We start from the raw sequence: 72,089 nt of genomic DNA, 5'->3' as shown, positions 1-72,089 counted from the left end.
CTAACTCTACTTGCAAGGCATAAAAAAATGTGGAATGGGTTGAAAAAAAATCAGACTTTGGCTAAGCAATAGAAGAGACATCCTAAAAATAAGAACTGTTTGACAATGGAACAGACTGCTTCAAAAAGTAGTGACTTCTTGGCTGGGGGCTGGATGCCCATCTGTGGGGGATGCTATAATTGTATTTTGCACAGCATATTCTACATCAAACAGGAACTTGGATTAAATTATTTCCAAGTTCCCTTCCAACTCAAACATTCTATGATTGCATGATGCTGGAAAAGAAAAAATACACTACTTGCAATGATGACCATTAAAAAAAATTGTTATCAGAGCAAGCACCTGCTTGGTTTTGGCTGTTGTATCAGGTAACTCAGCTCATTTGTATTGCTTCTGTGATGGTCATTGTGAGCCTAAAAGAAAATCTCATCTTTCTGGATAATAGATGCCGCTCACTAACTAAAATGCTCGGTTATGGGCTCGGTCTGCCAAGTTGTATAATACTACTAACAAGAGGAAATTTTTATACATAGATCTGTAGCTTCTGTTGTGATACAGAGAAAGAATTGCCCTGAGCAAGCTTGTGGACAGTAGTCAATAAAAATGCAAGAGTTTGCTGGCCAGAAAGCCGTGTACTTATGTAACTGGGAAAAGGCATTAACTGAAGCAAATGTTTTATCAGAGGTGGCAGCCTCCTATACCTCTTTTTCCCATTCCATTGTGTTAACACCCACCCCATCCACTGAGAGACATTTTAAAACCTGCGGGGACTGAGCAGTGTCAAGCAGTAGAGAAAGAAACAGGTTGCTGCCTAGAACCACTCATGTTCCATGTAGTTGAGGGTTGTTGTTGTTGTTGTTGTTGTTATCAAAAGCCAGAAGATCTCTCTGCATTTGATGCAAGACCAGAGTGAGGCTTCTTATGTTTGTCAGGAATTAGAATGACAGTGTGAATGAACTATGTTCATACATTCAGAAATGTGCAGGCTGGATGAAGAAGACGATTAGTTGTGTTTGTGTCCACTTCTTTGACCTCTACATGTTCCCTGCATAGTCTAAATATAACCATATAGATGGAGTAATATATACACACACCAGCTTTTCCACTTGATCTGGGAGCTGGCAAAAAAGCAAATCTTGTGTTCCTACAGAGCTTCTCTAATATGCTGTTGCATCCTCAGTGCCAAGTTATTGAGAGCAGAGACAATGGACATTGAATTGTCTTTACAAAGACACAAGCGAGACCATCGGCAAGGTTTCAGAAGTTTATTCGGTTCAGCTCCTGGCAGCTGATTGTCAAACAATCCAGGCTTATATAGAGAACTGTTAAACATCATAACCAATCAGGTAACAGTATTTTTCCCGCCGCTCGGAGAACAGCCAATCGACGAGCGGCATTTTTGACAGCTCGACGGCTGCCGGGGAATTCCTCTCAGCTGAGCGCTTAGCTCAGTTCGAGGACCAGATTGTGGACTGCGGATTTGACAGTTCCGGGAACTGTCAAATCCGGCGCGTGCGTGTTTGGTCCCGGCAGCTCTTTTGACAGCTGTCATCGGGAATGGCGGCCGGCGGGGCGGCGCGCATGCGTAGATGCTTCTGGCAGCCATTTGACAGCTGTCAACTGTCAAAGGTCTGCCGGGCTGTAATTTGGAATCCTTTAGTTTCCCGATATGATTCACCCCCTTTCCCCCCCCCAGAACTGGTACGTTATTTGTAACAACATTTAAACTTTTTAAACAAGTATTATTAACGGGGTCTTTTGCTGTTGGCGGGTTTCCTTTCCACTCAAAGTCCGCGAGGTATGCGGGGGGTCTTCTGGCTCGGCTAGACCGTCGGAGGCAGGGGGTGCTTTCTACGGGTTGCGGAGCCGGTGGAGTTGTTTCCAAAGGGAATTCCGCAGGCGGTTGCGGGTCCTGGAGAGGGAAAGGTTCGTTGGGCTCGTGAATGTCGGATGGCGCAGGCTCGCCTAGATTTGATTGCGGAAGGGGGTTGGGGGGTGACCTGGGTCGGAGCTGGTCTGCGTGTCTGCGTTGCGCAAGTCCTGTCCCAGTGTCCACTGTATATGACAACGGTCCTGTTTGGTCCAGGATAACCCCCTGAACCCACTTATCCCTTCCCCCATAATCTCGAGACCAAACATTTTGACCCCTGGAGAATGTTTTTGGCTGAGTTTTGGGTGATAATTCGGCTGCAGGTCTGTCGGGGTGGAGTCTGTCGAGCCTTGTTACCAGGCGGCGACCCCATCGGAGTTCGGCCGGACTTTTGCCGGTGGAGGAGCAGGGCGTTGCGTGGTGGGCTAAAAGGAATTGTGCCAAGCGACGGTGCCAGTTTCCTGTGATGATTCTTTTGAGAGCGTCTTTGGTGGTCCTCACCATAACCTCTGCAAGGCCATTGGACGATGGGTGGAAGGGAGCCGATGTTGAGTGCCTAATACAATTGCTCCTCGTGAAGATCTGAAAGTCATGAGAAGTAAATTGAGGGCCATTGTCAGATATAATAACGTCGGGGAGACCGTGTGTTGCGAAGATTCCCCTGAGGGCTTGGATGGTTGCGGCGGACGTTGTGCTGTGAACCGGGAGAACCTCCAGCCACTTGGAATAACTGTCCACAACTATGAGGAAGACCTGCCCTTGGAAAGGTCCGGCATAATCGATGTGGATGCGAGACCAGGGGTTTTTTGTGAGTTCCCACTTGTGGATTGGAGCTCTGGGTTGGAGTGGGCGGGATTCCTGGCACAAATAACAGCCAGCAATGTGTTTTTCTATGTCCTGGTCTATTCCCGGCCACCAAACGTAGCTGCGGGCCAAGGCTTTTGTTTTTACGATGCCAGGGTGGCCCTCGTGTAATGTGTGCAGTACCTTGGGTCTGTGTTTGGGCGGCACGATTACCCTGCACCCCCAGAGTAAACATCCCAAGTGCGAAGTTAATTCGTTTTGCTTTGAGAAGTATGGTTGAAATTCTGTGCCAGGACAGGAGGATTGCCAGCCAGTGTGTACCCACGCTAACACTCTGCTAAGTGTTTTGTCTTGGGATGTTGCGGCAGCGATATCGTCCGCTGTCAGTGGGCATTCCAGGAGTTCTTGGATAGCTAAGATGTTGCTAGCTGGGGCAGGGTCTGGTTCCGAGTGGGGCAGAGGCAATCTGCTGAGAGCGTCAGCGTGACACATTTGGTTCCCCGGCTTGTATACCAGTTGGTAGGAATATGCTGCGAGGAATGTTGTCCAGCGCAACATCCTAGGTGACAAAATTTGGGGGGTTTGGCGGTCCCAGGTGAACAGTCCTAACAGTGGCTTGTGATCAGTGTAGATCACGAAAGGGCGGCCGTAAAGGTAGTCGTGAAACTTTTTTATTCCCGCCACTATTGCAAGGGCTTCCTTATCAATCTGGGCATAATTTCTTTCCGTTTTGGAAAGAGTTCTTGAATAATAAGCCACCGGGGCTTGAGTGCCATCGCTGTCTAAATGGCTTAAAACTGCTCCGATCCCGTATGGGGAAGCGTCGCAGGCTATGCAGAGAGGTTTGTCTTCTTTGTAGTGGGAAATGGTGGCGTTGCTGGAAAGCATTTGTTTGAGTGATTTGAAACTGTTTTCGTGGGCTGATGTCCACTGCCAGGCTGCCCCTTTGTCGAGTAACCTGTGGAGAGGCTCTGCGATGGTTGCCTTCCCTGGCAGGAAGGCATGATAAAAGTTTAAAAGCCCAAGGAAAGCCTGGAGCTCAGTTTTATTTTTAGGGGTTGGGGCAGCTTTGATAGCGAGGATTTTTGAGTTGGTGGGGTGAATTCCTTGCGAATCAATTTTGTAGCCTAAGAAATCTGCGGATGGGACGCCTATGGAACATTTTTCGCGTTTGAGTTTTAGCCCCGCTTTCCTAAATCTTGATAGTACTTCTTGTAGCCTGTCCGCTAAGTTGTTTTCCGATTCCCCTGCGATGAGTATATCATCGAAATAGGGGCAGACACCTGGTATTCCCTTTAAGGTTTTTTCCATAACCTCCTGGAAGATACCAGGAGCCACTGAGATGCCGAATTGTAGGCGGTTTACCTTAAAAGCGCCGCGGTGTGTAACAATGGTTTGGGCTTCAGCTGTTTCTCGGGTGACAGGTAGCTGAAGGAAGGCATGCGCCAGGTCGAGTTTGGCGAATATTGAGCCGGACCCTATTTCTGATAGCACGTCTCTGACTGCAGGTACTGGGTATGCATGGGGATTCAATGCGCGGTTTAGAGTTGCTTTATAGTCCGCGCATATTCTCACATCACCATTGGGTTTAACTGGTGTCACAATGGGAGTTTCCCAGGTTCCCCCATCTGTTGGTTCTAGGACCCCTAAGCTGACTAGACGGTCTAATTCGGTCTCAATTCTTTCTTTCAGCGCGAAGGGGACCCTTCTTGCCTTAATGCGGATGGGACCAACCTCAGGTTTTAGTTTGAGGTCTATAGGGGTGCCAGTATATTTGCCAAGCGTTCCGTCGAAAACATCCGCGAACGCTTGGCAGACCTGTTCTAGTGTTTGGGATTGTATGCGGTTGGTGCCTTCCAGGTGGATGCCCAGAGCCTCGAACCAGTCTAACCCGATGAGGGTGGTCCTGGGTGCCTCTGTAATTTGGACCGTTAAGTGCCCCAGGAATCTTTTGTATTCTACTTTAACTTGTGCTTGTCCCTTTAACTGAATGGCGGCCCCCTGGAAGTCTGCGAGGAGTATTTTAGAGGGCTGTATAGAAATACGGTGTCTGCTTTTAAACCCGATTTTTTTGAGAGTATCCCAAGACATTATTGAAACAGAGGACCCGGAGTCGACTTCCATTTCGCAGGGCACCCCTTGAATCTTAACCCAAATCTTAATTTTAGGTTGTAAATGGTGGACGGTGCAGTTTTTTTGTTTGGCCCTAATTGACAATACTGAGGACTGGGGAGTTTTAGTGGGAGGGGAAAGGACTTTTTTCCTACCTGCCGGAATTTCCTCAAGTTCGTGGAGGGTTTCCCGGTTCAGGCTGCGGCACGCAGAGCGAATGTGCCCGGTCTTTCCACATCCGTGGCATTTTGCATTTCTGAAACGGCATGTGGCTCTGGCGTGAGCCCCGCCGCAGCTGGCACACTTCGGCTTTGGGCCGGTGGAGGTGGGTCTTTGGCCTGGACCGGCTGGTTTGAATGGCTTGCGGTTTCTCCCGTAGTCGGCGCTCATTTTGTTGAAACGGGACATGATGTCGTCGACGCCGTTATAGGCCTCTGGCTGCTCGATGTCCGGCTCCCAGGTGTGGTGGACTGACCCGGCCGGGCTGCTTCTGAGCACTGGGGAGCCCTCACGGTGGCTATCTTCGTAGGCCATGATTTCTAGTATGAGTTGAGCGAGGTCCATCGTGGCCTTGGCTACCAATTTCCGCTGGAGCCGCTCATTGGAGAGACCGGCGATAACCTGGTCTCTGATGCGGTCTTCCAGGTCTGGAAATTGGCACCTACGGGCGGCGTGACGAACCCCCGCGACGAAGGCTGTGGACGTTTCGCCAGGTTGCTGGCGGCGGCGGGCGAAGTGGAGGCGCCAATACAGCTCAGACCGACGGGGCATGAAATGCTTGCTAAGGCGGTCGGTCAGCACAGCGTAGGGGACGGTCGCGACGGGGTCTGGGCTGCAGAGCCCAACAGCGATGTCGTAAACGGCGGGCCCGCTGAGGCAGAGTAGAGCTGCGGCTTTGTGGCGGTCCTCCGTTATCTTGTTGACAACGAGGTAGCCTTCAATTTGCCCCCAGTGCGACTCCCATCCCTCGGGGTGACGGACGTCGAATTCTCTGACGTGACCTAAATTTGCCATGGTCTGGGTCCACAGTACTGTTCAAGCTGCCGAAGGGTTCCTTTACCCTCGAAGTGGCTTCAGCAGTGACTTGTCAGCGAGAGGGATCGGAACTCCTTCGCGGTGTGACTTAGCTCAGCGGCAGCTCTCTAGTACCGGTATCCCATCCTCGTCGCCAGGTGAATTGTCTTTACAAAGACACAAGCGAGACCATCGGCAAGGTTTCAGAAGTTTATTCGGTTCAGCTCCTGGCAGCTGATTGTCAAACAATCCAGGCTTATATAGAGAACTGTTAAACATCATAACCAATCAGGTAACAGTATTTTTCCCGCCGCTCGGAGAACAGCCAATCGACGAGCGGCATTTTTGACAGCTCGACGGCTGCCGGGGAATTCCTCTCAGCTGAGCGCTTAGCTCAGTTCGAGGACCAGATTGTGGACTGCGGATTTGACAGTTCCGGGAAATGTCAAATCCGGCGCGTGCGTGTTTGGTCCCGGCAGCTCTTTTGACAGCTGTCATCGGGAATGGCGGCCGGCGGGGCGGCGCGCATGCGTAGATGCTTCTGGCAGCCATTTGACAGCTGTCAACTGTCAAAGGTCTGCCGGGCTGTAATTTGGAATCCTTTAGTTTCCCGATATGATTCAGACATAATTCTTTTTTCACCGTTGAAGTCCACTGGATGCCTAAATATGAATATTTTAAATAAAAAAAACACCTGCTTTTAAAGCCATAGATAGTGACTAAGTATACATAGGGCATTCTTAGTCATTAGCTTTCCCAGCAGAACAAGAATATTCACACCACTTTTCTTACACAACAGGGAAGCTACCTATGTTTCTTATTGGAAAACAGTCCTGTAGGTTCTTGGGCCAATTGTCTTTTCCCATGGGATATTCCTGTTCCATCTGGAAGACCACTAGGAAAGCCAGATGATTCTCTTAGAGTTGCCTTCCTCTGGGTGGTGGTGGATATTTTTCCCAGCCCATTTTAAGCACAGAAGAGGCAGGGGGGAAAAACCCTTTTGAAAATCATGGACTAATCACTCCCATCTGCTCCCGTGCTGCTTCTTGAGCTGCCTGCCAGGATCCTCTCCTCGGAAACTAAATAGCACATTATTTTCAATAACTTGCAATCATTTACTTGAAAAACTGCTACCTGTTTAAATATCTCCCTGGAAAAAAAAAGAAAATAAAAAGAGAAGTAATCCACATAGCAGGTTGAAAATAGAAGCCTCAGCATAGATTGCAATTAGAACTCAGAGTTATGTTTACTTTGGGTGCAAATTCATTTCATTTGACTAAAAAGGGGGAGGAATAGTAAAATTGCATCTCAAGTCTCCCTTTCTGTTTTTGTCCTTTTTTTTTCCTTTTCAAGTTCTAGGAACTAGAAATGAGGGAGGGAGAATCTGCCAAGGAAAGACTGACCTAGTTTTGAACATTCCTGAAATTTGCCATTGAGAATTCCAAAATTCAAGTAATAAATCCTCCAAAAAAGTTTATTTCCTTTGCTTCTGAGTATACTCATTCAATATTTTTGTGGTTAAAAAAAAACACTGTCCAAATTTGGACCTCATGAAAATTGTTTCCAAAGGCTGATATATAAATAATAGTAAACTAATTGAACTCAGCAGCTAATATAGGTTGAAAGCAGAAATGCATTCTCAGATATTGATAATGTCAACAAGAAGCCCAAACTGCATGTAAGGATAGTGAAATGACAACAGAACAATGAATCGTGCATTGGACCTTGCTTTATTGCACGTTGACCATAGGTGCTTAACTAACGTATTGGTGGAGCAGTGGGCTAATGCCTCCTTAAGTAACACCAGCTGCCTGCAATTAGTGCAGGTTCGCATCCCACCAGGCTCAAGGTTGACTCAGCCTTCCATCCTTCCGAGGTAGGTAAAATGAGGACCCAGATTGTTGGGGGCAATTAAGCTGACTTTGTAATAATGCCGCTTGGGGTGTGTGTGTGAAAGCCCTAATAAGCAGGCATATACATAGAATGAAGGCTACTGCTAAGCTTGTAAGCCGCCCTGAGTCTTTGGAGAAGGGCGGGATATAAATGGAATTAAAATAAATAAAATAAAATAAAAAATACTTTAATTCCATGGCTTTCTTCTCACATTTTAGACGTGAATAAAGATCAATATGGAAGGTGCATCATTTCATTTATGTTGTTCATTTATTTCATTTGTATGACTGCCCATCCTAGCATCTGAGGAGGATGTCAGAATCAATGGTTGTAAGCACAACCAGAAGAGAGGACACTTCACACACTAGGGGCCCCAGGTCCAGGTACATTAATTATAATTATGTAAAGGTAAAGGTTTCCCTTGTCCAATTGTGTCTGATTCTCAGGCATGGTGCCCATCTTCATTTCTTAGGGCTCCATCACTGGAGGTTTTTAAGAAGAGATTGGACAGCCCTTTGTCTGGAATGATCTAGGGACTCCTACTTGAGCAAGGGGTTGGACTAGAAGACCTCCAGGGTCTCTTCCAACTTGGTTATTCTGTATATATTTATTTACATTAATACGTTTTTAATTCTGTTTAGAGTACTGTAATTTTTAACCATTCCATTAGTTGGCCTTAGAGAAAGGGAAACAGCGCCATTTCTATTATTACTGGAGAAGGATCCATTGCCTTATCCTATTTTCGTATCATAGTGGCAAAACATTTCAGGTGAAGATGTCCACCAAATTCACAAAGTATGGAATATTAGTCTGTAAAATGTTGTGATTCCTAATTAACTGTCACCTTTTCTGGAAGACATATTGGTGCACAAAGTGATTTGTACTTCTGCTCCATTACTTTGATGTGTATGTGCTCCACTACTCTGTCCCAGCAGCCCTTTCTGACCTCTGTTCACTTCTTCTGATCTGTCTTGGGACAGGTGGACATTATCTCCTGCTAGCTCATTCTCCTGGCTTAAAACATTCCTGGCTAAGAGCCAGCTGGCAGGCAGAATGCTAATGCATTTAGTATCTGACTCCATCCATTCTGGAAACTTGCCCATGTCTTCCTATCAGGAATTCTAGTTCACTGGGTCAGGACTGAATTTTCTCCTGGTGAATTGCAAATGATAAATTTCAAATATGTCAGGAAACTAGGAATTCATCTAGTTTCTTTGCCTGGAATTTCACCCTTCATACTTGACTTCTGTAATGATCTTGCAAGATTAAACATTCAATATTGAGAATGAAAGATGAATCTTTGAATAGATGGGTTTTGATACCAACTGATTAGTAGACTTTCAAAGCATTAAGAAGTTCCAGCTAACTTTTTTTTGGGGGGGGTGTTAGAAGAGTAAACAATGAGACAATGAAAAAAGGTATGAATTGGTATCAGTTCAGAATTCTGAGGTTGTAGATGCCATTTTTAAATAAAAGACTTTCCCAACTGCATTGAAAAATCAACCATTTTCCTAAATCTGGAAAACAAGATTATTTTCTTGATGTAATATTGACCTGTCCCAGCAATGTAATGAGACCTGCAACAATATCCAAATTCTTCCAATCAAATATAAGTAGGTAAGAAATTTTCCTCTCTTCCTTCTCTGTCATTGTCACAAGAGCCATAGGAAAGTGAAGTAAAGCAGGAGGAGAAAAGGAATTAAATTATAGTGAAATCTTGATTTAACAGACCATTTGGAGGAAAACATGTTGGTTAATTCCAAACGTCTGTTAAATCTAAATTTACATAATTGATGTCATTTGCATAATCACATAATTGACATGTCTATGTAACTTGCACCCCTTTACGTTATTTGTTAAAATGTCAATTATGTAACTATGCAAATGAGGCAAATTGTCCTAAGGGATATAAATTATGAGAGTTGTCTGGACAGACTTTGAAAATAATATAGTTGTCTGTCTCCTGAACAATGAAGCCCAAAAGCAACTTTGATCCATTTCCTCTGAAGCCCATTAAATATGAGTCCATGAAATCCTCATCATAAAAGTTGCATCATATTAAGACAAAAATAGTGAGTCCATCACCATTCTTATTTACAAGCCACTTAATAACCATGTTCTTGACATCAGTAGCTTCCAGTACAATACATGAAGGAATTTGGGTTTTTCTAGAGTCTCAACTTTTTATAGTGTGGGGACCAAAAATGGTTGCAGTGTTCTAGGTATGGTCTTACTAAGCGGTACTAATACCTCACGTGATCTTGACTGAATCCCTCCATCAATGCAACTCAGGACTGCATTGGCTCCACTGGCTGCTACCACACACTGCTGGCTCATATCTAATCAATTGTCCACTAAGATTCCATGATCTCTCACACAGCTGCTGCCATTAAGCCTGATTTCACCCAATCTATATGTGTACTTTTGGTTTGTCTTGCCTAAGTGTAAGACTACATCTTTCTCCACACTGAACTTCACCTTGCCAGACAGGGCCCAGTGTTCAAGTCTGTCAAGATCCCTCTGGATCCCGAGCCCATCACCTAGTGGGTTGGCCATTCCAACCAGCCTAGCATCATCTGCAAATCCGATAAGTCCCCCCTCTATTCCCTCATCCAGGTTGTCTATGAAGATGTTGAAGAGTACTGGGCCTAGGATAGTTATCCCAGATATCAAAGGATATCTAGGATAACTAGATCTAGGTTGCAAAAGCTTAGATGACAACTCATCTAAATTTTTGTGGTTTATGTCTGATAGAGCCCTATATAACTCTGGATAATCAGTTTCAGAATCTCTGTTCTCCTATACCCAGTTCTTTATATGTAATCCAAATGTAGTAGCTATAACCTACAAATTGCAAGATGTCATCTATAGATGAGCCTTCAGGAAAAGATCCCATGTGATAGTTCCTAGTCAGTGGTCAGACTGAGTTAACCAATTTGGACCTCGTTCATACTCACCAAGGAAACCTGCCTCTTTTTCTGACTTATCTCAGAAGAGTAGAGGTGCCTATTTTGCAAATGAGAATAAGGTGTGTCCTTTTTTCTGCTTAGTTTTTTTCTAACTATTATTACAATTATTTGTTCTTTGAGGGTGCCAGTCCTTTGTGAAGAAAGAGTACCCTCTAGTGGATATTTAAATGCCTAACATATTTTAGAACAGGAAATTTAAAAACTCTTCCCTTATTCTTTAATTTGTATGCTTTCCTGCCTCTCCCCCTATGCACTTCCAAAATATTGGACTAATGAATTGAGGTTGGTATGCACATGCGTTTGTATAGTTCACCTTGAAACTAAAGTAGAGTAAAATGTTTTAAGCAGTACTGCTGATAATATGAGAATGAATAAAAACATGCCATTGCTTTAAATCTCTGTTTATTGTGACCTGCAAGACTGCCTCTTTAGAGTTCTATAAACCAGAAAGAGATGGGAGTAGCTACAAGAGTTTGGATAGAAGAAAAGGGCTACTCATCTAGGAACCTCACTGTCACAAATCACTGCCTTGACAAGAATAAAAGTAGCCCCATGTGGCTTGGCATTCTGGAAGATGGCCATCACAACACATCCAGGAGAACTCGGCTTAGGATCCACTGGTATAAGCCACTGTGCTTTGGGCATTGGGGGATGGGCAGATGGAATATTAGCCTTTTCCTGCTAGGGTGCCAAGTTCCTTGTGAAAACAATGACCTCATCTTGGCACACCTGCTTTTTGTAATGTATCATGGTACATTAATCCCTAGCGTTTTTCTTCGATTGCACTAGGACAGTATAGATGGAATTTTCAGAATGATAATCAATACACTCCACGTATTCTCAGTGTAAGAAACAGACATGCATCAAGTGCATTGCCAAACTCTTTAAAACCAATCTGTCATATTGTCCTTGGAGTCAGTATGGACATTCATCAGATGGAATCAGGGCCTCTGGTCTCAAGAGTTTAAGGCTTCTTTGAGTAGAATTTACTTATCTTCACCTTCAAGCACAGTGACACAACATTCAATTACTTGTGCATTTACAACAGGGCTGTCAAACCTGCAACTCACACGACGTGTCATGACGTATCACAACTTTTTTGCCACTTCTGGCAATGGAGTGGGTGCAGTTTCGCTATGATGCATCCAGTCCGCGGGCCAGCAGTTTGAGACCCCTGATTTACAATATTTTCTTCTGAATGCTTAAATTGGCCTTTAAATAAAAAGTGGGTAATAAAAACCAATGGAAAAGGAATCATGAGTTTATACATTTCTTATATTTGGACTAGGAAGTTATTACCGTACATACATTCTGATCATGAAGAGGAATCTGTTCAAGTGCAGTGAGTTAAAAGCATACTTTCAATAGGATCGTGCTATTTTGCTAAATGAACTCAGTGTGAACTAGCTGCAAATCCAGCTATTGTAACTGAAACATCCTTCAAATTATCAGTTCAGCAATTCTGGGCTTTGCTAAATTGCCTCTTGTTTCTATAAAATGTGTGTATGAAACTATATAATAATAAAACTAGATTATCATAATACTGTTCCATCTGAATGCGTACCTAATAAAATGTCATAACAACATTTTCTCTGTGGAAAAGTGGGAAGATTCCGGCTCTTGTCTCCACTGTCATTCCCATCGTAACATACCCTGTCTTCCCCAAATCTCCCAGTCTGGCATTCTGTATCTGGAGAGGCTGTCTGTGATCCTGGGATCACGGATCAGGCTGACTTTAGAATGAGAGACAGAGGCGGGGGGAGGAGAGACCGAGAGAACTTTTAAACTAACAGTTGTTGTCAGGTGTAGATTTTCAGACTAACCAACTTGTTTTCTCTGTTCTTGGAGTGCGATTCTTTTTGAATAATTCAGTTTAAGTCATTACTCAGTGCATGTAACAACAATACATTCACCTATACAGCAAACATATGTAGGTGAAAAGTCAATTAAGTCTATTAAGTGTTTATATTACATGGATGGAAGATACACTGATTAGAATTTATATTGAGAAGTTATTTTGCCCCCATTTGAAATATTCTTCAGAAATAAATTAGTCCAGCACTTGTACATATATAATTATGAGTTAAGACTGATAGTTGACATGGGCAGTTTGTATGAATGCATTTTTATTTGTTTATTTGATTTCTATAGCTGCCCATCTCAGCAAGTAACTCTTGTAGATCATTCACGTGTGCTAAATTTACATTTATATTATATTACATCCATAACATGCTATATTCACCTGTTAATCCTGCATATCTTGGTTTTCTGTTTTCGCATCCCTTTTTTCCAAAGGCTTCTAATAGCAATGATTGTGTCTGTATCTAATCTTTCCATCGTTTTGATTGTTAAGCATATTTTTAAGACCAAATAATAATAACTTCACACCTGTGGATTGGCTAGATGTGAACTGGACAGTTGGACTCTGGGGCGAGGTTTTGTGAGTGAAAGGATTAATGTAGAAATTCGCACAGGAAATCTTTAGATCTTGTTTTGCTCTCTTGCTATCACTAACTCTCAATAAAAGTTCCTATTTGAAACAATGCCAGCTTCAAGAGTTCTACTTTCTTGGGAAAATTAGCTGAGGCAGGTCCTTACGTTAAGCAAGATCTGCTAAGTAGTGACCAACCTGGAGAGGCATCTGCCCTACCGTGGGAACCATGCACACTTATGTTGCTCCATGGCAGTGAGCAGGACGACTCCGGGTGCAGGGAAGAATGTGATAATAAGACTCAACCCAAGGAGAGCCCATCTGGATGGATGGAAGAGACAGGTGCCATGGAGGAATCCGCCAGGCTAAGGTGGTCATTCAGCATATGGAAAAGAAAAGACTGGGATGGAAGAGCCCAGGGTGTAACCTTCACCCGGGGCAGCCGAAAACCAGGTTGGAGGCATGAGATGAAACTGCTCGGTGATGATGAAGAAGCTGAGGGAGAGCTGGATCCAACCGGCCAGATCCTGAAGCGAGTGATGCATTTTATGGTAGAGGCATTCCAGGACCTAAAGGCAAAATCTGGACGTCACAAAGGGAGGAGTGAGGAACGGCTTGAAGAGGCTGGGAGAAGCAAAACCAAGGTTGTAGTCACCGAGGGAGCAGCTGGGGCAGCGAGCTCCACCAGAATGGCGGCGTGCATGATCATACGCATGCCAGATGCTTGTGCAGAACCATCCCCCCTCTCCCCTCTGCTGGTCTGCAAAACCGGAAAGGTTGGGGAACTCTGATATAAAGGAAGGAATTCAAAATTAATTTCTAGTTTATCTATTTTGTAGTAAAACACATGAATAGATATGCATTTAGACTGTATTTTTTATTTTTCTATAAAAATATTGAGCAAGATTTAGTGTATTATAGGTGGGATGTGGTGGCTCAGTGGGTTAGGTCACTGAGCTTGTTGATCAGAAGGTTGGCAGTTTGGCAGGTCGAATCCCGAGTGTTGCGTAACAGAGTGAGCGCCTGTTACTCATCCCAGCTTCTGCCAACCTAGCAGTTCGAAAGTACGTAAAACTACAAGTAGAAAAATAGGGACCACTACGGTGGGAAGGTAACAGCGTTCTGTGCGCCTTTGGCATCTAGTCATGCTGGCCACATGACCACGGAGACGTCCTTGGACAAACGCTGGCTCTTCGGCTTGGAAACGGAGATGAGCACCGGCCCCTAGAGTCGGAAACGACTAGCACGCATGTGCGGGGGAACCTTTACTTTTACCTTTAGGTGGCTCTGGTCAAGTACTGTACCTAAGATTAGTATGATCTGTATGTTTCAAATTCTGTAGATAATCTACAGGATACTTCCCAAAGGGAAACAGAAAGATAACTCTAAGATTAATCTGTCCTATCTCCCTTAGAGTGTCCTTCTAATTGCTTCAGTTGATTGCAAAGGAAAGGGAAGGCTTTCTACAAGTAATTGTAAGGGTGATTGATATAGAGAGTTTACATAGAAATTAAAATATTGCTATAACATTATCCAGGAACATCCCCAACTGTGGAAAGTTGATGATTATGATAACAATAATAATTTATTAAACTTGCATGTTACTCAGCTCTGTTACTCTGGGAGGCTCACAACAGTCAAACAATGAAATGGAAATAAAATCAATAAAACACAAAAGATAAAGATAAAAGATGGCACGTGAAGAAGAGTCTTATTTTGTTCATCCCAGAAAGCCTCAGTGAAGAGCCAAGTCTTCATGGCTGTTCTAACGCATAGTGGGCGCCATACCGATCTTGCATGGAACCTTGTTCCAGAGGGCGGGTGCTACTACAGAGAAGGTGCACTTCCAGGGTCTCCATAGATAGCAATATTTAATTGAAGGAATCTGGAACAAGCTAACCCTACAGGCTCAAATCAGTCAGGCAGATGTTATGGGAGACAGGAAGTCTCTCGAGTAACTTTAGCCCTGTACAATCATTGTTCACTTTTTTAATGTCTGTATTCCAGTCACCAATTTTCTAATATTAACTCTCCTGTTTGAATTTCTGGTCTATTTCATTGCTCCCAGTTGGTATGATTTGTGAGTCTATGCCCTTTTATATTTCAATAGATGAATAGAAGGCTTTAATTATTTATTTACTCCCATTAGTGTTTTCTTTTTTTAAAAAAAACTAGTGATACTTTACGGTACATTTTTCTTTTCAAAAAAAAAAGGAAAAATGAGAGAGGATTACTTATTAAAGCCCCTCCCTCTACTTGTTCTTGTGGGGAAAGAAACTGACAGGTTGATTTAGAGGGGCTATTCATCTGTAATCAAATGGAAGTAATGTAACAGACTGAATTTTCAAAGAGAAAGTAAAGATACAAATTGAATACAGCATAAGAACACTGAAATCACACTTTCACCTGTCAATGTTGTACAGTTTATCCCAAACTTGCAATTGCTATTTATCAAAGAATATCTTCACAGAACAAGAAAATATTATGTAGAAAACATTGGAATGCAATGGATTTAAATTTACCTTGGGGTTCTTCTAGACCAACCCCCTGCTCAAGCAGGAGACCTCTACCATTTCAGACAAATGGTTGTCCAGTCTCTTCTTAAAAGTTTCCAGTGGTGGAGTACCCACAACTTCTGGAGGCAAGCCGTTTCATTGATTAATTGTTCTAACTGTCAGGAATTTTGATCAATTTGATCTTGATTCTATCCCTCTGTTAATGCAGCCTAGGACTGTGTTGGCTTTTTTTGGTGGCTGCAACACACTGTTGGCTCATATTTAAGTGATTGTCCCCTGGGACTCCTAGGTCCCTCTTGCAGTTACCACTGTCAAGCCAGGTATTACCTATTTTATTACCTGAACATTTGGTTGTTCTTGCCCAAGTGTAAAACCTTACTTTTATCACCACTGAATTTCATTATTGTAAGGTGGATGAAAGATTATTATTTCACAGAAAAGATTGTGGAACCATTATGATTTTAGACCACTTCACCTGATCAACCTGCACTTGTCACATTTTTAGAGTTGCCTAAAATTGTTTTGTTATACTGGCGGCATAGATAAATATTTCTTTTGTTAGACAAGGTAAGCCAACTATTGGTTTACAATCATCAACCTCTTGTTGTTGGGGTTCAAGTTCCAGTAACTTTTTTGAGCCTAAGGTTGTGTTTTCAAATCATGAGTGGGGATGTCTTCATCCCCTTTGTTACAGCTCTAGAGAGTTATGTTTTTGGAAACTAAATGGTTATAGTTGTGGGTCCTTCTTTGATTTATCCTTATGCCTCCCCATCAGAAATAATGCCTGTTCTTGTAACCAAGAAAGATAAGCAGGATCAGGATCAGTGTCATTCGACAGTTCTACCAGACTCTTGGGTGCTGTATCCTGTGAGCAGTGTAAATGTATGGGAACTATTGCCTGTAAAGGACCCTCCTCAGTGTGGCTCAAATAGAAGAATAAAACTTGAAATTTGCTACCAGTTTTTTCTTCAAAAAAAAGCTGTACTAATACCAATGGAAGTCATGGTGAACAACAGCTCGATGATAGTTTGACTGCTTCTACAGGCCATCTGCTCAGAAACTAGTAAGTTTTTTTTGTGCAATTGGTTGGCCATTGTGAGAACAGACTGCTGAATTAGATGGGCCACGAGTCCAATCCAGCAAGGCACTGTTTATGCTCTTACAATTGTGGTGGTAGAATAGAATAGAGCTGAAAGGGACCTTGGAGGTCTTCTAGTCCAGTCTCCGGCTCAAGCAGGAGAACCTATACCATTTCAGACAAGTGACTGTCTAGTGAATAGTCTCTTCTTAAAAATCTCCAGTGATGGAGCGCCCACGATTTCTGGAGGCAAGCTGTTCCACTGGTTAATTGTCCTCACTGTCAGGAAATTTCTCCTTAATTCCAGGTTGCTTCTCTCTCTGATCAGTTTCCAACCATTGTTTCTTGTCCTGCCTTCTGGTGCATTGGAGAATTACATAACCCCCTTTTCTTGGTGGCAGCCCCTCAAATACTGGAATACTGCTATCAGGTCTCCACTATTTCTAGACTAGCCAAACCCAAGTCCTGCAGCCATTCTTCATGTTTTAGTCTCCAGGCCTTTAATCATCTTAGTGATAGCATCTAACTCATTTGATCTAAGCTAAGGACCAGGCCTCACTAGTGTTTGGATTGGAGACTTCCAGGACTATCAGGGCTATAATCTGCACTGGGAAGTCATCCTAGAAGAAGGCAACGGCAATGTAAACCACTTCCATAAGAAGCCACCTGAAACTGAAGTTGTTTGAAAAATTTCATTTTAAAGCAATTATTATAAAGAATATGTATAATAATTTTTAAAGCTGTTTTATTTACTTGATTTCTATAACTGCCCAGCTCATCAGGAGATTCTCGGCAGTATACATATAAAACCTTTTTAAAAAAATGTAAAACAGTACAAAATAAATGCACATTCCCTTCTGTCCCTTGGTCTATAAAAGTTTAGTATGCATTGAGAAGTTCAGTTGTTTGGCATGACACACAGGCTTCATTAGCAGACACTGTAAGAAAGAAAATTATACGATAAAGCAATGCAAATATATGTCTAACTGGGGGGACTGACCTAACCTTTCTGCAGTTCTTTTTATGTACAGATAGTCCATGATTTATAACCTCAATTGGGACCAGTCCTTCTGTTGCTAAGCGAGGCAGTTGTTAAGTGAATTGTGCATGGTTTTATGACCTTTTTGTCATGATCTTTAAGGAAAACATTACAAGTTGTTAAATGAAGCATGTGGCCATTAAGTAAATCTGCTTTCCCCCAATGATTTTGCTTGTTGGGAGCCAGCTGGGAAGGTTGCAAATGGCAAGCAGGAGATCTAAGAATGTAACAACCATCCTCATCCAATTGCACCCATACCTGGACCAGGCACCCTGCTCATTGTCCCCCATCCCCTTGTAACCTCCCATTTAGATTACTATAGCAATAGCAATAGCACATAGACTTATATACCACTTCACAGTGCTTTACAGCCCTCTCTAACCAGTTTACAGAGTCAGCATATTGCCTTCAACAATCTGGGTCCTCATTTTACCAACCTCGGAAGGATTCTACATTCTAACTGCATTCTAACCACTGCACCACCAGGGCTGCAGATGAAGAATTTGAAACAATTTCTTGAAATCAACTCTGCAAAGATAGCTGAGTGCTATCCATCTTCTAACCACTTTGCCAGCATGGCTCTTACTGTAACACACTTTATATGGGGCTGCCCTTGAAAAAGTTTTGGAAATGTGGCTGCACCAGTAATAAATGATGCTGCCTACACAGCACACGTAGCACCACTACTCCATGAGCTGCACTGGTTTCCAGTATGTTTCTGGGTGCAATCCAAGATTCTTATTGTCACCTTTAAAGCCCTATCTGGGACCGGGGTTAGCTGAGGAACTGTCTATTTCCAAGAGTTTCTACCCGTCCAACTCAATCCAATGGACTGGGCATGCTGCAGATCCTATCAGCCAGAGAATCAGCTGGTGGGAACTAGAAGAAGCTGTAGCCCCTGTCTTATGGAATATTCTCTACTTGGAGATTAAAATGGCTGGTTGAGCTTTTGCAAAGCTTTAAAATTTTGGCTAAAATTGAGGCCTGGGGCTCAGAATTTGTTAAGGGTCCCATTATTTGGTTTTACTATTAGTTGATTAATTGCCACAGCTGCTGTTTGTACTTATTTTGTGGACATTTTTTAAATGTTTTAATTGATTTAATTGATTTATAATTTTAAAATTGTAAGCCTCCCAAAAATCACTTGGTTGAGTTTGGGGACTCTAGAAATCAAATAAATAAATAAATCCATACCAGTTGATCATGTAACTACTGGGACATTGCAACAGTTGTAAGTGTGAGGACTGGTCATCCCGCTTTTTTCAGCACTGTTGTAACTTTTTTTAAAAAAATAAATATTTTATTAATTTTCTATTTTTACAATCAAGTGCCTAACAGACAATGTGATGACTGAGTCCATTAGTGATTCCATGGTACATGTAAGCTTCTTTAAACTAAATCCAATATTACACCCTCCAATACATCCTCTCTTCTTCTGGTAATAGACATTTTTCCACACTAAGCAAATACAGTTCTTATTGTTGGTAGTAAATATACAGTTGCATATCAACATTTGTTACATTTTTCTAATAGTATCAATAATATCAGTTTAGAATATATTTTCTAACCAAAGCATATCTTAATTGCATTTGAATTCAATGTCCATTTAATCAGTCCATATCCTATTTTTGCTTTTTTCAATTTTAATTTCCCATCCATGTTCAAAATATCCCAATCATTTATAATTTCAGAACATGTTATATTTGGGTAACCAAAAGCTTCCCTTATTCAAAGTTCTTAGCATATTCTTATTTCCCTTTTCATACCAAGATATGATATTCTGATTACAAATCCTATCTATCTAGTTATAATACTTCTATATCTAACAATCTATTCTTAACCATATTCAAACATCTAATTGGTAATATAAAATAGGTCAAAGTTTCTATTTCTTTCAGTCTTACTCTAGCTTTCTTTCTTTGCCAACTAACTTTCCAAGTCAGTGCATTTGGATCATCAAATAATTCTTCCTCTATTTTTATGTATATTATTTGAAACAAGATAAACAATTTAGTTAAAGTATTTTTGGAAGAACTAGCCCATTGATATTCATTAAAACATCTCCCTCCTTCTCCAGTTTCCCACAGTTTTGTTAACGGCTTTATCTTCCATTCCATCAGCTCTCCTTCCTTATCTTCCAGTATGTTCTGAAACCTTGGTTTGTAAAATGTCTTTTCCTTTTCCAATATTATCCTTGTGTGTTCTAAGTTTTCATTTATCTGAGTCTGGTCATTAGTTTCTTCCTTTAGATTCTCAATGTTTGTGTCAGCATTCTCTAATTTTCCTTCTATTTTCTGGGTTGCTGGTTCCTTCTCTGTAGTTATTTCCTGAGTTTGTAGATTTAAATTAGAAAAAAATTTTTATCTCCTTTGTTTTATTTTTAATCTCACCATGAGCTAAAGTGATTGTTTCTTGTATTAATTTCAACATGGAGAGAATTTCTTTCTGTGGTTCATCAGTGATATGGCAAACTGAACCTTCTAGAGACAGATGTTAAAGATGGTTTTTTAGTATTTAGAACTAAGTATGGAACATCCATTTTATTTTTTTGTAAATCACCTTTATAAATTTATCCAACCAATTAGCTGTTCTTAAACCTCCCCTAAGCAGATATAACTAAAATTCATTTTTTCTGTCCAATGAGAAACATAACCTTTCTGTCCAGTGAGAAAAAAAGAACCATTAAAGGTTGTTTAACAATCAAGATTTATAATCCAAAGTGTTCCATCATATCAGGCAGTAGTGTATGTTTCTTCTATTGTGGAAAATAGTTCCACAATATAGTTCTGAAGGTCAGTATTTCTGTTTATAGTTCAGACAGGCCAATTTTAGAGTAATATTATCGTCTCTGCCACATAGATAAGCAGCCCCCAAGTCTGTTCTTTTTCTCAGCTGCAATTCTCAAATTCTCAATTCTGTAGAGGCAGCAAGCAAGGAGGGACCCTTGTTGATCATGTGTGGGGGGAAGCATCCCTCCTCGGGGGGAGTGCTTTGGCAAGATTTTCAGGAAGTGGTCTTAAAGTCATAAAGAGAGGCTTAGGTCTCACCCAGTTTCATCCATGTTGCTGTGAGATTGCTTGATAGTGCTTGTTGTCTTCCGTTGACAGCAGCTTCTGACTGGCTATGTGAATGTAGCCAGTGTTCCCCCCGCTGGTTTGGAGGGATGCTGCCCCCCCACATGATCAAAAAAGGTCCCTCCTTGCTTGCTGCCTCTACAGGGCAACTTTCAACCCTTTCCAGGGTCCCCCAGTGGGGCGAAATCAAACATGAAAGATGGAGCCCCATCTTCCTGCATCTGCATCGCCGTGACATCAAAACTGGAAGCCAGCACTGTTGTAACTTTGAATGGTCACTAAATGAATGGTTTTAAGTTGAGGTGCACCTATATATCTTGCTTTATTTGTAAAACACTCCTGAAAAGACAGTTTGTCTGCAAACACAGAGCTGAAGGTGAGACCTAGGAAAGCATTGTCATTGCTTTGTGATTTAATCAGTGCCTTTTCCTTCACAGTGTTGAGCATTCGAGGAGCTCAGGAGGAGGAACCCACAGACCCACAGCTAATGCGGCTGGACAACATGCTCTTAGCAGAAGGGGTAGCTGGTCCTGAGAAAGGAGGTGGGTCGGCAGCGGCAGCGGCAGCAGCAGCAGCGTCAGGGGGTGCCGGTTCAGACAATTCCGTAGAACATTCTGACTACAGAGCAAAACTCTCACAGATTCGACAGATCTACCACACAGAGCTGGAGAAGTATGAACAGGTACCTGTGACCTTTCTTCCTCTGTTGCACGAGCCAAGCCGTAGTATTAGGTTGGCCTTACCTATAGCACTATCCTCTATCCTATCTCGGCTCAGGAATGGAAGGTGCATCTTTTGACCGAAGGACTTGGCAACTGTTTTCATTGCCTCTGCTGCTTAAGGTGAAGAGTGAATATATGAAATGGCCACATACTATTTTATTGCATGTAGAAAAATAGCATACAAGAAAACCCATCCTTCTGAGATGCTAATTATTTAATATATAAGACATTATGTCCATGGGAAACATTCCAATGGGCAAGCCTTCATGCCCTCCCCCATTTCAAATGATGCAGTTCAGAAAAGGTATTATTACCATTTGGAAACTCCTGAACACATTTGGAAGGATTTTCTATGGCACCACTTCCGGTGTGGTGTTGGTTCACAATAATGCTCACCCACACACTACTAGATGCACCCAAGAGCTTTTGAAGCAGTTCCTTTGGGATGTTTTTGATCAACCCCCTATAGCCCAGATTTGGTGTCGAGCGACTACTAAGGAATTTTAAACCTTGTAAGTCTTTATGGGGACGTGGTGGCTCAGTGGGTTAGGATGCTGAGCTTGTCGATCAGATGGTCGGCAGTTTAGCGGGTCGAATCCCGAGTGCCGCGTAGCAGAGTGAGCGCCTGTTACTCGTCCCAACTTCTGCCAACCTAGCAGTTTGAAAGCATGTAAAAATGCAAGTAGAAAAATAGGGACCACTACGGTGGGAAGGTAACAGCGTTCCGTGCACCTTTGGCGTCTAGTCATGCCAGCCACATGACCATGGAGATGTCCTCGGACAAGTGCTGGCTCTTCGGCTTTGAAACGGAGATGAGCACCGGCCCCTAGAGTCGGAAGCGACTAGCACACATGTGCGGGGGAACCTTTACCTTTACCTTTAAGTCTCTATGACAAGTGCCTCAATTTGAATGGCAATTCAAGTCGAAAAGTAATATAATGTTGTAATTTTCTAATGTGTATAATAAAAGTTTTGTATCTGCAAGTGTCTGTCATTGATAACCAAACAGAGATTTATTTCCGAATTGCCCTCATATAAGTAGGAGGGAACAGCACTGCAAATCAGGCAGTTTCAGAGGGCTTTCTCACTTTCACTGAACTGAATGGTGTGCACAAGAGATACTTGCACATCTACTATTTAGAAGGTTAAAAAAACCCAATTTACTCAAGCAAAAACCTCCTTCCTTTATTGAGATCTATTCATAACAATGTTGAGGGCTTATTTTGTATCTTTCTGTCATATATCTGGAAGAAATGCTTTTGTGAGAGAGGGAGACTGAAAATAAAATAAATTCAGATGCACTATTCCCTATCTCTTTCTTCTATCATAGAATTCATGAGGCATAGAGGAGATTTCCAGGTGGTCTTTCATTTAGACACAAACAAACCCCAACTCTGTTTAGCTTTTAGCCACACATCAGATAGATGTGCAAATCTGATTTATATTTGAATGACCCAATATTTGAAGCATTATACAGGGCTTGGTTAAGCAGGCCTCAGTCTATATGCAGTCCCTGAGACTTTGGTATGCATCCAAAAGCTCCACCTTATTTCCACTGAAATTTAACAGCAACATTTTAACAGCAGATCACTTAAAAGAGCCTATGATCTAAGATGATATGCAATTTAAAGCGTATGGAAGAACTTTGTAAAAAGAGAACTTTACAGATGTTTTACAATTGATCTATTTAACTTTTGTTTTGCATTCAACTGCATCCTTGGCTACACAATAATTGAGAGGGTCTTAAAACTGAGATTTAAGGGGGGGGGGGGAAATACCAGCCTAAATTATATATCAGAGTACAATGTATACATGTGTTTTTTCCTTGATGATTCCATGGAAGCTTATTATAGCTGAGTCAGAATGTGTGTTTAATATACATTTATGTATGCAAATTTGTTAAATATTTATATCTGTTTTCTTCCCCCACTCCCCTCTCACTTTCCCTTGCCCCATCATTATTATTGTACAGTGTTAATAATTGTTTGAGCTATTGAGCAGAAAAGTAGAAAGCTTTGAGGAAGCAAAGAAGTGTGTCGTGCATTCTTAGAGCTGCAACATGCCACCATACCATGGTTCCAAGGGTTCTTCATGCTTTTTCTCCTGTGTCCCAGGCATGTAATGAGTTCACAACCCATGTGATGAATCTGCTGCGGGAACAGAGTAGGACTCGGCCTATCTCCCCCAAAGAGATAGAGAGGATGGTCAGCATCATCCACCGCAAGTTCAGCTCCATCCAGATGCAACTCAAACAGAGCACATGTGAAGCCGTCATGATCTTGCGGTCTCGATTTCTTGATGCACGGTGAGCTTTAGACCAGACATATATATACTTGCCTATTTGTCTATGACACTTAGGAATCATTTCCAAGGTAGAGAACTGATTGCCCCCATAGACAGAATGTTAGTATCAAAATAATTAATGGGGAGGGGGAGTGAGCTAGTAAACACTTGCTTGGGCTAGCTAGACCCTTTTAATATTTAAATTATTTATTTAATTTGCAACACCAACAATAATTATGATTAGTACTTTAGTAGTCTAGCATCAAAATTTTCTAGTTTATTACAGATCCCATTATAGTGTCCACATACCATAGGGGATATGAAGACTTTTAACTGCCTATAGAACAAATGGATCCTATAGAACAATGATTCACCATTCTATTTCTTCAATGTATGACCTAAGGAATGTGATGACTCACATGGTTAGGACCAGGGCTTTTTTTCTCATAGAACGCTCAGAACGGAGTTCTGGCACCTTTTTTGGATGGAACCTTGTAGGGTAGGCAAGATGGGTTGTATGACATCTGTGAGTTCCGGCACCTTTTTATTTTACAAAAAAATCACTGGTTAGGACACTATGTTGGAAGTTAGCAAGCCTGTGTTTGAGACCTGAATGCTGCTATATGATGGGGTGAGCTCCCATCACTCCGCTCCCGCTCATTGAAAGGAGCCTCCCCTCCTCCGAGCCATCCCCCAGGCAACAGTAATGTCACCGGCTAATCCTTTCAGTTTGGAAGCACCTTAAACAAGTGCCTCCAACATAAATAGGTCGGGAACATGAGCTTTACCCGATCCTTTTTGGAGTAAAACCTTTTTCAGTGAATAAATTACAGGCAGTCCTCTGTCTACAACTGGCCACTTAGCAACTGTTTGAAGTTATGATAGACCTCCCAAAATCTACTTATGACCAGGTTCCAGAGTCCCAATGGCTGCACACACCCCTGCACCTTAGGCACTTGGCAACTGGCTCAGCTTTATGGTTGACTGCAGTAGACCACGGTCATGTAATTGTGATGTTTTTACCAGTTTTGCCGCTCATAAATCGAGGATTATTAACTTTTACTAAAAGGAAACTATTGCTACATAGTTTCTGATACAAGAGATGCAGTAAATGAGTGATACAATTATTTCCCCAGAAATATAAGATTAAAAGTAAATTAATAATTTAATTATGCCAGATTCAACACTATGTGCAAACAACTGCAACTTCTCTAAGTGACAATACTAGGAAAGTTTACAGAATTGTATTGATTTTATTTATTTATTGTGAAATTTATTTGCTGCCCATCTTGTGTCCAATGACTCTGGGCAGCTTACAACATAGACACATTAAAAAACATTAAAATCATCAATTATAAAATAACACAGCAGATAAAATCATTAACACAAGATGGCAAAGGAGGGAGCTGGATACACGGGGAAAGGGAGCTTGGCCAAATGAACTGATTCAGCCCAAAGTTAATATTTTTATTCTTTAAGAAATTGATTTTGTCTGAACTCAACCATAGTTTTTCATTAAATAATGAGTCAAACAATTTAACTGAGGAAAAACATAGCAGGATGGGCAACAACTTTACAAACCATAGTTTAAGTCTGATCTATGCAAGGAACAGAATTAGATAGCTGAAAAGTAAATTATACCTTATCAATTGGCATCATTATTATTATTATTATTTTGCTCTCAGAAAGGACAAATGAAAAGTGCTTTACAAGACAAAAAGTATCAGAAAACAGCTATAATTAGATTTGTGGTGTAAGCATTAAGAAGATACCAAGTATATTAGAGTTTGCCCTAGAAAGTGAAAATCAGGGGGAAAAATGACATATCTGAGCATCAGTATGTTTGTAGGAGGAAAGAATTTCATGGCTCCGAGCCTACCTTTTAAAAAATAATGCTCTGGAATCACTGATACTGATTATCCTTCGTGTTTTGTGACCAGGCGAAAGAGAAGAAATTTCAACAAGCAGGCTACAGAAATTCTCAATGAATATTTCTATTCTCATCTCAGCAACCCTTATCCCAGTGAGGAAGCCAAAGAGGAACTAGCCAAGAAGTGTGGCATCACAGTCTCACAGGTAAGAAACCTGGATGCTCATCTATAGGACCTAAGATGGCGGCGCCTGGAATGGCTGCGGCTGCATTGGCTCTTGAAGGCGAATAGTTTTGGGAGGGATATTAAAGGCTAGTATAGGCCACATGATCAGGAAGATTTTAATGTGTTTGAGCAACATGGTGGAACTAAGGTAGCATACGACATACGACCAACAATCTTTGCTGGCATGGTGAGTTTATAGTTGTTTTGGAACTGTTGGTGAGACCGTTAAAAGTCATTGGCACTGTTTGAATTTGTTCTACCAGCAGCAAGATCTGACTGCTGGCGTAGTGATGGATTGTATTGCAAATCAGGGCTGTTTCCAGAGGAGGAGAGGACCTGGAGCTTATGGAGCGAAGGAACTGGATGAGGCTGTCGGCAGGCCCAGAGGAAGAGAGAGAGGCTTTTGGAGGAGTTGGTGGCGGCGGCAGCACGCTCCAGGGGTGAAAAGAAGCAAGGCCTCTTAAAGGAAAAGGTGGAAGAGTCAGGATCAGAAAAAGGAAAGAAGGCGAGGTTGTCAGAATACAAGCTAACTTGAGGGCTAATCCACATGGAGCCCCATTTCCATCTGTCCTGTTTGCCATCGTTCACTCCCTAGAGACTAAAATGGACAATGTGAAATTTGAGCGGGCCACGAACAAGGAGTATATATTGGAGGTGGTGACCCTTTGAGAGCTGTATGCCACGAAATTTCATTTTGATGTATGCCGATTGGTGTACATTCAAAGTGACAATAAAGTTATCATCATCATATAGGGTGGCCGTTGCCCATATAGAAACTGAGATTGTATTATTTGGATCAGGGCCATTATTTCCCAACTGCGTTCTGTGCAACCCTTTGATTTCCTTGGCAGCTCAGCTGGAATTCCTAAAGAGAGTGGTGATAGGCAAACCAGAATACAAAGAAGAGCAAGTAAAATGATAAAAGAGGACCGCATGAGAAATCATACAGGGAGGAGGGGGTTGACTTATTCTCCAAAACTCCCAAGAGCTGGATGGGAAGCAATGGGTGGAAGCTTGAACTAAGGGTTAATTTCCTGACAGTGAGAACAATTAACCAATGGAACAGATTTCCTCCCAGACTTCAGGGTGCTCCCTTACTGAAGGTTTTCAAGAAGAGATCGCCTGGGATAATGTAAGGTCTCTAGCCATGGGCAGGCAATTGGACTAGAAGACCTCCAAGGTCCCTTCCCAGCCTTATGATTTCTGATCCCTTGAAAGATTTGTTTGCAACTACTAAGTATTTTCACCTTCAACGTAAGGCGGGGATGTGACTGAGTGTCCCTGGATAATATTCTTTCTGCACAGGAAATAGTAATCAGATGCATGTGAATTGAAAATTTATCCAATAAAATTTGCCAGCAACGTTCAAGGAATTCTAAGGCAACTTCTCCGCTGATGGTAGGAAATCTGAAAAAACAGTGTATTTCAACTACTATTAAGGCCACATGGCAGCTCTGTATTGAGAGCAGGGCTGGATTTTCAAAATTACTTCTACTCTGCCAAACAATGCACAGAATACATTGTCTCCAGTTACTGTTCAGTGCATAACATTTATTTCTGAGCTTGCACAGACTTTCCAAATTCTTATTAAAGTCAGTTTGGTGGACTAACTGGACCTCTGTATGATGCAGAGTTCTAGCCAGCTCAGTCGCTATTCACATCCTGGTGAGAATTTCTCTTTGCCCCACCATTTCTAGTGGCTGTGAAGAATGGTTCAGTCGGTTTTTGGTGAAATTAATGTTATTCCCAACTTGGCCAGCCTTGCAACAAAGCCTTTATTTTGATAGGAAAGATGCTGAGCAGATTTACAAAGCAAAGAATATCATGATTTTACCAGTACCGTATAGTTTGCTAATGCAGACACAATTGGGAAACCTGCAAACCTGCCAAAAAGGATCTGTTCTGATTTGTTAATACCTTTCAAATGATGCTCAGTGGGTAAATTTGTGCTTTATAATGCTGTAGGCTAAGATTTTTGTTAAGGCTTTGCACGATGTAAATGACATCCTGATTATCCCACAAACTGTTTTCCAGCACAACTGCCTTGAAGATACAATCATATCTTTTGGGAGAAGTCCAAAGAGAACCTGGTTCTGATTAAATTACTGCTTTATTATGGTTTGAAGCTTACAGAAGGCAGATTTGTGATATTATCTTTAATTACTATGCTAGATATATTTATTACTATAAAAGTTAATACTGTAATTAAGGTCCTGTCAGCAGAACTTGGTTGTTTGACTAGTTGTAGCTCTACACTTTTATTGTAAGGAATCAAGAGATGGTGCTTCATCAAAGAACTGAAATATTATGAAAATGGACAAGGCCTTTTCTATAGCATTCTGCCTTCCTGAGTTTATTTTTCCAGCAGTGCTGGGTATACACAGCAGATTCATGCACTGTGCTTCAGCAAAGTGGGGAAAGTTTTCTTGCTAGTATTCTACAGAAACCTGTATTAATTATACACACATATAGGCAGGCACGTGTATTACAAGAGAGGAAAATTTTATGTATGGTTCTAGCATTCAGATTACAGCAAGAAATCCTAATATAAATAGAAACGATTGTAGTAATTGTGGGGAAGCTAAACCAGATATTATTAGAAATCCTAATGGCTTGCATTAAATAGATTTAAAGAAGGATAAATGCATTTGGTTCAGGATTCTGCATAGCTTTTCAAACATCTGTGAGTTTCTTTCCTTGATCACCACAATTATTTCCCACCAAACTATCGGATAAAAAAGGCAACAAAGATTATTTTTTAAAAGAAGCATGGGATGCTGGTTATGTAAACAATACAATACAGATAGTCCTTGACTTATGACCACAATTGATCCCAAAGTCCCACTGCTAAGCAAGGCAATTTTAAAATCAGTTATGCCCCATTTTATGACTTTTTTGCCATAGTTCTTAAGTGAATCATGCAGTTGTTAAGTGAAACATGCAGTTGTTAAGTGAATCTGGTTTCCTCCATTGACTTTGCTTGTCAGAAGCTCCCTAGGTAGGTTGCAAATAACAATCCCAGGACTCTGGGACTCTGCAATCATCATAAGTACATGTCGGTTGATCCCGTGACTGTGGAGATGCTGCAACAGTCGTAAGTGTGAGAACTAATCATATGTCAGTCTTTCCAGTGCCATTGTAACTCGTTAAATTAATGGTTATAAGTCGAGGAATACAATACTCCGAAATTATCATTAGGAACAACTTGGAATCTAAAGATACAATGGGTTAATCTTGAGCTCAATATTGGCAAGTTTGTTAGATGTAGCAGGAGAATATACAAAAAGATAACTGTGCCAAAATTATGCACAAATGTAAGATTTCAAACAGATCAAAGAGAACAGAAAGTCCAGTAGGTAGAATTCCATGTAAGAATTAATAGCCTCATCCTAAATTGTGAAAGGAAACTTTAAAGAGATTTTTTGGTACATAACTAAAGCTGTTTAAATGAGAGCTATCCCATATCAAAATCAAAATTCAACGGAGATGCTTCACTGCCATATAAAAAAAAAATGTTACAGCTCATGTGATAGTTTAATTAATCCTTTATGATTAAGCCATTTTTTTCCTATCCAGGGTTTAGATTAGCCAGTTTACAGGTGATTCCTTTATAACCATAAGATTTGATTGTATCAAAGTCACTTTAATCTAATTAATAGAAGAAATATCATAAAACAGACATAAATATTTTTGTACTCATGTATTCATGATATTTGAAAATAGTTGAAACAAACATTCTTTCAATTGAATTGCATACTTCTTGTTTTTCTTCTTCTTCCTCCTCATTTTCTCTTCGTTTCCTGTTTTATCTTCTTTATGAAATGTGTTTCTATGCAGGTTGGTTTTCTAGTCCAACCTCCTGCTCAATATACCATCCCAATCAAATGATTGTCCAGGCTATTTTTGAAAATCTCCAGAGATGTGATTAAAAAACTCATGCCAAAGTTTATCCCTATCAAATTCATATAGGTTATTATATAGCATTCTGTCTTCGACATTCAGTGCCATTGAGTTATATCACCTGGCATTTATCCCTGTTATAAAAGTCATGTGTAGTTGTGGCATTAAGTCTAATTTTAGGAGCTTAATTTCTTTCTCTATCGGTATGTTTCTTTATAGTAGTTCCCCTGAAAGATTGAAAGAATTTTGGTAATACAGCATGATTTTGATGTGATTTGTAAATCATTTCACTTAGATTCAGCTGTAGTTTTCTAAGTAACATTCTTCAATCCTCATCAAATTCATTTTTTTTAGATACAAAACAAGGGGATCAGTTGCTTTCTTTATCCAAGATGAAGTTAGCAGCTCCAGGAGCTCTGATCTCACCATAGAATTATGAATGGAGTTGAAAATTCCTTTCAAAGTTTATTAATGGTTTTAGCAGTCAAATTATATCATTTTTTTATTATTTCATGTCAGATCCTGTTGTATTCAGGATACTATATGAACACTTGAATTGCTGTTATAGCATGAAACAGATTTCTATGCACTACACTTTTTAGTAAGTACTTTATTCAAAATACAGATATTTTTTTTTAAAAAAATGATGCTAAGAACAATCCATGATACTCCCTCTACTTGTCCAAGATGTTATATATGAAACCAACATTTCCAGAAAATCTTAATGTATCCTTTTAAGGAAGCCTCATACTCCATTATAAAACAGACGATTTTGTTGGGGATCTCAAGCAACCTTCATTGTATTTGGGTTTCTGAGGATAATTTTTCTCACAATTGACAGTAGTGAGTACGGTATTTTTGTATCACAATAGCACAAGCTGAGAATACGTAGTTGAACATCAACCTCTTTCAAAAGTTATTTGAAAGAACAAATCTTACCAGTTTTCTTCAGTTACTGTCCTTTATTGAGTCTATCGTGGTGAGATACTACAGCAAGAGTCTCCTATGCATTAAGCTAGCCAAGGTCTTTAAACCTCCCTGTATTTCATAACCATGAAATTATCTAACTTTACCCAACTTTATATAAAATATGTGAATGGAATGTTTCCAATCCTTGTTTTCGGAATACAGCAAGATTGCTGACTTGGGCAGAAAACTTACATTGCTAAGTACTGAAGAAGTTTGCTTTATATGAGTTGTTAAACCCTTTTTCACGTCACCAATACTGACAATTTGTGGAAAGAGACCACTGACATGACACAGGACTTTAGATTGTTATGGGGAAAATGCCCACTTAAATTAGGAATCAGAATAATTGGACACAGATGTTGTCTGTCTCCTTTTCCTCCAGGCTTCTCAGGCAGTTTCAGTTTGCCTGCACCTTCTATTTGCAATTCAAAATCCCTCACAGCAAATGTCTGTAAGGAATAGTAGAATAGTACTTGTTGCCCACATTCCCCCAGTTTTTCCCCATCTACAGGTGAACAACATAGTAGAGAGAAGAAGCAACACGATTAATATGCAGCCAACCTGGAATATAATGATCAACTGACCATGTTTTATACCTTTGACAAGATTTACAAATAGCACAACAAGTTCCAAAGCAAGGACATCCACTCATTGTATAAACACATATATGCATCCCTATTAGGAAGAAGAGAAATTCAATGAATAAAATCACATTTATTCATGCCCATATGGATGAATATACATGATAGTAATCTATGTTATAGGCTCTTTCCTTGGACTTGGGCTTTAGCTACTTCTTCCAGAGAATATGCCTGCTTGTAGATCAATGCAATATCAGTCTCAGTACAGAGATATTGATTAATCCAAACACAACAAGAAGAATCCATTAATTTGCATGCTTCCCCTTGTTGGGGCCAATAAATAACCTAGGGCCATTCTGTTTTCTACAGTAAGATGGCAAAATCCTCTGGCACTGCAGAGTGTATCAGTGACAACATAAAAAGGCCATCTCTATTTCTATAGAAACATCCATGATAGCATTCTGTAGCTCATACACTTCTAGTTTTGGCAGTAAAACTCTTAGAACTATATATCCACCAACATTGTGTCTCAACCAGGGTTTTTTCTATATGCTGTGTGAACAAAAGGCAATGGGAGGGGGAATGTCACTAATCTTGTTATAGTAAGTCAAATCAACTCCTATATACCCCAGAAACCAGCTTTTCTCAAAGTTACCAGGTAGCATCTTATAAGCATATTCTCCACAGATCCGAAAATAGACTGGTTTGAAGTGACATAATACTTGTGATGATGGACAGGAGGCTTATCAGGGGCTTTCAACTTCCACAGGAAATATGCCAATGTAGATTCACAGTCGATGAAGATTCTTAGTCATCCAGGTAGATTCCAGAGGAAAGCATGACATGCCATTTGTCCAAATTAATTACTGTGATAGTCATATAATATTGTTAATAACATTGCTGTATGATTTTTTAAAATAATTTAAATTATTTTTTAAATATTTTTTTATTTTAAAAAAAAGAAAGGAAGGAAGGAAGGAAGGAAGGAAGGAAGGAAGGAAGGAAGGAAGGAAGGAAGGAAGGAAGGAAGGAAGGAAGGTTAGAGAGAGAATAAAAAGAAACAGAAGTTTCTGATTTCCGTTGAGGTAATTATAATTACAAAATTGTCTCTTCTTTGTGATTACATACAACATCCCTTATGATTATGAGTGTAATCTTTAGAACTATGAGTCTCTGTAACATTAACAAACATGAATACTAAATGCCAAAACAAGGATTATCATTCAACAGTATAGGAAAGGCCTATTTTAGGGCCACTTGTTACAGTAGTTCCAGCAGGTGTAATATCAGTAAAATCCTCACAAACATGAGTGGTTCACATAGGTTCCAAAGGGTACCAACAGAAAAAGCCTCCCTGGATTACCAGAGGTATGGTTTTGGATACAGAACTTGGGAGTAGTTACCAGACTGGGGACAGTATTGGACAGAAGGGCTTAATTTGAATCAGGTACATAGCTTCAATCAAGAGAACTTAATCTGTCAATAACATCTCCATTATCTGTACTAATTGTGAGGGATTTTTTTTTACAAGCAGGCAACCTCTTACTGAGCATGAAAGTGATCAGTTTGAGAATGGTAGCAGATGAGTGAGTTGCAGATTACAGATCCAGCTTTATATGACACAACAAAAATGTGTAGAGCAGGAGGTATTCTCTTTCTGGATTATTGTGAGTTTTCATTTAATTAATTCTTTAAATTCCTAAAATCATTTTGGACTATAGGTGAACACATTCTGTAATATATGAACTCATGTTGGGAACAACAAACAGTTCCACTCCCATCCTCCAGCATATGAAATTGTACTGTCATATCTTAAGCTGATGACCATATCCTTGAAAATAAGGGTTTTATGCTATCTGAGGCACTCATCTTGCCCTGTTTAATATTTGAGCTACAGAATCTCTATAAATTAGCATTTCAGTAATTCATTCTTACAAAATATACATTAACATCACTTTTTTTGCCTTTTTGTCTGTAAAAAGTCAAGAACAGTATGAACTGTCTTTCAAAATTTCAAGAAGAGATTGGACAGTCATTTGTCAAGAATGGTATAGGGTGTCTGCTTGAGTAGGGGGTTGGACTAGAAAACCTCCAAGGTCCCTCCCAAACCTGTTATTCTATGTTCTGTGATGGTATATGTAAAATAAGTTTGATTTTGCCTTTTAAACAGCTACATTTTACAGCAGGTTTAAAGTCAAAATATACCCTGCTTGTTTTTGCTCTCTGTAGCAAGATGCACAAGTTTACTTCTGGTGTTGGGGCTGATTTATAGGAAAAATGAAACCTTAGGATGGGAGATTGTTCTTGATAGCTTGCTTCTTGAGAAGTTACCAGATTTATGACTAGAAGAAGTTTAGTATGCCATGTAAAAGCTCAAGCTTCAGAAAAGATTTCACATTAGTTTTTATTTATATATATTGAAACTTGACATTTGGTGATCTATGCCCATTGTCTTGTAAGTTCAGAGGCAGTACAGTTTTTAAACTATTAAAAAGTATCACGTAACCACCTTTCTATTCACTTTCCCATCCCCTTTAGCCTCCCATCTTGGTCATTTCTTTGACATCTTATTAATTGGTACCTTTTTTTGTTTTTTGTCTTTTTTTCAAATTCATTCTAGGTATCAAACTGGTTTGGAAATAAACGAATCCGGTACAAGAAGAACATAGGTAAATTTCAAGAGGAAGCCAATATTTATGCTGCCAAAACGGCTGTCACTGCTACAAATGTGTCAGCCCATGGAAGCCAAGCTAACTCACCCTCAACTCCCAATTCAGCTGGTTAGTTTTTTTTTTTTCTTTTGGGTTGTTATTGTTCTTTTTTTCCAGTGGGGTTTTATTTTCTTTTAGTATAAATGTATGTTCCTTGTTTTTCACTTTGAGTTCCTCTTTGATTAGACAATTTTGTTCCTGTCCGTTTTTTGTTTCTAAAGACAATATAGGCTCGCTACACACTTACAATGCAATGTATTGAGGATTTTTACTTAGGTAACATTTTGTCTAAGTTTCTGATGCTGTCAGAAAAAAATGTTGGGTATGTGCATTTTATATGTTTCAATGGTAGAGAGATGAGATAACTCTAATTTTTCATTTGGGGGGGGGCATGAAAAACAAAAGTTTCTTCGTGGAAGACACATTAGTGAAGAAAACATAACATTAGCCTATTTACTTTGATGGTGCTGTGGCTCAAGACGTTTTCAGTCAGTCTGTCTAGGTGTGTATTGTATGGGCCTTAGCCCTTAAATGTTGTTTGCTGATTTTATATCTGTGGGTCTCCTCTAAGCTCGTCCTAGTTCCTCAACCTTTCCAATGTGCAATTTTCATGTTGGTTATTCAAGGAATAAATTAAATTTCATTACTTTGTGTAAAGTGAAAGAAGTCAGGATAGAAGTATTAGCAATTACTTGATTTCAACTTTAATATGTAAATAGAGGGGGAGCTTATCATTCAGAATTTTTTATTTTGTAACACTTTGTTTCCTATCAGATAAGCTATAATTTGCTAGTCCTTTATAATTTGGGGGCACTACTTTGCAAAGCCATTGACCTAAGGACTGATCCATACATTTTGTATATTGGAATGTGAAAAACTTCAGCATACATGCAGTTGGAAAACATAACATAGGGTCTGCTGTGCATGATTTAAAATCTGAAGTAAACAAAACTTGAATTTTAATGTCTTTTTCCTACGAGAAACTCTGTCCATAGTATTATTTTTTCCCACCTCAGTGTGGCTAGACCAGGGGTCGGCAACCAGAAAAAGGAAAAGAGCCACTCAGAACCAGTTCCATCACATAAACAAAAAAGTGGGAGCCGCAAAAAGTGCGCACGCGTGCGTACACTCACGCACATACGCAAAAAACATTTTGCGCATGCACAAAATGGGAGCCACCTGCGCGGCGACGGGTCTCCCCTTTGGAGAGGTGCACGCCGTCCAGTCCGGAGACCTGCCGCGTTCGTCAAACATGGACGAACGCGGCAGCTGTGCAAACGGGACGGCGGCGGTTTGGAGAGTGCGCGCGCACCTCTCCCAAGCCGCCGCCATCCAGAGACCTGCCGCGTTCGTCAAACATGGACAAACGCGGCAGCTGTGCAAACGGTCTCGTTTGCACAGCTCCCGCGTTCGTCCATGTTTGACGAACGCGGCAGGTCTCCGGATGGGACGGCGGTGGCTTGGAGAGGTGTGCGCGCACTCTCCAAACTGCCGCCATCCCGTTTGCACAGCTGCCGCGTTCGTCCATGTTTGACGAACGCGGCAGGTCTCCGGACAGGACGGCGGCAGCTTGGGAGAGGTGCGCGCGCACTCTCCAAACCGCCACCATCCTGTTTGCACAGCTGCCGCGTTCGTCCATGTTTGACAAACACGGCAGGTCTCCGGATGGCAGCGGTTTGGGAGAGGTGCGCGCACACTCTCCAAACCGCCGCCATCCCGTTTGCACAGCTGCTGCGTTCGTCCATGTTTGGCGAACGCGGCAGGTCTCCGGACGGGGCGGCGGCGGCTTGGAGAGGTGCGCGCGCACCTCGGAACGGGCGGTGCCACTCTCCATTTGGAGAGGTGCGTGCGCACCACTGCGCGTTCGAAGAGGTGCGCGCGCACCGGGCGACTGGGAGCTTCAGGAGACGGCTCAAAGAGCCGCATGCGGCTCCGGAGCCACGGGTTGCCAACCTGTGTGCTAGACAATAAACCCTTACCAAATGAAAATCAGTGACCTGCATCTTCCTCCTGAAGACAAATCACTAAGTGAGAATTTGGAAGTACCACTGCAGATTGAGTCCTTGTTCACATTTCAGTTTTGATGAGGAAGAGCAGCTTTGGGTTCACCCTCTGAGCATTTAACTACAATTCCCTTTCTTTGGAAAACAGATGCCATCTTATGTGACATGGGAATAAAGTTAGAAATTCTGCTATATATTTGCATTGTGTAAGTGGGTAATTCACATTTGTTTGGTAGTCTTGACTTTGCAGTTGCTTAATGCAAGATGGGAGTTGTGCCTGACATGGCCACTGGTGACCACTGACAAATGGTCAGCTTTGTTGTTTCTGGCACTTACCTGCCATAATAAGGCAAACATGGAAAATCACAAACTTCATACTTGACAAGTTACAAGAATTTTCTAGTTACTTTCAAAAATAAATATCTTTTGCCTTATAAGTGCCTCCTTTAATTTGTGAGTTAAGGTCTGTACTCTACTGATGTTGTATAAGAGAGGGCTGTTTTTATTAGTTCTGCCTTATGTTAGCATTGTTTAAAAATGGCTTATCTTTTACCTTGGCAAAATCATAAAATTTCACAAGATCATATTTCATGACTTGATTCACAAAAAAAATGCATGTTGAAGAAAGGACAAGACCACTTGCATGCTGAAGAATGGAAATATTTTTGTCTTTTGCCTAAATTCATACTTGTCTAGAATACAATAAAAAAATTGGAGCAGCTTTATCTATTGCTCTTCTGTACACAAATAAGTTGTTTTACCTGCACTGAAACATTCGAAGTGTGAATAGAGCAGGTGTCTACAGTATAGATCCAAGGTAGCTTTTGCTATGCAAAATGAATGACATCATATTATTTTAAGCAGAAGTTGTATATTACATTTTATCCTGCTTGTAATTATTTATAACTATGCTGACAATTGGAAGTTAAAAAGTTCTGTAGAAGTTAAGCAGAAAAATGCATTATTAATTCAATCTGTTCTAGACCAACACTTCTATTTGTTCATGACTTTTGATCAAAATAATCTAAAATCTTTTAAGCCATGTAGGAAAAAAATCTTAGTAAGAGAATTGGGGATAAAGTGCTGCCAACATATGCTTTATGGAAGTCCTCTGCAGTGTTTCTGCCACATGATGCCAAACAATCACTCTCAGGCTAGAAAGAGAATCCAGGAAAATCAGAGGCTTTATCAGCAGATATAGGAGATGAATAAAAAAGGCAGAGTCTGAATCTTAGAAACAATAACAACACAAAAGGGGAGAAGTTAGATTTGGTGATCAGTTGTTTAAACAGTATTTTATCAGATAATTGAGGTTAATCACAGTCAAATTCTGCAGAAAACTAAGCAAAAGTTATGAAGAAAGATATGTTCTTTTTAAGGATGAAAAACATTATGTGTATTTTTGTTCTTTGGTGACATAAAAAAACCTTGAAACATAGAAATCCTTGAACAAACGGCATTCGGAATAAGTTTCTATTATTATGCAGTCATTTTAAGAGCTATAGTGCTATGGCTGAATATAGTTAGCTGAATACTGGCTGGATGAATACAATACTTAGAGAAGTTATAGATTATGAAATATGCCTTAAAAATGTGCATTAATGCATGCAAATATTAGCAAAATAATTACAAAATTTAAACTTCTTAAATTTCTGTGGAACCTAATGGCTAATTTTACATACATTTCAAAAATTGTGGACTCCATTTATAAACAACTTAAAAATGCAAATGATATATGAATATAAATTTTTAAGGAAGAATTGTCTGGTGTGTGTGTGTCAAGTCTACTCACACCTACAAAGGTTTCTTTTGTAAGGGCATGTAGCCTCTCAAATTCAGATATATATTTTTTGTACAAGTTTTGAGTAAGTCTTCAGTTCCTAATAAAATCTGCTTTTGCAAGTATTCTTACTGAGAATAAAAGCAAGGACAAATTTGGGCAAAGAAAAACAAATGTAATTAATAATTGTCTGAGAAATTAAGTACATAGGAGAGTTTCTTGGCAATACTTTTTGTCCATTTTATTGTAGTATGTTGGTTAGAAATGGTTCTCTTATTTCAGGGATCGGCCTGATAACCAAGTAATTGGGCCATACGAGTCTTATAAATACTCATGCCATGTAACCAACCCTTAGCTGATCTTAGATGGCCAGAAAATTAGGTGGAGCTGGGAAAGAGGGAGTTGCTTCATTTCTGGCTTGCTCAATTTGCAAAGCTACGTTTAGTTTTCTTTTTTATTTTATTTTTATTTTTTTTTAATTCCATTTATATCCCGCCCTTCTCCGAAGACTCAGGGCGGCTTACAAGCTTAGCAGTAGCCTTCATTCTATGTCTATGCCTGCTTATTAGGGCTTTCACACACACCCCAAGCGGCATTATTACAAAGTCAGCTTAATTGCCCCCAACAATCTGGGTCCTCATTTTACCTACCTGGGAAGGATGGAAGGCTGAGTCAACCTTGAGCCTGGTGGGACTCGAACCTGCACTAATTGCAGGCAGCTGGTGTCACTTAAGGAGGCATTAGCCCACTGCTCCACCAAGGCTTGAAGGTTATGTGGCATCCTCAATTTTCTTTTGAATCATAGCATTTAACAGAACAAACCAGGCATGTGATCTTCCTGGCTATCTGCCCACATTCCCCTCTGCTATCCCACTTAGCCAAACTAAAACTCTCCAGCCAGAGTCTTCTCCTTTCTATTGTTTCTTTAACTCTTTTATTTTTTTCCTGTTCTTTTGATTGCGCCTGTTGTGTTTCCTCTTTCTCATTTCCATTACAGCTTCCTTTTTTCTCCAGTTTTTTGACAAACACCAGCACTGACTCTCATCTTGCTGCTGTGGAACTTCTCTGTTCTCCTCCTTCCCTCCCACAGTGTAAATCAATCACTCTTTGCAAACTGCTTCTTTCACCTAGTGCAGGTGCGCTTAATACAGCCTCTTTTTTTACCCACTGAAAAATTAAAAACAGTTAATTTCTTAATCGTTTAAATGAAATAGACAAAAAAATGAGACCTCCTTATTTAACCTTTTCTGAACTGAACTGGATTTGCCTCCTTAATATTCTTTTTTTTTCACCACTTGACATAGTTTTGACCCCTGTAACACTGAGCTTGTCGATCAGAAGGTCGGCAGTTTGGCGGGTCGAATCCCGAGTGCCGTGTAACAGAGTGAGCGCCTGTTACTCATCCCAGCTTCTGCCAACCTAGCAGTTCAAAAGCACCTAAAAATGCAAGTAGAAAAATAGGGACCACTACGGTGGGAAGGTAACAGCGTTCCGTGCGCCTTTGGCGTCTAGTCATGCCGGCCACATGACCACGGAGATGTCCTCGGACAAGCGCTGGCTCTTTGGCTTTGAAACGGAGATGAGCACCGGCCCCTAGAGTTGGAAACGACTAGCACGCATATGTGGGGGAACCTTTACCTTTAACACCTGTTACTTGTACAGCTATTGAGAGAGGCTGGGGGTATAATAAAAGAGAGGCAAAGTAAATGCAGTGGAATTTATTTCAAACTAAATAATAAAGGGAAGAGTAATTATCAACACATTTCATGGAATCAAATGTTGGAATGGGCTACTTAACTCCCTGGAAAGGGCTACTTAACTTCTGCTCAGTGCAGAATCCCAGTGAAGATATTCCAGGTTAACTAGGCACTGTGTGAATACATCCAGTGAAGGAGAGTCCACTATCATTCTGAGTAATTGGTTCCACTATCAAACTGCTCTTAAAGAAGCCTTTTGTAATGTTCATTTGGAACAGGGGTGTCAAAACTGCCAGCCCGCAGGCCGGTTGTATCATACAGAGACCAGGCCCACCCCAGCTCTAGCAATGCAAAAAAGAGTCATGATACGCCGTGACATGTCACGTGACGTGCTGAGTTTGACACCTGTGTTTTAGAACCTGCCTCCCTGTCATTAAATCCTTATTTAAATATAGACGTGCTATTTATTAATGTATTTTATTGGTTTACTCTTAATGCAATCAGTTTATTGATTTTTGAAATTTCAGCAGGTTGAAGAACTGCATGTAAATTACCCTATGTTCTATCCAAAGTCATTCCAATTGAATTCAACTAGTGTCCTCTTAGGAACAGCCTAAGATATTTTCTCAGATATTTTCTGATGACATTTTAAAAAAAAAAACCAACTATCCAGCCATGTCATTTTCTGAATGTTCTCTCTCCTCCCTGACAATTTGTGGAGATACTCATTCCTTTTCCCAAAAGAGAGGGGGCAGGGCGTTCTGTAGGTTTTAAAACTCACATTTTTACTTTATATTGCTATTTTGCTCTACAAAAGATTGTAGCAAGGCTACAATCACATCCACTACTGGGACCATCTCTAGTTTTTTCTGTTTATCTAAAAATAAAGCATTAAGACCTGGTTCTTCCCCAGACACTAGGGACAGTTGAGTGAGAGTCTGTTTTGGTTGTTTTGTTTTGTTTGTATTTTATATTTATGTATTGTCAATGTTTAATGTTATATAGTTTAAGGGAGGGTCCTTATACTTTATTGGCTTTTCTTTATGCTACTCAGTCATACAATTTTGTTGGGGAGTGTTATAAATGTTATCTCTGACACACACACATTTTTAAGCTATCCAACTCATAGTGACTCTGGGAAGTATGCAAATTAAAGACAACATCCAATACAATAAAAATCTAAAAGTAAAAAATCAGGGACTGAAACACTAATACACTGATAAAAAATGGAAAGAAGGGCACATAACTAAGGCCAATTATCAGCAGACAGCCAGAACATGCAAAGATGAAGTCAGGAAAGCAAACTCTCAAAATGAACAAAGACTTCCAACAGAAATCATAGATAGTAAAAAAAAAAAAAAGTTTTTTCCAACATATTAACAAAACAAAAAAAAAGTCAAGAAAACTGTAGGTCCACTAAAGAGAGAAGATGGCAAGGAAATAACAGGCAACAGAGAGAAAGCAGAGTTGCTTAACTCATACTTTGCATCACACAAAGTCTTCACACAAAAAGAAACTATAGCCCAACATGCCAGAAAAAAAAAACACTGCAAAAGACAAATTAGAAGCAAAAATTAAAATAAGCAAGAAAATGGTAAGAGAACACCTATCTAACCTTGATGAATATAAATCACCAGGGTCTGACAGATTACATCCCAGAGTTCTGAAGGAGCTGACAGATGTTATCTCAGAACCATTGCACCACATCTTTCATAAATCCTGGAGCACCGGGAAGTACCCGAGGACTGGAAAAGGGCTGGTGTGGTTCCCATCTTCAAGAAAGGGAAAAAAACAGACACAGGAAACTACAGACCAATCAGTTTAACATCAGTACCTGGGAAGATACTAGAAAAGATTATCAAAAAACAGATCTGTGAACAACTAGAAGGAAACAAAGTTATAACTAGTAGCCACTACATATTTGTTAAAAACAGATCATGCCAAACCAACCTTATTTCTTTCTTCGTCAAAGTGACTAAACTAATAGACCAGCAAAATCCTGTGGACATAGTATACTTAGACTTCAGTAAGGCATTTGATGGAGTGGACCACAACCTACTCCTTGGTAAGCTAGAAAAAGGTGGAATAGACAACATCACCACCAGATGGATTTGTAGCTGACTGGCAACTACTACTCAACACGTAGTATTCAACCGCATGGAGAGAAGTAAGCAGTGGGGTACCAAAAGGTTCCATCTCAGGCACGGTACTCTTCAATATCTTCATAAATGACTTAGACGAGGGAATTGAAGGGGAACTCATCAAATTTGCAGATGACACCAAACTGTCAGGAATAGCTAAAACCCCAGAAGACAAACTCAGGATCCAAAAAGATCTTGACAAACTTGAACAATGGGCCCTATCCAACAAAATGAGTTTCAGTGTGGAGAAAAGCAAAGTTTTACATTTAGGTAGGAAAAATCAAAAGTACAAGTACAGATTGGGCAAGGCCTGGCTTAAAAACAGTAACTGTAGAAGGACCTTGGAGTCCTAGTGAACGATCACTTGACTATGAACCAGCAGTGTGCAGCAGCAGCCAAAAAAAGCTAATACAATCCTGGGTTGTATAAACAGATCACATGAGGTATTAGTACCGCTTTATAAAACCCTAGTAAGACCACACCTGGAATACTGCAGCCAATTTTGGTCACCATATCACAAAAAAGATGTTGAGAGTTTGGAACAAATTCAGAGAAGAGCAACTAAGATGATCAAAGGCCTGGAGACTAAAACGTACGAAGAACAGCTGCAGGACTTGGTTTGGCTAGTCTAAAGAAAAGAAGAAATAGGGGAGACATGATAGCAGTATTCCAGTATTTCAGGGGCTGCCACAAAGAAGAAGGGGTCACGTTATTCACCAAAGCTTCCAGTGGTTGGAAGCTGATCAAACAGAGAAGCAACCTGGAATTAAGGAGAAACTTCCTGACAGTGAGGACAATCAACCAGTGGAACAGCTTGCCCCCATGGGTGCTCCGTTACTGGAGGTTTTTAAGAAGAGGCTAAACAGTCACTTGTCTAAGATGGTATAGGTTCTCCTGCTTGAGCAGGGGGCTGGACTAGAAGACCTCCAAGGTCCCTTCCAGCTCCATTCTAGTCTAAGATTCTAATTCTTCCCAAGGGGACATATCATCTAACCCAGAAACTGAGTAGCATAATAGATCAGATGGAAATTTTGCATCAAATTCTTAGACATAGTAATGTATGCTAAAAGTTGAACTGATCAACTAAGGAAGCAGATTATGAATTCATGTTACAGGATAGCTTCTATCAATTGTTTATTGTTATTGTGCTAACAACAATGGGAAGAGATTTGGCTTGAAACACTAAAATGTCTAGTGTTGTCTCTGTTGCTTCTCCCTTCCAAGCTCTCAGTATCCTGTTAAAAGTCTGACGTGGTGAAGGGAAAGCTAGTGGACAAATTTGATAAAATTTATGATTAAAATGCACAGTGATTTTTTTTTCAGAAGAAATTTGTTATACTCTGTTCAGCACAAACATCACATCTGGATTGTAGGAAAAGGTGCTTTTGTGTAGATGATCAGAATATCTCTGGAAGATTTTCATATGTAATTCTTTAAAAAATGATCATCTTGAGTGCTCTCTGAATTAGAGTGTTTTCTTGCAGACATTTCATTACTCATACTTGGGTAATGAAATTTGGATAATGAAATGTCTGCAAGAAAACAACCAAATTCAGAGAGCATCAAGTTCCCGTTTTCAGTGCTGAGCTACAAATATTCTGCTTTACTGATTGCTCATCTTGTGTGATAACAACCTATTGAATGATGCTGCCCATAGAATTAAGTTATTTTGCAGGTTATAAGATATGCAGCATTAATAAAATAATGAACTGCCCCAGAAACTGTTTTTGTCCACCAAATCCAATATTCAGTTACATTCTTTCCTTAAAATTTCTTTTCTTTTCTTTGTCCTTTTTCTTTTTTTTCTTTTTCAGCAGGGGGGGAGAAGAGTGGTTATGTTTATTTTAATCACTACAACATATCAAGAGTTTTTTTACTCTGCTGTATAACCATTACTACACTTGGTGTTTCCCCCTTCTATAATTTTATTTCACTGCCAAAAATGCTGAGGCAGCACCACAGATGGGCACAAAGTGCATTCTCAACAATTACTGCTGTGCATTAGTACAATATACATAATTGTCAAGTTTACCTATTTTGTATCTATGGCAGAAGCAGCACACCATATTTGCCAGTTAGAGATGTGCATAAATGTCGTGAAGAATATTTCATGAAAAACGAAAACACGTTCATGCACAAACACCACAGCAAACAATGCCAGTTAAATAAATGTGGTTTTGCAGTTCCTAATTTTTTGTTCAGGATTTGCACAGGGGAACATCCTGATAGATGTGTTACCTATGCCAGTGTGTGTGTGTGTGTGTGTGTGTGCGCGCACATGCACATGCGCGCACTATAAATGGTATACTTTTGTTATTTGAAATGAAAATTTGTGCCTTATTTAAAAGGCAGGCTGAAAAAAGTAGTTACTCTGCTCAAGCAACTTAAATAGATGTTGAAAGATAGGATGGTACATAAGAGTTCCTAGAATCTCTTCATGATGGATGCAGCATGACCTTGAAAATCTAGATCAATTATTTAGGCCATCTGTTTGGAGAGGGAGGGCTGTACTTTTTACTCCCAAGACATTCCTGTGAGAATTAAGTACTAATTAAAGTTGGGAAAGCTTCTGTATGTTCAGATGACCGTGTCATATAAGGGAAAACATTGATAGCATTGCGTTCTAAAAAGAATTTCAATGCAGGAATGAGAGATATTGAAAATGAATCAAGGTAATTGCCAGCAGATTTCTTGGATTATCCATTGCAAATCAATTTCTGTTTCCTGAATTATTTTGTAATAGTTTCAGGATCTATTCCAAAACCTGGCGAGGGCAACAGGAGTCTCTTGGCTATGGGAGACTTAGAACTTTTTGGCCTTAGTGACTATTGTTGTATTCTATAATTTCTCCTCTGAGAGGCAAAGAAGTACTTTGCACAGACTAGCCAGAGCAGAGAAATAATTAACATACTCTTTTCCCAAATGTGTTTTCTCACTTTGCTTTGAGAACTAGAGATTAAGCAAAGGGGTTTCCAGAACTAAAGCAGCGTAGATGTTACACAGAGCATCTGCCTGCATATTGCCATTGAGCAGTTTAGCAAAGAGCCAAGCAACTGTGTATCTTCCAAGGGGAATCACTGAACAGCTTGGCACTGCAGTAATGCAGTGGAGCTGACCTGGGCCCTGAAGTCTCTCCCTTCAAGCCTAATGTCATGTTTAGCACTAAACCTTGCACGTTGAGCTTTCTCATAATTAACATACTGAGTTGCACGAGAATTTCAAAAAATAAACCCCTCCAGCCTGTCTCATGCACTTCAGTTAGTTTGCCACTTTTAAGGCATATTTGGGAGAGGAGATATGGGGGAAAGTTGAAAATTTTTTGTGCCTAGAATTGCCTTTTTAGCCTCAACTGGTGATCAAGATAATATCTGCATGTAATTAGTTTCAAGTATGACTTGACATAACTTGGAAAGGGTAAAGAGAGAATGACCAGAGTCTTATGCCCTATTTTCTCCTCCGCCCAACAAATGACACATGCTCCTCTCTGGATGTAGATGTGTGGGATCTCTGGATGGACATTGCAGAATGCAACTATTGAGTCTGTTTTTCATGCCACATTTCACTACCCTGCCAGGCTGGCCATAACAGCTTCATTAGGGGCTGTCAGCAGCACCCATCCTGAAAATGGCAGCGTCTAAGCATGGCATGCTGTACTCATTGGCTATACATTTACATTTATGCGAGTTATTTTAGAATAATAAGATTTAGTCTTCCAGACATCATTGCAGAAAATATCAATGCTTGTTAAGCTCTTAGAATGTTATCCATAACAAACTCATCATTCCCCCCAAGCTGGAACTACCCCACACATCAAGATCTGAAAGTCTATCTCCTGCTGAAACCCATTAGAGAAAGAGAGAGGTCTTTTTTAAAGTAAAATTTATAGCTCTTATACCCTCTCTCTCTCTTTTTTTAAAAATTTTATGTTTGCTTGCACTATTCTCTGTGCTACTAACCTGACCATATTGTTTTCTGTTTGGGGTTGCTTTGCATGCCATTCTTTCTTCTTGGCTGAGAAGCAAGTGGTTGCTCCTTTTCCTTTCTATGATTCAGGTACCTCACTCTTTCCTTTCCAGGTTCTTCCAGTTCTTTTAACATGTCAAACTCTGGAGATTTGTTCATGAGCGTGCAGTCACTCAATGGGGATTCTTACCAAGGGGCCCAGGTTGGAGCCAACGTGCAGTCACAGGTAGGGATCCATCGGATGTACTGCCAGTGAATGCATCAGGGTCAGAATGAAGGGCTTGGATCCTATTGGCTTCCCACCTTAGTGTTCTAAGAGAGGAATTAAACTCAACAACCATCAAATTCATAAAAATGAAACAAAAGGCGGGGGGGGGGGAAACAGCAGGGGCAAAATGAGAAATGTGTGTACATTTTCTGAATGGATTTGGCTCTGGCTTCATAGGAGGAAAATCAAAATTTTGAATGAAAAAGAGTGCTAATTTGCTTAGTGAATTTTCTGGGAGAAGGGATCATATATTCATACACTGAATTTATTATTCAGTCTTCCATATTTTTATCTTCTGCCTAGTTTAATAATAAGAGAATGCTGGTACATTACTGAAGGGCCTTAGTCCTATTTCAATATCATACCAAATCCTGCCATCCTTTCTCAGAAACCAATTTGATAAGCAAGAAGGTAAAAAAAAATCAAGTCAGAAACAAACAATTTACTACTGAGGCAGTAGTTAGAACAGAACAGGTATTGTCATTATAGCCTCTTGAGTATTCATATTTCTTTCTGGAATCTTCTGCCTGTGCCTCATTTCAGTTGGGATTCCCTACCACATCTCACTGGGGTTCTTAATATTATTGCCAACTATCCAAAAATGTCCATCTTTTGACAGTGCTGCTAAAATCAGTGCAGATTGTACTGTTAGACTGAATGTGCAGAGTGCCTACAGCAGTAACAAATAAGAGAAATGGATGAGGCTGAGATCCATTGGAACTCACATAGGCTCACTTATACCTTCAGTTGCAGGTGGCATTGAGAAATCCTGGGTTATGTAACTGATGAGTAAATAATAGACTTAACAGATTAGGAAAAGGTTTCTTCCCTCTGCCTAATTGGTAAGGCTGCCAAAGAAATTCCCAAATGTATTTTCTTCTTCATCGTTTTAAAATCCAGCATAATGGACTGTGTTGCCTGTACACAGTAGATGGGGATATGCGTGGAAGGCAGCTTCACTTTTTACTCTTTAAAGTGATCATAGGGAAATCTGTGAACCAATACTCGTATTACAATGATCTCCAAAGAAATCCTTCTTCTCTAATAAACATGTTCCTAATTCTTTCTTTGTTGTTGGTCTGTTTAGGTGGATACCCTTCGCCATGTTATCAGCCAGACAGGAGGATACAGTGACGGGCTCACAGCAAGTCAGATGTATAGTCCGCAGGGCATCAGTGTAAGAAAAATAGGCTTCCTTTTCTCTCTTTCTTCTCCTTCTCCTCCTCCTTTTTCTTTTTGTTCTCTTGCTCCCAATTATTTCAAAGCCATAGGGCTCAAAATGCCACTTAGAAGGACTTATCTTAGCTGTACGGTCACCTAGTTTATTGCTTTTGTATCGGTCCTGCCAATGGCAGAATTCTAGCTGCAGAAAAGTGGCAAGTGGGCAGGCCTTGTACGGGCAGCTGGCGTCTACAGCTGTCAGACAGAATCAGCATTCACATGGCACCTGCGGCCACTTGCGTTCTGCTAAGAGGGGCTGCTAAGCAGGTGACACCTACCGCAGTGGCAGTAGGGTATATCACCACAAAGCAGGACCCAGACATCTCCAACAAGATGGCCAAAGGCTGAGGCCCAATTCAGCTGAACACGCCATCAAAAAATAAGAGTAGCTCTCTCTCCCACTCCAATCACTCTGAAAGAACAAAACAGATGACTACCTCAATTAATAAGCAGGCTGATCATTATAACAATAATTATTGTTATAATGCAACAACTAAGGAAAGAAAAAGAAAGCGGGAGTGGAATGGAGACATCTTCTACTTGTTCTGAGTTGCGCTGACTGCCTGTGACTAGCATGAAAATTCATAGCGACAAGCTGTGTCTTACGGAGTGAAATTGATCAGACAGTCACAAGGAGAACGGAATGTAGATTTGGGACAGCAATCCAACTTCATTTCTCAGATCAATCATCTACCATCTCAACAGTGATGACAGAAAACTGGGACAAGAAGGCAGCCTGGAAAAGGAGGCTGCCACACACAATGTTGGGAGTTCTTTCTGCCACTTTTAAAGGTCAATAAGGGAGCTCTACTCAAGGGGTGACCTAAAACTAGTAGAAGGATAAAATGTGTTTTGCTTCTTGGTTTTCATGCATGCCTGGGACATTGTAAAGGCCAGGGGGGGTTTTTTGGGGTTTTTTTTGCGGGGGGGAGGTTTACAGGTTTCCTACTCATCTACTCCAGAAAATTCAGGAATTTGGTTGCCTTTAATGCTCATTGCCTTTAATGAACTAAACAAATATTTTGCCAATGGGACTATACGGCATACCATCATTGAGGGTGGGCATTCTCTATGAGCTTGTATCAGTTTCAAACAAAAACATCAAGGGTAAGATATTATGTGAGGCAATTCATGATGACTGTTTGCCAAGACTGTATATCTTTCATTGTGTTCTTTGTTTGTTTTGAGCTACACAGAATTGTAGGCAGAAAAATCCAGATATTTAAATACTCTGGTTTAGACGTCCACCTGTACAGATTTCCAATCAACTGTTCAGTCATGAGAATGTTTGGTTTTGCTTTGGTGGTGGAGTATTGCTGAAGGTAACATAGTTGATTCAGAGCTATTCTACACACTGAAGACTCGTTTTACACAAACAGGAGAGTCACATAGGCTGCCCACACATTATTCACATATAAAGTGGAAGGAGGGAGATTTAATGAGACCCCCTTCCCACCTTGGTTTCTTGGCCAAGCACTTTCATTCCAGATTGGCTTATTTTGGCAGATAAGATTGAGCCTGAAAAAAAACACCTACAAGTAAGGAAGATGCTCCCTTCAACCAAGGGCTTTTATAATGTTAAAATTAGATTTTCCCTCCCGCTTTATGTGAGCGAGGCAGACATGTAAACATGCCTGACATAGCCTTCAATCTGTCAACTCAGCCTATACCTCTGTCCCTGCAGGCACTTTTCTCCTAGCCTTATTCTGATTCCAAAGTGAGATGGATGGAGTAAAAGTACTTCAGGTGGCCTAGTGGGAAGAGGTAAGGTGGGGAGGAAGAGATTTCAATTTCTTAATTAAAAAATGAGAAGACAGCATGCTGCAGAACAAACAGCCTGCCCTCAGCTTCATCTTTATTTTGAGAAATGCTATGGGCCCCATGTAGGCCCAGTAGGCATTTTTAGAATAGAAAAAGTGATTGCAACCCTATACTTTAAAAAAAATGCTCATCTGCCCAGCAAAATACAGATTCTGTAAACTGCAATGTATCTTGGGAAAGGCTAGCTAGATGAGCAAGTTAGGGGATATGATGGGGAGCTCTCACCAGTATGTCTTCTGATAAATGGTATTTTGGAATTAGTTACATCTATTATGGCAGCCATTTTATACTATGCAAATCTCATGGCAGCCCTTTTCTTTGAGTATTTTCAAACTTCTCAGAATTTAAAAATTGCTCACTAGCCCCAAATAGGGGCATCCTTTTGTATAGGTGAAAATATGTCTTCATGGGCTTCTCACTTTGATCCCTATCACCCCAACATCCTCTGCTGTAGTGAATGTCCTTTAATGGTTATATATTGCAATATTCCATCAATATTTATATCAGTGTTCCAGAAAAACAGAAGGAAAGAATGGATGGATGGATGGATGGATGGATGGATGGATGGATGGATGGATTGATTGGCTCCTCATTAAGAATTGGGGAAAACACAGATTGGTAAAATGGAAGAGCAGAAAGAGCAGTCATTCTCAGATTGAACTGTTGTGCTATTTGAATTATTTTTCAATCCCAAACCGGCTGCATCTGAATAATACAGCACATGTATCCTATTAGCACCATGTCTGATGTCACCAGGCAGAACAGCAAAGCAATCTGAAGCAAATGCAACTGAACATGTGCAGACAATTATGTCTGCTTATATAAAGCCATTGCAAAAAGTAGGCTTGAAAATGCCACATGAAAGAGTCAATCATTCTATATTAACCTTTGTGTTAGTTTAATTCATTTCCATTCTGGCTCTTTAATGCTGAAGAGTAAATGAATCAGTGATGGATCATGACAAGATATGATACTTATCTACAAACAAACTTTACCCACACACACACACCAAGAATTGATCTCCAGGACAGAGGGAGGGAAAGTGGGGGAGAAAGAGGGAGGGAGGATGGGAAAGAGAGAAAATGACTTGAAGAAGGGAGTATCAACCACCTGCACATTACCCAAAGCACTGGGTGTCATGTACAGGAGAATCACCTGTGAAATAACCAAATATGAAAAGGAAATTGGAATGAAAAGCATGAGTAGATGTATTGTATTATACATGGCCCTAAATAAGTAGAAAAAGAAATCTTTATTTCTATGTATAATACAAAAATAATATAACTGACTGATGAAACATTTAAAACAGATCAAAGAAAGTACTTATACAAGTAAATTATGGAATTTTCTATCACAAGAGCAAATTGAGTCTCTGGCATCAGATAATCCTCAGAACATTTATTCAGTGACAGTTAGAAATTATGACAGTGCTAAACAAAAAAAGTTTTGACCCATGCCCGAAGTTACAGCAGTTGCAGCACAAACACAGTCACATGATAAAAATGTGAGTGCTTGGCAGTGCACCCGCCCTTACAACTACAAGGGTGCTGCAACTTTGTAGGAAAAGAGCAGGGATAACTGGGGAGCGGAATTAAATGCATCATCAGCTTAGAGTCGTTGTGCTCCCACAAATGCTCCAAGTCCAACCCCTCCTGAATTCTGTTGACTCTGATCTGGCGCCAATTTAGTATTGCACTTTAGTTGACCAGATTCTTGTGCAAAGGCTTGAATAAATTTTCTATGCTGCAACCCTATGAATGGTCTTGATTCTTTGCACCTGACAACTTCCCCACCACCACCAATAAAGTCAAGGCCTGGGGCAGAGGCAAGTGGCCAAGACTGCTAAAGGCTCTAGGCTTTACCTCAGGCCCTGCCTTGTTGCTGACTATGCAGGATGCCCTAAATTTGGGGGGAGGGTGCTAGACAGACAGGTGTGGGGACTTAGGTGGCATTCCTCAGTAGCAGAGGTGAAATTGAAGGCTAGGGTTGTGGCAGGTGGCTGTGACTGCTGAAGGCCTCAGGCCAGAGTGACATGCCACAAGGCCAGGCTAGGGTGGCTGCAGCTTTGCACCACACTCAGCAACTCTACATAAACCTCATGCGGGGCCTGCACCAAACTTTCCAGGGCCTCCCACTCCCCTTGAGGCACTCCTGTGCTCTGCTTAATAACCAGAGATCCAGTTTGATGTAGTGGTTAGGGTGCTGGTTTAAAAATGAGGACCCCACCTTAGGCATGAAAGCCAGCTGAGTGACTTTGAGCCAGTCATTCTCTCCCAGTCCAACCCACCTCATAGGGTTGTTGTTGTGGAGAAAATAGAAGGAGGAAGGTATGCTTGCTGCCTTGAGCTAGTTATTAAGTAACAGAGGCAGAATAAATATCTAACTGAAAAAATAATAAAGCTTCCTGATCACTTAATGACCACAACTGGAATATTGGGGTTGTGATAGTTGAGTGAAGTAGTCATGTGGGTGTCTTGCTTAATGACTGCTTCACTCAACAACTGAGATTATGGGCACAATTGTGATAATAGTTCAAGGGCCAGAGCAATTAGCAGGAAGGGATTATGCTAATTTGGAATATTATGTATGCTATATTAGTATAGTACTGTGCAAGAAGGACCCCGAGAGAAGCCACCTAGGGAACAATCAGAGAATGTATAGCCTGCAGCTGCATAAGAGGCAGAGAAAGAGGCTTTAGAAGGGATCCTCCCTAGCTTCTCAGGCTGTAAGGAAACAGTGGGACATCTATACTTTCAGATTTGCAAATAAATGTAGCCTTACACTAAAGTAGAAGTCGCTCGTCTGGTCCGTTTCTTATCTACTATAGCTGTGAATTGACAATCAACAAAATGGGTGAAGTTAATTCAACAATACCCTACACATAGGTATAGCTTTGATCTTGGAAGAGATGGTTACTCCATCTCTTCTCCAGAATCATTTTTGGTGCAGCATTAAATCTTGTGGAATAAGTAAAACAGAAATAAATGATCTGCAAGGAGGAAAGAGGATGTTATATAAATATTTAATAGCAGAAATACATCTGTTCCAAAGGCTGATGAGCAATCAGCAATTATGTTCATGTAAATTAAAATGCTTGACATGATGATCCTAATTCAGATTATTTCATTATTTTGCCTTTTCAAGGAAAATTTAGGTATTTTTGTTTAGATTTTCATTGGCTGCTAGCCATCCTCCTACTGTATGTAATCTCCATGTCAACAGAGGGAAAGAGAGTACCAGTTGAGGAGGGGGGCAAGGCTTTGATTCAAATACAAGTCTTGACAGTGACAGGAACAAGATACCAAACTACAGCCCCTTTGGTATGTTGTATTGCGAACCCAATTAAATAAGTTTTACATTTAATTGGCAATTCATACAGATTTTCATTTTCATTAATCTCTCATTTTTTTATTAGTAAGAAGCAAGATGACAGCCAGTTTGGTGTTGTGCTAAAGGCACCAGACTAGAAACTGGGAGACTGTGGGTTCTAGTCCCACCTTGGGCATGAAGCCAGCTGTTTGACTTTGGGCCAGTCACTTTCTCTCAGCCCTAGGAAGGAGCCAATGGCAAACCACTTCTGAAAAACCTTGCCAAGAAAATTTAAGGGACTTGTCCAGGCAATCCCCAGGAGTCAACAATAACTTGAAGATACAAAACAAACCAGAAAAAGGCAGGAAACATGCTTTGGTTACGTTGATGCATACCTGCATTAAAGTATACACCATCTTAGAAGAGGCATTATCTTCTATCTGTGAATGAACAGGAGAGAATGCTCCTTTAAGAAGCTGATTAATTTAAATTCTCATTTTTTGTAAAGTAAGTACATTGCGATATTTCTACTACTGCCTTATTAATTGAGAATACCATTTCAATCAAATATTTTACTGTTAGATTAAATGTTGGGAAACTTGTTCCAGTATCATCTTTGATGAGCAAATGTTTGGGGCAGTTGAAGTTCTCACTTCAGTCTACAATGACAGTAAGCTGTTGTTGGCTCTTTGGATTCTTCAGTCTCACCTTCAGTTTTGCTGTTGATAGTTTTAGTTTGCTAGTTTCATTTTAGTCACATAATCCAAAGATAGTTTTTCCATTTCATATTTTGCAGCAAATACCTGAATCAGATTCCTTCGCCTCCCTAGAACCGGATCTAGAATTAGGGTCAGTGGGTTAGGATGCTGAGCTTGTTGATCAGAAGGTTGGCAGTTTGGCGGATCGAATCCCAAGTGCCGCGTAACAGAGTGAGCACCTGTTACTCATCCCAGCTTCTGCCAACCTAGCAGTTCGAAAGCACATAAAAATGCAAGTAGAAAAATAGGGACCACTACGGTGGGAAGGTAACAGCATTCCGTGCGCCTTTGGCGTCTAGTCATGCCGGCCACATGACCACGGAGATGTCTTCAGACAAGCACTGGCTCTTCGGCTTTGAAACGGAGATGAGCACCGGCCCCTAGAGTCGGAAACGACTAGCACGCGTGTGCGGGGGAACCTTTACCTTTAAACATTACTTGAAAAAAAGATGATATCAAGTGTATTTGCATTACTCAAATAGAAGATCAGGAATCTGCAGGCATGAATGGCTGCTTATCTTAATTGCACCTTGCAAGATACCAAGACTTAGTATTTTCTTACTTTTGCCTAATATGTTAGACTGGCTTTCTTTAACAGAAAAGATCTTCTTGTTTCCTATTAAGTTGCACAAATGCAGCAGGCAGGTGTAGATTTGGAATACATTCTTTTGCAAATTGGGCAGAGGCCAGATAGATTGCCTGAGACATCTGATTAAGAAATCCAATATAAGTTACTGGAATTGGACTTCTTGTGCATAAATGATCCACAAATGATCCATAAATGATTACTTTAAGGGTTTTCGGTTTGCTTTTTTTTTTTTTTTTTAGTAGAACCGGGTAAAATTTGCAGATGAGCTAGGACTGATAGGTTCATGTCTTCTAACTGTGATTGAAATTGGTGCAGAGAGCTGTGAGCACATTCTTTTAAAAATGGCTCTTGATGTGTATGTTCTCTCCCTCCCCCCCCATGGGGGGGACGATGGTGGGAATTGATATACAGTTATAATAAATGTTTCTATGCAAAATTTAGAGTGGGAGAGGGATGGAAGGGAAAGCATGTTCCAAGGAATGAAGATTTCTCATCTTGGTATGACACAGAATTATATTACAGTTATGTAGGAACCGTGGTGGCGCAGTGGTTAGAATGCCATATTGCAGGCTAACTCTGTCCACTGCAAGGAGTTCAGTGACTCCCAGCTAAAAATTTACTCATCCTTCCATCCTTCTGAGATCGGTAACATGGGGATGCAGATTGTTGGGGACAATACGCTGATGTTGTAAACCACTCAGAGAGTGCTAGTATAAAGCACTGTGTAGCAGTATATAAGTCTAAGTGCTATTGCTATATCCATGTTCCACAGCATGTGGCAGTCTCCATGTGAATCCTAAATTTATCCTCCATAACTTTTCTATTGTAAGGAGAGAACTTCCAGAGAGGATCCAGCAGTGCTGGAAGTTACTCAGAAGTAGTTCCTGAACAACACCTCTAGGAAATCAATAATAAAATTGCACCTGAAACAATAATCTTATGTCAGCTCTGAAATTGCATAGGGGATGAGGACAAAAACAATGGCATGTGAGGCCAGCAAACAATCTAATAATTAAATGGAGCCACTGTACCCTCTCATTTGGTGGTAGGGCTGGTGTCTGGTGGGAAAGCACCAAGGTTTTCTCCCCAAAGTGAAAATTGGACATATATGTTGAGTTCACTTATTTCCTAAAGATTCTGTGCCTTTCAAAGGCACTGGGGGCAACTGAACATCTACCCAGCTAGGAGGAAGGGCATGTTCTTGATTCTCGGAGCATCTCTTCAGAAACCCTGGAATGGGGATAAAGCTTTAAATAATAAGAATGTCTGTGTTGTACAAAGATTATATCTATTCCTCCTGTTTAATTGGGCAACTGCAATAAAGCCCTTTCTAAAAATAATTTCAGTGCACAATAGAAGACTCTTCCCTCCCTCCCTCCCTCTTTTCTCCTCCACATTTTCTGATTCTTATAATGACCCTGCAAACACTAAATGTCATTTGAGTGCATTAAGCAGCAAACTCTCCAGTGACATAGCAATTACAGTTCTGAAATAGATTTGGTGTGTCATCGAAGATAAGGGTTTTGAAAGTTTCTGTTGTGATTATAGCTTGTAACTCCCACAAATAACAGGCTTCAAAATAAGAGGCTGCCAACAGGGCCATTGTGGTGTTCCCTCAGTGATGGCACGTAAATTGCTATTAATGTCCTGAGTGTACTTGAATATGCCAGTCTCCGGGCGGCAGCGTTGGCTCAGTGTCTCTCTTTATGCAGCTTGTCATTGTTGGGCTGATAATCTTCGGTAATTGCTGCTGCCTCTTGCAGTGGTCAGAAAGTGGAAGTGCATGAGCTGGTTGCATCCTCCAGGAGATAGTAAACAATGAGCTGCCTCTGTCCTGTAAATAATGTGGGAGCAGAGCAAGCTGGGCAGATGTGCAGCCCCTGCAGATATGGTTTGCTGTTATCTGTCTCTGTTTGGGGAATGAGAGTGATCCTCCTTAGGCTTGAAAATCTGTAAGCCACAATATCCAGAAACACCAGCCATCTGGGCAAATGGGTTAGTCGAACTTTAGCCAACCTTTTGGAAGTAATTGCCTCAGTTTTGTATCAAAAAGGTCCACTCCTGAAGACGGAGGGCAGAGCAGAACTTTGCAGTACTGGAGATCAGTTAGACATGACAGATATTACAAGTGGGGAAAAGAAAACTTCAGACTGGGTTTTATATCTGGTTTGTATCAAATGCACAGAGCAACGTGATCATGTGAGGAGAATTCTATCAGAGGTGGAGCTCAAAAGAGATCACAGATTAGCTGATCATTGGCAGGAACCATTGTCCTTTTCATCAGAAGGTGAATAGGCATTTCAGTGAATAGAACTTGATCATCCTTAGCAAAGGTTAGTATCTGTCCCTGCTTGATGTACTTCACTTGGTCAAAATACTGATAATCCTTGAGATTTATTTGTTAAGACAGCTCGGCCCTGGTATAGGGCCTTTTGTTCGTTTGTTTGTTTTTGTCCATGCTAATTTTCAGCCACATGACAGCAGGCTGAGCTGATCAGATGATCCTTGAAAATAGGTTCTTTATTTAGCATGGAGTTGGGGCAGGAGGCATTTGATCACGGTTTCTTATATTTTCAGGGATTGCAATTAAGCACAAAAATTTATTTGGGCTGCATACAGCACATTTCAGCCTTCAAGAACAGATTTTAAAATGTGCTGCTGCGGAACTCTTGGAGTGAGAGCTTTAAATAGGCAATATTTCTTTTCTTTTCCTTTCCTTTCCTTTGGATTTAGCACTCAGTGCATTCGACAGTTCACGATTTGCAATTTATCATGGGAATTTTTAGTTGAAAAATATTGGTATGAGATAATAGAAGTACTCTACAGTGTGTGTAATGTGCAATTTATAATGACTTCAAATTAAACTAAATATTAGTCATGTCTTTAAAGAAGAATGAACTTGGTGTGTTTTATTTTGGAGAAAAGCAGCTCTAATACAGAATTTTATTTGCTCTGGATTGTATCTGACATTTCTGTTGAGTTTAAAATTGTTCCTTTCTTGCTGTTTTTTATATCCTGAAAAGATATTTACCACAAAGAACATCTTTGAAGTTAAATAAGAGCCCACTTCAGTAATCTAGGATTATGTCTTGAATCAAAATGAGATCATGTTCCAGATTATTTCTTCAAAATAATATCTGCAAGATTAGCTATGTTTGTGTAGCACCACCCCCGAAGGGACCGCTGAAGTCCGGGTTCTCCTGGCCCTCTTAGTCTGGCTGCTGGTCCAAGGGATCCCTTACTTGGACACCTCTGCTTGACAGAGGCACACAGTGCAGTGGTGGTCAATCTCTGTCAGCAGCAGACCATGATAGGTGATGATGGTCAATCTCTGACAGCAGGCAGCTCATGTGAGATGATGATGGTTAGTGTTTGGTGGCAGCAGCTCACATGAGACAATGATGGTCAGTCTCTGGCAGCAGCAGCTCATGTGAGGTGAAGATGGTAGTCAGTCCCCAGCAGGCAGCTCATGATAGGTGATCGTAGTCAGTCTCTGTCAATAGGCCGCTCCCATCTCTGGCAGCAGCAATTCACATGAGATAATGATGGTCAGTCTCTGGCAGCAGCAGCTCACATGAGATGATGATGGTCAGTCTCTGGCAGGGAGCTCACGTGAGGTGATGATGGTCAGTCTCTCTCAGCCACTCACAGGAACCTCCCTTATTCTATCTCCCCTTCTCTCTTTCGGCCTTTCCCCACTGAATCCTCTCCTACTCCCGTTCCCTTCTCTCCTTCAAGCTTGCTCTACAGAAACCTCTCTATCTCTATTCCCCCCTCTCCGTCCAGCTTACCTCACTGAAAAGAATAAAAACAAACACAACCAACCTCCTCCCTCACTCTCCCTCCATCTGGCTTGCCACACACAAACCAGGAATAATAATAATAAATCTTTTCGCCAACTTCCTACCTTGCTCTCCCTCTTCTTGGCTTGCCTCTCCGGAAAAAGAATAAAAAGCCTTTTCGCCAATTTCCTGCCTCGCTCTCTCTCCTTCTGGCTTGCCTCTCTGGAAAAAAGAAAATAAAATCTTCCCCCAGTCCATCTCCTTTTCCCCTTTAAAAATCCCTCCCCAAGACCCCCGCCCTGCCGCCAGCCACCACGGAGGCTGCCAGAGCTCCCGACCTCTCCGCTGAATCCGCAGAGCTCCAGCAAAGCCTCTCAGCCAGTGCTGATCCCAGCCAGCGCCAATCCCCCCCAACTCCCCTCTCCGCTACATTTGTTTAATCTGTAATTTATATCACATGTTATTTGGGCTTCAGCTCTATACTTGGTATAATAAGGACAATTATATTTAAACATGTGGCGTCCTTATTTATGTATCAAGGGAGAATGATAGTGTTTGCACAGAGAGATCAAAAGGTGCATTGCTGACTTTGCTCATCAGCTAGCTCTGAAACGGAAGCAATCTGAGTTAAGAGAAAAAGGGCTGAAGGGGTGATGCATGAGAAGTTTGTGGGGAGATGTTACTTGCCCACATGAGCACATCCCCTTTCAGTAAAAATGGATCTATATCAAGAATAAGCTGTTTGTGGCCAATCACCCAGTTTTTGCAGATCCCAGTTTGGCAAAGTATCATGCATCAGAAGTGTAATTTGTAGTACAGGTAGTCCCCAGTTTAAAATGAGTCCCATTCCCAAGGTCTGTGTTGAAGTCAAATTTGTATGTAAGCCAGAACAGCATTATTGATAATACAGTATGTTATAAGTAGTATTGTGTAATGAACTTGAGCCATTGTGTATTTAACTTGAATCACTGTAAAATTAACTCAAATTTTGCTGCAGTAGGCTGTGTTCCTCACTATGGGTCATCCTTAAACAGAGTCAATCTTAACCTGGGAACTTGCTGTATTTAAAAAAAACGCAGTTAATATACTGTTTTAAGATCCTCCAGACTCCCTCCTCCCAAATCCCCCAAATTTCTGACTCTAAAACTTGCTACTTCTACCTTCCTAAGATCTTAGTGTGTCACCATTACAGCCCCTGCAGCTCTTTGGTGATTCAACAAAGAATAGAAAAGAAGGGTGAGACTGCTGGACAGCAAAAGGTTGCTGTTTCAGCTCTATGCTATTCGTCACTTTAAATGTGACCAAAGCAACATATGAATAATTAACTGGAACACCATCAATGTTATTTTAAGTTGTACGTTTCCATGTAAAGTCACCACCCAACATTGCACACAGCAAGTACAGTTAAAAAAAAATGCATAACTGACTTTGGAATCTGAACTGCAAGACCTGAAAAACATAAATCTAATGTGTGCAGTCTTTTTTCTTAATGTGATTATGTTTTTTAATTAATGAAATGCTGCAGAGCTGCTTATTTATTATATCTTGACCGCATAATGTGATAAGGAATGCATGTTCATCACTCAGTGTGCCTGATGTATTGTTTCTTGAAACTGATCATTTTTACATTGCTAGACTGGGACTCTAGAAACTGCACTTGTACAGTATTTATGTATAATAAACCAGGTATGTAGCTGGTTAATAACTAAACTATTAAAATACTGTAACCATTTAAGGACAGAGATAGAAAATACTTCAGTATCTTGGAGTAGGAGCTGAATTGACTACTGTAGTCATTATCTGAGTTAGACAACTGCCTGAAATTTAAGTTTGTTTTGGAGTATTTCATCTTTGTATGTTATAGAGGCCTAATGTTGGGGGTGGCCATTTAGGCCATTGAATGCAACCCCATATCATGTCTGGGCTTCAGGATTAGAGCAACCCAGACAGATAACTGTCTAGCTTTTACCTAAATACTTCTAGCAAAAGGAAATCCTACATCTCTCCGGCTAACTGACTCCACTAACTATACTAGACTTATGACTATAATTGACCATGGAATTTTAGTCATAAATCATTGTGGTCATTAAGCACCTACATGACTGTCTCACTTAATGGCCACAATCCAAGCTCTCCTCACTGCAGTTCTTAAGAGACCATGCTGGTTTTTAAGCAACTGCACAGGGTTGCCTCAGTGGGTGGGAGAGGCCCTGGGAGGCCAGCAACCTATAGCACAGGGACTCTCCCCCCACCAAGCCTTGGTCCGCTTACCTTTCTGTCCTCTCTCTCCACCTACACATCAGCTGCATTTTCATGATGGTTCAGAAGTCGGCTTCCCCAAATCAGGGGCCTTCTGAACCATCCTGAGAATGATGGTATTGTTAGGGTTTTCTCCTTCAGAGATGAAAAGGTTAGTGAAGCTGGCTGGCATTCTGAAAAACCTGACGTTCAGAGCCTTTAGCGTTTTCACTTCCAGAGAGAAGGATGCTAGCAAAATAGGTGGATTTCAGAGGAGAAAACACTAAATGCTCCAAGTCTCAGCATTTCAGAGCCTTCTCTAGAGAGGAGATGGACACTAGCAAAAGAAGTGAATTTTAGAGGAGAAAATGCTAAAGGCTTTGAGCTTCACTGTTTCAGAGGACTGAGAGCTTTTAGTATTTTAGTATTTTCTCCTCCAGAGAGGAGAAGAACACTAATGAAAGAGGTGGATATCCTCCATTCCTTCAGTTTTCCTACTGGCTGCCTGGACACCAGAAGAGAACACATAATCGCAGGGCACTTGGCAACCAGTCATAAATGTGCATGTGAACCAAGCACCTGAAATGCTGCCATGTGTTCAGGACAAAGGCAGCACAACATTTTATAACACCTGGAAATGCTTTATAGGCCATAAAGCACCCATTCTGTGACTGTCATCATTAAACAACCAGTTATAGGTCACGGACTACCTGTAACTGCTCAAATTAAAATGTGATTACTGTATTATTTTAAATATCAACAGTGATCCTTTAGATTCTATTGTATATCCACACAGAATTGGAATTTTACAAGCAGAATTAAATCCTACACATGGATTGACCATATGAAATACCTGGTGTTATATCAGAACTCAACTAAAATTCGTTACTGATGTAAGAATTAACATTTATCTTAGTTTGACAAGTTTCTGAAAACCTAAATATAGCTGATTAGGTACTTTAGATTAAAAAAACTGAATTTAATAAATTCAGAGAAATTCTTAATAGGATTTAGTGGCTAAATATATTAATAGGAAAAGAAGTTCAAGATAAATCAGAGTTCCTATAAAAGAATTGCTAGACATTACACCCAGGGTACCTTGCTGATGAAATATCAGAATCTTTATCTTTCATCTTTAAAAAAAAAATCTTGGAAATGAATAACATGCATGGGAATGAAAGTAGCAGTGGGTTAGGATGCTGAGCTTGTCGATCAAAAGGTCGGCAGTTTGGCGGGTCGAATCCCGAGTGCCGCATAACAGAGTTGAACGCCTGTTACTCGTCCCAGCTTCTGCCAACCTAGCAGTTCGAAAGCACGTAAAAATGCAAGTAGAAAAATAGGGAACACTACGGTGGGAAGGTAACAGCGTTCCGTGCGCCTTTGGCGTCTAGTCATGCCGGCCACATGACCACGGAGACGTCCTTGGACAAGCGCTGGCTCTTCGGCTTTGAAACGGAGATGAGCACTGACCCCTAGAGTCGGAAACGACTAGCACGCATGTGCGGGGGAAACTTTACCTTTTTATATGTGCTTCAGAAAGATTCTGGGAAATTCAAGCCAGAGAGCCAGATCTGAATACCAGAGAAAAGATCAGTAGTTTGTGTAAGGCACAGGAAATCAGGAACCAGGGTTGTTCAAATCAGTACAAGTTTATTCCATGCCATCACTCTATAAGAATCTGAACTACTAATAGTCAAAGCAAATTGGGGGTAGATAAAAGTCAACAGAATTCAAGGATGGCTGGGCATAGATCTCTTGTGTGCATGAAGTGACTCCAAATTGATGATGCACTTGAGCCCTGTCTCAGGCTCAGTCTGGTCAACTCCTACAGTTTGTAAAACAGTAAACATCTTTATAATAATGCAGTGTCATAGAATCACAGGGGTGAAAGAAACTTAGTAGGTCCAACCCCCCGCCAAAGGCAAGAGTCTTTACACCATTCTGAAAAAATGGTTGTTCGATCTCTTTTTGAAAACCTCCAGCGATGGAGCACCCACAACTCCAGGAGACAAGCTCTTCCATTCATTAATTTTACTCACTGTCAGGAAATTCCTCCTTATTTCCAGGTTGGAGTTCCCTCTGACAAGCTTCCACCCATTGTTTCTTGTCCTTCCCTCGGGCACTTTGGAGAACAAATTGACTCCCTCTCTCCTCCAAGTATTGGAAGAGAGCTATCATGTCACTTCTAACCTATCATGTCACTCATTAGGCTAAACAAACCTACAATAGTTCTCTTAGCTGTTCATATTAGGGTTTAGACTCCAAACCCCTTATAATTTTAGTTGCATTTTTCTGTAATTTCTTGGGCCTCGGCATCTCTTTTGTATTGTGGTGACCAGAACTGGACACAGTACTCTAAGTGAGGCCTCACCAGTGCAGTATAAAGCGGTACTATCACTTTTCATGATCTTGATGCTATCCCACTGTTGATGCAGTCTAAGACTGCATTGGCTTTTTTGGCAGCTGCCACACACTACTGCTCATACTTAAAGCTGTGGTCCACCTGGACACTTAGATCCCTCTCATAGTTGCTACTGATGACCAAGTACTGCCTGTTCTATAACTACGCATTTGCTTTTTCATGCCTAAGTGCAGGACCTTACTTTTCTCACACTTTCATCTTAGGCCCAATGATCAAGTCTGTCAAGATCCTTTTGAATCTTGAGTCTATCTTCCAATTCCCCCCAGCTTGGTGTTATCTGCAAATTTGATGATTGCCCCTTCTATCCCTGTATCCAGGTCATTTATTTCAGTAGAATCTAACCTGGAGGTGTTACCTATAATATAGTTCTTAGCTGGATTCTTTTCAATTGGATAATGGACATTTGAGTGGGAGTGAAATACTTTGGCAGTAGCAAAGTACTTGATTATATTCTATGTGATATTTTGAGTTGCATTCTCATTAAATGTGGAACAGATGATTATACACAGCTTCATTATTGCCTAGAAAAATATTCTGAGAATGTTTAGTTGGGGGTTCCTTGTCAAAGCAGGGGGAGATTTCAAATGGGACACCATTTTCTCCTGAACCTTGTAGTTTTCTGCATTTTCACAAGTGGTATTAATCAAGATGTGGAAGGAATTTTTTACAGATTTACATATGACATAAAACTTATAAAAACATGGCTCCTGATAACTTCATGTAGTCTGCTGGACAATAGAGCAGAAAGAAGTATTTTGCCTTTGCTTTCTTTCAAGATTTTTTGGGGGGAGGGGGTCTGACTTCCCACTTTTTATACATCTGCTAATTTACAATTGTTCTCTTTATTTCATTTCATTTCATTTTCTAATATAATAATTTTAGGGTACCACAAAAATGTTTTAATGAAGCATTCATTATTCTAAATCAATTTCTATCAGCACAATAATTTAGTCATTCCTTTGGTATACAAATGCAATGGGATCCAGTGCATCCAAAATCTTTTTTTTTGTTGTTGAAAAAACTGCAGTCTAAAAACAGAACTTTTGATTAAGACATTCAGACAGTTTTTCATTATTTAGAAAAAAATAAGACCTCTGGTTCTTTGTTCTGTCTTTAAATTTTGCATATCAACTTGACATATTGATTATAAGTATTGAGACTATTTGTGCGCTTTTTTCCTCAAGATTTAATGGCTGTATTTAATAATGTACTGTAGGTGTCTGTAATGCTGAAAATGCCATTAGTCCAAATCAAGATGTTAATAAAAGTTAGCATTACAAATATTGCCAGTAGGTGACAACAAACACATACCCCATAAAAATTACAGAACAATATACTGAATTTTTGAATATGTTTGCTAACTTGAAAGTAATGCCATTGCATGTGTTATTATTTGCCTTCCTTCAGGCATCCTTATTCTGACTGAGATATGACAGCAATGTTGTAATACCTGAGGGCTGTCAAATAAAATAAGGCAATCCTAGATCTAATGTATGTAGTATGTTGCAAGAAAGAGCAGAAACTGCTTGATGGTAAGATTATTTCCATGCATGGTGGAGTTTTTTAAGTGTTAGAGGGTGCTGTAGTTCTGAATTTGTTGGAACTAGTGAGTGACAACCACTTTTGGATCCTGAAGAATCTATGAATTTAAATCACAGGTCTGCTGGAATCTTTTATATTATCTTACAGTGTGAAGTGGTGGGGATTATAGCTAAAGTCGAAAACTGCTAGCTCTTATCTTACATTAATTTTATGTTAATCATAAGAGAGGGCATTCTGGTGATTTTTTTTTACAAAAGAACAAATACTTCAGTAACTGTGAATCAGAGTTATGTAAACTTTGAATTAAGCAGCTGTGTTGAAAGTAACATTAATGCAACCATAATAAACTTGTGTAAGTTTCATTGTAACCCAGTAGTAGTGATTCTAATGTGCTTCAGGCTGTCATTTGCAATCTGTACTGCACACCTCTGCAGCTTTATGTATAAATAAGGGTGATTGAGAGTCATTGTTTCTTAATGTCTTATATTGCTTGCTAGTTCCATGTCTGATCCATGAAAGAATAGCCTGTAATATCAAAGGCTGATGCTGTAGTAACAATAGTTGTTCTCAGCTGGATAAGTTATGGCCAAAACCTTTTAGATTCTGTCACCCAAACTAACTTCCTTCAGGCACCCATGATTCTGACTGACCGGATGTTGGCAGACCAGCATTGATCTTGTGGTCCTGAGCAACAGCTCCAAGTAAGGGGAGTGGAAGAGGAGGTCGTCCCTGATGCTGATGCTACTCTGCTGCTATGCAACCTTGTAGTGTGGAACCCCTTGTCATGATGCCACTGATGAATTTCTTTCTCTCTCTTAGGCTAATGGAGGTTGGCAAGATGCTACAACTCCTTCGTCGGTGACTTCCCCCACAGAAGGCCCTGGCAGCGTTCACTCTGATACCTCCAACTGATCTCCCAGCAATCCAGTATCCCCGGCTGCTCCCACCCTGTACCAGGCAGGTGTGGTGGCAGAGAGGGGAGAGTTTTTTTCTCCTGTTGATGCCAGCAGGCCAGATTCAGAGCTGACTGCCTCACCCAACAGGAGTTTCCTTCTCTTCTCTCTTTGGGGATGCTTTTTCAGCCAGTCTGGACACTTCTTTATACTCTCTTCCCTTTCTTTTCTGGGTAGAAGACGCCTTTTCTTTCATCATCACCATTGCCCACTTTCTCACAGCAAAATAATCTGAAGGGGGAAAAAAATCTGAAAGCATTTGTACTTTTTATGTTGTTGCTGTTGTTGTTGTTGTTGTTTTTATCCTAGTGTAAATCTTTAACTCCCTCCAGCCTACCAAGCATCTGACTGCCTCCTCCCATTTCTCTGGTGTTCTCACTACCTCTTTTCAGGAGCGACCTAAGCTCTTCCCTTGGCTTTTGGGCACCATCCCTCCTTCATATGATCTGTTCCTCTAAGATCCTGAAACTCTGGTGAGTTGCCTTCCAGAACAATCCCTGTTACAGGTTGGATAAATGCAATCCTGGTACCGCAGGATATGGCTGTAACATGCCCGATGGTTACAAGATAGGAAACTGTTAGCAAAGCTACTCTTTATCATCCCTTCATGTCTCTTATCCACCCTAGACATGAACCATGCCACTTCTCAATTTCACTGTTCCACACATTCAGTGGAACTGTAATTAGGGCTGTGTGCATCCTCCTTCATGAAGGAAGTGCATAGCTGCTTACTATAATATGACACAAGTACAGTAAGTCTGGGTAGTAAATAATCTTTTCCTAATTTGTTTGGGTTCCACAAATCCCATTTCACTGATGCAGAAAAGACTTTCGCATTTTCATTTGAAATGAAAACCATGCAAGAGCAGAACAATAAAGACCTGTGCAAGGCACTGTGGTCTTCAGTCTTACACCCTCTGATTTCTCAGCTTTATCTAAGAATCCATGCACCTGGATGCAAAATCATAAAAGTGTAGGTTTTCAGAAAGGGAGGGGCGGTTATGTTCACAATAAAGCTGCAGAAATTGCAAAATATCCACAGCTTTCATTATACTTGTAATTTACCAATATCTGTTAGACAGAGAAAGAAATCACTGGGAAATTAATTCCAAGCTGCTAGAATACACAACTTGCACTAGTAAAGATTTGGACCTGTGTGGCTTTACATATTATAATTTGATTATACATCCTTGCTAAAATTGTGTTGTGCTGATTGTGAAAAAAATAATAATAGATTGACACGTCACTTCTAAAGAAAACTTTTTCCATTAGAAAAACAAAATGTAAAATTGATGGGTGGGATGAGATGGGGAGAAGATAAATAAATGTCTATTGGAAAAGAATATTGAAAAATACACATTGGCATGGTGACTTTAAACAGTTGCCTGTGCTCAAACGCATTTCTCCAGAATAAGATGAATTGGATTGCTCCTAGCCTTGAACCTGAGGAGGACCAATCTCTTTTCAGCAAATCATGTTCAGGGGAACATCCCAGTGGATTGACTGTGTCCAGTGGTGGGATTCAAATATGTGAACAACTGGTTCTCTGTGTGGATGCCGCTTCCGGAAGTCCATTCTGGGCCTGGGCAACAAAAAAATTAGCTACCGGTTCTGCCGAAGTGGTGCGAACCGGCTGAATCCCACCACTGACTGTGTCCTCTGCAAGGGGTCTGGATAGAAAGGCATTAAATAACCTAAGCTGAGCTGAGCTTAGTGATAACATATAAAAGCATCAGGCATCTATATTTAATAACAGTGGCCACTGGTACATTCTCTGTCCAGGGCGATGCTGATGTTACAGTGTACTTACACACCACACTGTAACCTTCCTTGGCTCTAATCATTATTATTCCTTTTAATGGAAAAAAAAGGTTTCCTATTTAGGGTCATTGTAAGTTCAGACTGATAAATAATCCAGATTAATTAACACAGACGACAAATAGCTCTGTAACCCTCACCAAACAATATTAGCAATTCTGTCTGGAGGGGACGCCGAGACCCTGATGCTTCTTATGAGAAATCCATGGCTCTCTTGGCCCATCTGCTCTTGATAACCTGCATATACCCAGAATTAAATCCAAGTAAATTGAAGATACTATAGAAAAGCACTAGATTTAGTGGACCAGCTAACATTTCATAATTCTATTCTGATGGTTGATTTGAGCAAAGGACTAACTTTCCAAAGCACCTTTTCCACCCTCTGAGTGAACCTGCCACAATGATTTCATATGGGTTTTGGGACTTCCTTAGCAAATGCAATAGCCAGAAGGAGATCTTCCAGTTACTAAGCACATTAGAAAGGGTCCCAGAAGGGACATGAAGCACCTCTGCATCATGAAGCAACTCAAGGCAAAATGCAGCCACCTCCCATAGACCTAGCATGGCTTTTAAACTAGGATGAAAGAAAAAGGCAAAAGCAAGAAGCAAATGCTAGCTGAGAGGTTAAAGACATAACATCTACACAGTCTTTGTAATGAGATGGAAATGAGGAAGGAGATTGAAGAAGTAGATGGCTTTTGGTGGGTGGCATCTTATGGACAAAGAAATACATGCAAAATACAGTTGATCACATCAAAGGTGTATACTTAACTTTTGTACATGAGGGGGGAAATAGCCATAATAGATAGCATTGCCTAGTGTTTGGATGAAGTATATCTTTGCCAAATAATGTTAGATGCACCAGATTGGGGCCACACAAATACAAACCACAACAAAGAATTGAAGTTTTGGGTGTCTCTGCTGCCATCTAGTGGTCATGTGGATTCATGCAGCCAAGATGAGTTACCTTTGATGAAGGCCAGTGAGCATGGACTTGAATATTTGTTTAATGTAATTAAGTGTAATTAGGTTAGTTGCAATTAATTACATTGTGTGATCTTTATCTAACATGTCTATTGGCAACTTTCATAGAGACCATTATATTGCTGTGATAAATGAAAATAAGACATAGTCTCCTGGAAAACAGATTTTATTCAACTTACATTTATAGATAGTGTTGTGCAGTGTTATTAACTTCATTTCAAACTATTACCTGGACTGCGCAATTTGCGCAGTAGACTAAAATTGTCTGGTAGGGAAAAAAGAGATGGAACTGCATTTATCTGCCTGTAACAATATATCTTTCTATTATGGTCCGTCATGGTATGGTACTGGACTTCTTAATGGTACATACACTGGTAGTAATTCTTTGCATATCCAGATTTACTATTTTTATTATAATTATGTAGTACTGATATTTTTGCTTAACTGTGAGCTAACTTCTCATGCATTTGGTTCTTTATTTTCTGCCCAGAAAAACCCAACTTCGATACCAAAAACAAAAAAATTAAAAAAACTGCAGAAACTTTAAAAAAAGAATCCTAAAAAAGTTTTAAAAAAAATTAAAACGTTCAATTCTTTCAGCTTTATTAACATTTTCCATTGTTTCTTGCAATTTGTGTCTCGTTCTTTGTAGTATTGATGATAATGAACATTTGATGATGAATGTTCTTGTATATTCAGATAAAGGAAAAGCAAACCAAAAAAGCAGTCTGAATTTAATAGTGTTTATAAAAATAAAAAGTTACCCTCATAGCACGCATCAAAGGACAGGCAGTCCCATCCTGTCCTATGGCAAAAAAGAGCTTCATACCTGTATAGTTTTTAACACCAAGTTACCTACATTTGCCCTTCTTTGGTTTACATTTTTAATGCATTTGTGAATTAGTTGAAGAATGGTAGACAAGTGTAGAGTTGTGCACATTCATTTCCTGTTACACAATGTTTTAAAAGAAGTGACAGTAATTGATTTTGTAAAACTTTTAACAATGGTTGGAATAGTGAGCATAATAGGTACACTTAATACTTTGTTTACTAACTTTGAATGCCAGAAGTGACATTTTCATCATGTTCTGCATACATTTTAAAAGGGGGGGGGTATTTTAGGCTCAATCCACTGGTAAATTCTCCAGCATAAGCCTCCCCTGAAACAAATGGAAGCTATGCAAGGGCAGCTCCAGTTTTTTCGACAAGGCTTATGCGGGATACTAGACTCATCTCTTTTGCTTTTATCTCTCTCTCACACACACACTCTCTTTTTTTTGTCAAACTATGGCCTTGAAAACATATTTTCCAATTTCCTTCATAAATCTTTTATTGCCTTTAAAGTGATGTGAAAAGCTTCTTTAGCAAACAGAAAAAAAGACAAATTATTTTCCCTTAAATGTGCTTAGTTTATATAAAATTAACACTCTTGTTCATTGGTCTGATGCCCTCGGGATGTGCTGAGACTAGAGATCCTAGAATTTGCAGTCAGAATAGCCAACATCTCTTACAGCATACTTGATAGGTGGAAAAACTGCCTCTGGCTGAAAATAAGACCTCGAGTGATGAGCCCTTGAAATGCTCAATTTCCTGAAATTTATCAAACCTCCATTCTCGCCTGGCTTGCTTGATAGTAATTGTGAACTAAACTTTCTGAGGACTCCCACTCATGGCTGTCTGGTTGCTTGGTTTTCTTGAACACTTTTGAGAAGGCTAGAGAAGGTCCACAACACCTTTCTCCCTGGAATATAAGGATGTAGAGCACTGCTTCTACTGCCCATCATGTTGCCATCAGATGATGAGCAGTGTGGGACAAGATGCAGTAGTTGTACCCTTTTAAGCAAAGATTATTGGACCTACTCTGGTAGCGCAATAGAATACAGTATTGCAGGCTAACTCTGCCCACTGCCAGGAGTTCAGTTCTGACTGGCTCAAGGTTGACTTAGCCTTCCATCCTTCTGAGATTGGTAAAAGGAGGATCCAGAGTGTTGGAGGCAATATGTTGACTTTGTAAGCCACCCAGAGAGCACTTTATAAGTAGTAGGGTGTAGGGTTATTGTTTGCTACTTGCCAAGATAGCAGATGAAAAGAGAGGTACTCATTGACAGGTTTTTTTTTATTTTTTTTATTTTAATTCCATTTATATCCCGCCCTTCTCCGAAGACTCAGGGCGGCTTACAAGCTTAGCAGTAGCCTTCATTCTATGTATATGACTGCTTATTAGGGCTTTCACACACACCCCAAGCGGCATTATTACAAAGTCAGCTTAATTGCCCCCAGCAATCTGGGTCCTCATTTTACCTACCTCGGAAGGATGGAAGGCTGAGTCAACCTTGAGCTTGGTGGGATGCGAACCTGCACTAATTGCAGGCAGCTGGTGTTACTTAAGGAGGCATTAGCCCACTGCTCCACCAAGGCTGGAGCAGTTGCCTGGTCAGTGCAACAATTATGTTCTTTATGAAGTCAAAGTGCTAATTCTTTTTGCCACATCTGATCTACCTTGCCGCCACCAGATAATATGAACCAGCATTCTGCTCTATTGCTGGTAATTTCCCTCCCTTCCCCATATCCTGGGTTTCTGTGCAAAAGTAAGCCCCAGGACCCACTTGGGTTATTAACGAAAGCTGCTGATCTGCCAGCTGCTCCCCAGTCATGCCTGTATTTAGACAAGGAGAACCAAAAGTGGTAGGCAAGCCTGTTGGAAATCACTAGGCAGCATAGGGTGTCCCCTTGTGCCATCAATCATCACTTCCAGGCTGTACCACCTGCCCACTGAGGGAATGCTCATAAAATGCAGCCATATGTTTAAAATACTATCTAGTTAGATCTCTTTATTGGTACTATATTTTTAAGATTAAACAGCAGATGAAATGTACTATTTCATCCTGTCTTCTTAAATACTTATCTAAATGACTTTCTGGGAGATGCTCATCAATCTTAATTCAAGGACAACCTTGGTCCACAATTGAACCTAATTTGCTAGTACAGCTCTTGCTATTTTCTCTCATTTCTCTCAATTATTAGTACTTTTGTCAAATAATCATCAATGAAGAAATTATAGTGGGGAACAAAGCAATAACTAAAATCAGTTATGAAAGAATTTCTATGCCCTTGCTGTTCAAAAAGCACTTTGCCATCACAATTCCAGGTATTTTGGAGCACTAAGACAATTGTGTAAATATTACTAAAGAGTGCCCCATAATCAGGGCCAAGGGCTAGAGTAACTAATTGCATCGTTAGCATCAAGGATATATGCTCCTTTATCTCTCAATTCAGAATAAGAGCAAAATAATTAGCATTATTTGTCCTCACTGCCATAATAGGTTAAATTCTGATTAGCTACCTCGTGATATGACATCATCACATGTAATGTGATTCCTGATTTGCTGAGCCAAAGATGCATTCTTCTATAGTCTCATTTTTCAGGCTATGAAAGTAGAAGAGGAAGAAGGTTCCTGGAAAGTTTCAGAGTTCAGAGGCTTTGCTGAGGAAAACGCATGTTGCTTTTTTCAAACCCAACAAAAACTCTTCTGTCTCTACTTCTTCATTCAACAATGTTACGACATGTATTTACTTCCAATGAGACACTGTAGGGTAAAATTACGTTCTGTATACAGTGCTGAAAACAATGTTTGTACTGATTTGGGTGGTTTGTTTTGGATTTTAGGATATATATTTTTCAATCTATGGGGAAAAACAGTTTCTAACTGCCCCCATTTTGCTGAAGTTTTTGAGACTTTCTTCCCATTTTTTACTTTCAAAGAAAAGTGGGAGAATAACAAATTGTGTCTGTAGTATATCCAGTTCTTTCCTAGTAAGGCTTTTAAGATAACAGCCTTGATATCATTTAATCCTGAAAAAGCATCCTCTCTAACTTCAGATTTAAGGTCACACAGCAAAGGAGTAGCAAACCCAACCACAACATACACATCCTAAACTACCTAAAAATATGAGAATGTATTTTTAAAAAATGGAAAATACAAATTTACAGGGATCTCTTTGCTCCCTTCGAAAAGTTATAGGCAAACTTTTAAACTCTGGCTTAAACACAAAATGTTTATTGGCTTGAAAAAATAATCTGATTTGAGCTGGACATACCTGAACTCTGGTGTATGGACAAACACTAACAAGCCTCTTCTAACTACAAGGGAAAAAATCTCTGAAGTGATATAGCCCAGCTGTGCTGATTCAGCAGATTTATTTACAGACCTGGGCTCGTGTCTAAAAGACAAATTGGATGCCATTTGGATCTGCAGTGCCCTGAGTCCAATTATTCCTAGATTTGAAATAATCTCAGTCCACCTTAGTATTTTTTTTTTTACTATATCTCTTACCAGAGAGAAATCTCATACTGGTAAAAGTATAAAAGCTGTGCAATTCACAGCGTCTAATCCAAATTCTCATTTGTTCAAAATGTTACCTTTTTGACTGATGGCCATTGCCTCTCAGAAAGAATCAGAGAGTCAAAGTGGACAATGCTTTCAAAAGTGATACAGCAGGAATCAGTCAAAACTTGTCCCTGCAACAAGGAAGAATCCAAGGCTCAGTCTAGTAGGAGGGATTTATAGGATTGGACTCATTTAGGGAACAAAATTTGATATATGATTTAATATTTCAAAAACTGAATCTGTAAAACAATGGATGGCAACACTGTTCTTTCTTTATTTGCGAGGTATAATGAGGTTTTCACATCACTCTTTGCATTGGCCCCTTATTTCTCCCATGCAATCTTGTTTGC

The 72,089-nt window shown here is 40.4% G+C and overlaps 1 protein-coding gene across 1 annotated transcript; it reads left to right on the top strand.

Annotated features, from left to right (window-relative positions):
• The first annotated feature begins 21,242 nt into the window (after positions 1 to 21,242).
• LOC308665781 (pre-B-cell leukemia transcription factor 1) lies at positions 21,243 to 69,755 on the top strand. Its single transcript, XM_081324002.1, has 7 exons — positions 21,243 to 21,482; positions 23,637 to 23,827; positions 25,746 to 25,881; positions 33,972 to 34,131; positions 45,760 to 45,872; positions 47,002 to 47,091; positions 64,416 to 69,755. Exons 1-7 carry the CDS (start codon positions 21,288 to 21,290, stop codon positions 64,506 to 64,508), a joined length of 978 nt encoding a protein of 325 aa, XP_081180128.1. The 5' UTR covers positions 21,243 to 21,287; the 3' UTR covers positions 64,509 to 69,755.
• Positions 69,756 to 72,089: the final 2,334 nt, after the last annotated feature.

This window comes from Vipera berus, assembly GCF_964194415.1.
Source record: "Vipera berus genome assembly, chromosome: 3".
Classification (NCBI taxonomy): Eukaryota; Metazoa; Chordata; class Lepidosauria; order Squamata; family Viperidae; genus Vipera; species Vipera berus.
Note: the sequence above shows the minus strand (reverse complement) of the source record. Positions and strands in the feature narration are given on the sequence as shown.

Coding starts and splice junctions, on each gene's coding strand:
- LOC308665781 (XM_081324002.1), top strand. CDS start 21,288: ATGCGGCTGGACAACATGCTCTTAGCAGAAGGGGTAGCTGGTCCTGAG. Junction 25,882..33,971: donor GTGGCATCACAGTCTCACAG/GTAAGAAACCTG, acceptor AATTCATTCTAG/GTATCAAACTGGTTTGGAAA. Junction 47,092..64,415: donor ATAGTCCGCAGGGCATCAGT/GTAAGAAAAATA, acceptor TCTCTCTCTTAG/GCTAATGGAGGTTGGCAAGA.